This window comes from Marmota flaviventris, chromosome 17 (genome assembly GCF_047511675.1).
Source record: "Marmota flaviventris isolate mMarFla1 chromosome 17, mMarFla1.hap1, whole genome shotgun sequence".
Taxonomy (NCBI): Eukaryota; Metazoa; Chordata; class Mammalia; order Rodentia; family Sciuridae; genus Marmota; species Marmota flaviventris.
Window position 1 is genome coordinate 73,729,842 of NC_092514.1, and position 67,897 is coordinate 73,797,738.

The 67,897-nt window shown below is 61.8% G+C and overlaps 1 protein-coding gene and 1 long non-coding RNA gene across 4 annotated transcripts; one reads left to right on the top strand and one right to left on the bottom strand.

Annotated features, from left to right (window-relative positions):
• Positions 1-3,888: 3,888 nt before the first annotated feature.
• Positions 3,889-59,755, top strand: LOC114082867 (alpha-1,6-mannosylglycoprotein 6-beta-N-acetylglucosaminyltransferase B). Of its 3 annotated transcripts, none has more exons than XM_071603306.1 (17): positions 3,889-4,276; positions 7,969-8,081; positions 16,097-16,244; positions 23,131-23,246; positions 23,793-23,866; positions 24,754-24,924; positions 25,580-25,744; positions 26,368-26,537; positions 42,509-42,640; positions 44,064-44,197; positions 48,239-48,369; positions 52,441-52,596; positions 53,400-53,468; positions 53,557-53,673; positions 57,210-57,284; positions 57,599-57,855; positions 58,199-59,755. In XM_071603306.1, the coding sequence occupies exons 1-17, from the start codon at positions 4,209-4,211 to the stop codon at positions 58,395-58,397; spliced, it is 2,295 nt and encodes a 764-aa protein (XP_071459407.1). In that variant the 5' UTR covers positions 3,889-4,208; the 3' UTR covers positions 58,398-59,755. The 3 variants fall into 3 exon arrangements, with proteins under 3 accessions (XP_071459407.1, XP_071459406.1, XP_071459408.1); XM_071603305.1 differs by having other exon boundaries at positions 3,890-4,276; positions 53,322-53,468; XM_071603307.1 differs by lacking the exons at positions 3,889-4,276; positions 7,969-8,081 and adding an exon at positions 14,412-14,559 and having other exon boundaries at positions 53,322-53,468.
• On the bottom strand, positions 17,889-19,084 carry LOC117794576 (uncharacterized). The gene is made up of 3 exons (XR_004618469.2): positions 18,866-19,084; positions 18,393-18,472; positions 17,889-17,928 (listed from the first exon to the last, which is right to left on the bottom strand). It is a non-coding gene; the product is annotated as an uncharacterized lncRNA (long non-coding RNA).
• Positions 59,756-67,897: the final 8,142 nt, after the last annotated feature.

A 67,897-nucleotide genomic window follows, 5' to 3' on the forward strand; every position in this document is an offset into this window, starting at 1 on the left:
TGGATTGTATTGGTCTTGCACAATGTTCTAAAAATATTGAGCCTACATTTTAAAATTATACAACTTCATACAAGAAGCCCAGATTTCTGGCTTCTCTTGAAGTCTGGGCCCGAAGTGGGGGCATGTGCAGACCCTGGGGGCTGCCAGTCCTTCACAGGCTCTAACCACTCCAGCTCCTTCCACTGGGTCCCTGTGGTGGGTTGAACCACAGGAAGGAGTCAAATGTCATCCCAGAACTTCAAAATGCAACCTTATTTGGAAACAGGGTCTCTGCAGAGGAAATGAGTTAAGATGAAGCCATCCTGGATCAGTGTGGGCCCACACCCCGCCGCAGTGTCCTTGTACGGAGTGGGAAACATGGCCACAGTGAGACACGCACAGAAGCCATGTGTGGGCAGAGCAGAGAGGAGCGAAGCAGCAGCGTGCCAAGGAAATCAAGGGCTGCTGGCTGTGGGCCTGGGGACGCAGCTCGGTGGCAGGGCACTGGCCTAGTGTGAGCAAGGCCTGAATTTGATCCTTAGCAACCCCTGCCTCAAAAAAAAGAAGAATTGTTGGCCACCGCCTGGGGCAGGGAGGTGTCTGCAGCTCCAAGTGTCCCTTGGAGCCTCCAGGAAAAGCCAACTCTGCCAACACTTGAATTTCAGATTTCTGGCCTCTAGAATCAGGAGAGAAGAAACTTCTGTAACTCGTTAGGACAACCTAGGAAAGGACCCTTAGGAGTTTTCCCACTGCCTGGCCCACCTCCTCTAGGCATCTTGGGTCCCTTGAGAGGGGGGCACCCCCTGCTGCCTGCATCCCTCGGGAGTTCTGCTCTACCTTCTTGGGCACAGGGCCATCCCCGCTGGCTCTGGGTTTCTCCTGACCCCTCCAGCTGCACTGGGGCCTGGAAGTATTGTATGGGGAGTAGGGGGACGGATGCTGGGCTTGCACCCCCTGGGCACAGGCCCACTTACACCTCAAAAGAGCCCTGTCCTTGGAAGCACCCTCCAGCCCGGGTGCCTCAGCTCCTGTGCACGATTCTCCTTCTTCATCAGAAAACAACAGGTGTTTGTCTAGAACCATGGTCTTCCACCCCGGCTGGTTGTGGCATGAAAGAGCAAACGCGCCCAGGCCCCACCTCAGGGATTGGGTCAGAGTAAAGCTTCTGCTAAGCTCTGCAGGTGACTCTGAGACCCCCCTGTCTGTAAGGCAGGGTCTCTTGGTTTGGGTTCCCTGGAAGCAGATTCAAGTGCGGGTGGTCTGTGTGGGAGGTGACCCCTGGAACTTGGCAGGGGAGCGAGGGACGAGGCAGGGGCAAGAGGCAGCCAGTGTGGGGCATCACAGAGCAGGCGACCATGGGGGGCAGATGGGACTCAGTCTTGCTGGGAACTCTGGGCTTCCCATCTGAGGGGGAGGCCGGGTGGGGGGGAATCTGTTGCTCCAGGGCTGCTTCTGGTGCACTGAGTCTCTGGAACTTCTGACCTGTCCCAGTCAGTTCTAGCATTTTCCATAGGCATGCCAGGCAGAGAGCTGAAGGTGTGCTCAGTTACCTGTCTTTGAGCACGTAAAGGTAAATGCAGAAGAAAATGGGTGGGGCACCAACAGGATCCGGTATAGACAGAGGCCAAGGACTTTCACGCACCCCGTCCCTTCTCATGCTCTGCGCAGGAGCCAGGCAATGGGCTACGCATGGAAATCAACAGGCCTCATTCTCATAACAATCCTCTGGGGAAGGTGCTAGAAGTAGCTGAATTTACAGTTGGGGAAACTGAGGCACGGAGAGGTCATATCCAAGATCACATGATGTGGAGATCCATGATTTTCCTCCTGACATGCACAGCACAGCTGAGAGCAAGGAGGACCATTTATCCTGGAATTCACTGCAGAGAAGAGGCTGAGAAAAGGCAAAGAGACTTGGAAGAGAACAGAGACTGGACAAGCTGGCTCACAAAGTGGCGTTCACTATTCTGCCTCTGCCTCTCCTCCTGGCCCTGAGCCGGTTGGGAAATGGCAGAGGGGGCTTTCCCCCTCCTACCTCGGAGCCCAGATCCAGAGAGCAAGGCCCAGCAGATGTATGCAGTGCCCTCTCCCATCTTCTAAACTCTGCCTCCCTGGATGGTCCACCCAGAGTGTGACCATGCCCCCTGGAGAGACCCTCCTCTTTGTTCTGAAAATGTCAACCAGGTGTAAATACAACCCGCAAGGCTTTCCTGACAGAGGTGCACAATCAGAAGGGCCATTTCATTCCTTAGCAAGAAGTGGCTTTGGCCTTGACAGCCAGTGATTAAATTATTACCCCGGTTTGCGGCAGATGGAGGCACCCAGGCGCGAGTTGTGATTTAGAGGCCCAGCAGAGACCCCTGCCCTCACACATCTCCTTAGCCAGTCTGCCGTGATGGCCAAGTTTCCACCACCATCCGTCACTCTTCCGCACCAAGGCACGGTCAGCATGTCCTTGTTCGATGCAAATTTGTTACCTAGCTGGAGTAACACATTAATCCGCCAGCACCGATTTATCACCCATGTTCACATTGGCAGGGAGAGAGGCGCTGAGATAATGGAACATGGGACAGGTGAATTCTGATGAAGGAGCAGGAACGGCGGGAGGCATGAGTCACTGCTAGAGAGAAATGGGGGCGGGGGTGGTGGCTGGGAGAAGGGCAGGGCTGGGGGCCCGACTGGTTGGATGGAACCTGGGTGGGATAAGGATCACAAGGGCTTTCTCCTCCATAAGCCAGGCTGCAGAATCCCTGAGCTGGGAGACCATCGGAGACTCCCATGTCACCTTTGTACACAGCACAGGAATCGGTGTGTGTGTGTGTGTGGGGGGGTGTCATCTGTGCCCCTAGCAGAGGTCTGGTCTTGGCCAGAAATTTCAGATCTGTGCTGGCTCCGTGGGCCCCCAGGAACCTCCCACCTGCAGCAGGAAACACATCTCCAAAGTCCAGGAGGAGACGGGGAGGGCAGGATGAGGCTGAGAGATTCAGGCCTAGTGGATCTGGAGTTGCCAAGAGCCTTAGCTTCTGCTCATTCTCGTTGTTTTAGTGGTGACTCCTCAGACTTGCAGGCTTCATCACCTATTGGTTAGTGAAGGCTAGGAGGACAGAGCTCAGGCCCACTCGTGGTGACCCACTAGGGCTGCAGGCCTGAGGGCTCTCAGCTGAGCTTCTTACCAGGCCAGGAAGCAAAGGGGAGCCGCGGGAGTATTGACAGGGAACAGATGGGTGAGTGTTGTCACAGCAAATCAGTGGGTGTAGCGCAGGTGCAGAAGCTCCTGGGGGCGGCAAAGACAGTGACCCAGGGGGGCCCTGCTGCCTGGAGGAAGGGAAGGGGTCATCTCTCCTCCCCCACCTCCTCCGCGCTTTGCAGGAGTTGAAGTAGCCCTCGGCTCCTGGGACTGGTGGCGCCCTGAGAAGTGGCCTGGCCAGGAGAGAGGCGCAGGGCCCCTCCCGTGGGTACCGCGGAGTGCTCGCCTCCCGCCCCGCCGCGTCCCCTCCCCTACAGCCCAGGGAGAGCGCGCAGCTGGGCCGCGACCGCGAGGTGGCGCCTGCGCGCCGAGGAAGCGTGGAGGCCGCTCCTGGGCCGCCGCGGCCGCCTCCTCCAAGGGAACAATGCGGCGCCTCCCGGCGTAGCGCTGCGCCGGGCCGGACGCCGGACACCCGAGCGCGGGCAGTCGACCGAACGAGCCGGCAAGCGGGCGGGCGCGGGGCGCCCTCCCCGAGAGCCATGGGCGCGGCGCCGCGAGGGGCCGGAGCTCGGCGCGACCCAGAGGCGCGGGGGAGCGGGACGCGGGCCCGGGGCCGCTGCTAGCCGGCACCGAGGGCGCGGAGCCGGGGATGAGGGCGCTCGCCGCGGGGATCCCGTCTGCGCGCCGCGGCGCCGTCCCGCCCAGCGAGCGAGCCTGAGCAGGCAGACGCGCGGCCGGCGGTCTGGGGGCGCGCCGCCTCCCGGTCCCCAAAATGTGAAGCGGGGAGGAGGAGACGCAGAGACCGCCGGGCCGGGCGCCCTTGCCGCCCTCCGGCTGCCGCGCTGCTCCTTCTCTGCGCGCAGAGGCCGCGCCACCCCACGGGCGGTGGCCGGAGCAGTGAGGCCACCGTGCCCCGCGCCCCCTCCACGCTCGGAAAGGGCTTCGGCCCTCAGCGAGTTGGTGGCCCCGACGCGGGAAGAGCCGCGCCTAGGACTGTGCGTCTGGCCTCTCCCGCGGCTTCTCGCCCTGACAAGTTTGAACAATGATCACAGTCAACCCAGATGGGAAGATAATGGTCAGAAGATGCCTGGTCACTCTGAGACCCTTCCGGTAAAGTTCTCCCCTGGTTGGCGTGGCGGGGGGTCTTTTCCCCGAGGGGGCGCATGGTGGCGGTAGGCGAGGTCGGTCCCTGCGAGGATGCAAGTTCCAGTGGCAAAGGAGGTTCGCGTTTGGACCCTCGGTGATGGCCACTGGGGCTGCGGGAACAGATGGAGTTGGGGCTCGGGGTGCGAGTAGGGAGGGTAATGTAATTCTGCACCTGTCCCAAGTTGGACTAGGTTGGGAGGGATTTGAGGTGTGGAGGTGAGAATGGGGTCAGAAAGCATCGAGGTTGTGGCCCAGGGCCCGGGCAGTGGCCCCAGCCAGCACGCCCCTTCCCTGCCCCTTGGGGCCTTTCCCCACCTGCGGCGAGTCCCATCTGGTAGCGAAGTTAGTGCGCGGTGGCAGGGCGACTCCCTCTCCGGTCCAGCCGTGGTCCCTAGGTCGGCCCGCCCACCCCTTCTGCCTAATCCATCCCCTCCTCCCGCCTTCACGGCCCACCCCCTCTGACAGGGCTCGGGCCAGTCTCTGACCCGAGGGTTCCAGAGATTGGACCACGGACACTCCTCCGCTGGGCATTCACCCTCAACTACGGGTCAACAGGCGGCGCAGGTGCAGCCCGATTGTGGAGGGCGGACAGAGGCGAAGACGACACTCTGGCCACACACACCTTGGGTGGCCTGGTCCAGGGGGCTGAGGCTGTGCGGGACTCACCCGGCTCTGCTACTCCCACACCTGGGCCCCCCGGAGCCCGCCAGGGCCAGGGTAGCTCTCTCCCTCCCAGGGCCGTCGGAGTGGAGCCGCTGCGCGGGCTGGGGAAGAGGCGCTGGGCGCTAGGCGCCCAGCAGGGCTGGAGTGTCCTTCTGTTCCATAGCTGGGCTGCAGAAGACGCGGAGGGAGTTCGGGTGCCAGCGCGGGGCGGGACAGGCCACAGGTGGGGTGCGGGCGCAGGACAGAGACCTTGAGAGCAGGCGCTGGCGGTCAGAGGCGCCCAGGGTTTGGGCTGCAGGGAGGGAAGAGGCTTGATCCCCTCCACTCCAGGCCTCCGATGGAGCCCTGGCTCCTCCCCCACCCCAGTCGTTGCCCATCTCCCTCCCTGGCCCGGAAGGGGCTGGGGGTGGGGAGAAGATGGCCCTCCTGGGTTCCCGCCTCCCGGGTGTCAGGCCGGTTTTGAGGGCTGAGAAGGAAGCCTGGGGGCAGCAACCATCAGGCTGGTCAGGGAGGATGCCGGGGACTTTGGAGTCTGGTCTGAGAGTGGGGTTTTAAGCGGTTATTTGGGGGGAGTCAGGGATCCCTAGCCTAAGGTGCTCATGGTAAGCAGGGCAGGAAGCCGTTCTCTCTAGAAAGGCCTTGGTCCTCCAGAAAACCCTCAAGTCCTTGGCTTGCCCGGGACTCTGAGAGGATTCTCAGGTTCCCTCCTGCTCTCTCACCCCCTGTGGTCCCCTCCCTGCAGGCCATGGGAAGTCCAGTTTCTGCTGGACATTTCCTGGGGCGCTTGGAGGCTGCCCGGGTTCCAGCACCACGGACAGTGCTTGCCCCTGGCCCACTTCAGGGTGCATCCTGCACCACAGCCTTTGGGGCTCTTATCTGAAAGCAGGGGTGGGGTGCGGTTGCATGGGTCTCTCTAGGCTGCCAGAGACCCACAGCCACCAACAGAGTCTTCAAGTCCCCTCGGGATCAGGGCAGGGCTCTGATTGCATCACTCCAATTTATTCTTCCCCGAGGACGGCCTGGGAATGCTGTTCCCATGGGTTCTGCCGGGGCTCTCTTCCCCAGGTGCTCTGCAGTGTTGTCTGAGTGCATATGTGGATGGATGAAGCCACTTTAACTTGAATTTACTATAAATAGACCCCAGTGCTTTGGGGGACCTGAACCCAAGGCTTGGGGACTGGCAGAGTGTGGTGCAGGTGAAGTCTGTGGGGCTTCAGGGTCTGGTCAAAGGTGTAGACATGTTCCTCATGGATGTTTTTGGACCCTGGCAGGCACCCCCAGGTCTCCAGCCCTAAATACAACTCCGTGGCTAGGGAGAGGGTGGAGGATGGGGGGGGACCAGGGCTGAGGGAAGCTCTTCCTTGTCCTCAGGCTGGGAGGGCAAAGGGCTGATTTCCCCAGGGATCTCCCTGGGTCTATGACAACCTCTTCCTGTGCTCTTGCCCTGAGACCCATCTGATTTCATCTGGGGCACAGCAGAGTCTGAGCCCCACCCTCAGGCCTAGGGGAACTCACTGAGGTTTCCCTCTGAGATGAAGGGAAGTGTCCCTTGTGCTGTCTTGCCCACTGAACTGCTTCCTCCCTCCTCCCATCAGAGATGCTCTGCCAGAGAGTTCTCCTGGGGAAAGATCCCGGGTCCTCTCTGTGCGGTTCCTGCCCCCTCTCTCTGACTTAATCTCTAACAGCTTTCTTTAAATGTGGGCTGGGAATGTTGTTATGCATTTTATTTTCTTCTGCAATTATGTGTTTTCTTTAATGGACCAAATTTTAATTAAATACTGCTCTGCCAGTTTCAAATAATGAAGATTAAAATGCATAAAGCAAGTCTTGCATAAAGATACAAACAAGCACCAGGTCTGGGGATAGGAAGTGGAGGCTGGGCAGCTGGAGGTCTCTGCTTGACGCGTAGGGCTCTCCTTGGTCAGCCTGGCTCCACACTGGATGGGTTTCCTCCCTCTGGCCAGGTAAAGGGACGTCCCCTCTCAGATCTGACAGATCCTCAAGCCCTCGGATAGACTCAAGGTCCCTGGACATTGTCCACACCTGCCTGCCCCCAAGGCTGTGCTGGGGTGGGTTCTGTGCCTGGTTCCCCACTATCTTCCTGGATCACCCCAGTGCCTGACACCCGGTGGATAATCAATAACTATGGGTTGAAGGGATGAGTGGTGTCTCGTTGAGCCAGCCCTCCCACCGGGGTGACAGTACACACATCTGTGTGACGTCCATGTCTAGGTGTGAGCATGCCCTGGCCAGTCAATGGTGCAGGCTGAGAGTCAGTGTGTGGGAGAGGCCTGGGCACAGCAGAGGGCCATGTGGCCCTGCCTTGGGATCTCACCAGAAGCAGTGATGGGTGCAGGCACCACTTCTGAGGACACAGGTGGGGAAGGGTTACAGTGAGCTCGTGACTGATGGTGGTGGCCAGGCCTGTGTACACCAGGGCTGAGGGTGGCCCAGGTGATTGATGGGATCCAGGTGGGTCTGAGCTGGACCAATTACTTGCCCTCGGGCTGATGTCATGCCTTGCTGCTCCATCTGTTCCAGTAGATCTCAAACTTTAGCATGCATCAGGATCACTGGGAGAGCGTGTGAGATGAGATCACCTGTCTCCCGCCAGGGTGGGGGGCTTGGGGCCCCACGGCGTGCGTTTCTGAAAGTTCTCAGGTGACGTTGCTGCGGCAGCCGGTCTGGGAGTCACACTTTGGCAGTCTAATGCTGTTAATGAACAGGGTCTGTCTTAGGCCAGGCCCTGCCCAGGTTTCTATCTCCATGTGCCTCCTTCCCCCTCTGATTTGCCAGGGGGCTGTGGCCAGCTTCTTGTAGCCCACTCTCTTTGTCTTCTGGGCTCGGGCTCAGCCCCACTGCCCCCCCCCCACTTCCCTCTGTCCCTGGCTTCCCTCCTTGTGCATTACCTTGGCGTTTCTGTGCCTTCCTCGGTGGAGGCTGGGGGCACTTTCGCTGGCCTGCCCTGCTGACCTGCTCTGTCCTCCCCACAGGCTTTTTGTCCTGGGCATCGGCTTCTTCACTGTCTGCTTCCTGATGACGTCTCTGGGAGGCCAGTTCTCAGCGCGACGCCTGGGGGACTCGCCCTTCACCATCCGCACCGAAGGTATCTTGGGGTCAGGGGAGTCAAGGATACGTGCAGGTGTTTGTGAGTAGAAGGGCAGGTCCCTTTGGCCCAGCACCACAGGGGGCTTTCTGGAGCCCTGACTCAGGCTTGCTGGCTGCTTGCAGGGGTGTAGGGGAGAGGGCCTGCTTGGGCCGTGCCATCTGGCACAAGACTTTGACTTTGGTCCTGCCTGTGCCCATGGATTCGAAGGGCAGGGTGTCCTGTGTGGCTTCTTTGGTTGGAGTGTTGGGGGTCTGGCTATGACACTTGCCTCTGAGACACGTGTCCTCTGTGCCTTGGGCCCAGGCTGTGGACACAGGCGGGGGATAGGCCCGATCATGAGCTCACGTGTCTCCTCTGAACTCTGGGGACATAGACCTTTCCCAGTCCCTCACTGCTCCTTGCCCACACGATGCTTGCAAGGCACAAGTAGAGGTTCAGAGCACGGACTTTAGGGACCAGCCAGGCCCAGGTTTGCATCTCTATTCATTGCCTCCTAGCTGTGTGCCACCCGCAAGTCACTTAAGTTGCCGACACAGAAGAAAAGTCACAATGAACTTTTTGGAAGGTTGGGCCGAATGGGGTCACACATGGAAATTACCTGGTGTGGTTGGTTGTCACGTGGCCTGAGTGTGACAGATTGGGAGTCCTCATCCTGAAGTCCTCATCCTAAAGCTGGGTCCTTCCCCTTCCCCCTACTCACTGGGAGGTGGTGGTGGACAGCAGCAGAGTCCTACCCCGTCTGACACAGGGGTTCTTTAGATCAGGGCAGAGAGGAGGGACATGGGCGGGGGCAGCCCGAGGTCAGCAGGTTGCAGGGACCAGCTGGCTGTGTGAGATTCCCCTGCCCCGCTGGGGAGGGCTCTCTGTGGAGTCCCCTTCTCAGACCCACGGTGCTCAGCTGGCTGGCTTCCCTGTCCCAGTGACGGGTGTCGTTCGGCGCGCTGGCTGTCATGTGGAGTGGGCGCTCTGAGTGGCACTTGTGGTGCCATCTGTGACTCGTCACTGGATTCATCCCTTCGGTTTAACTCGTGCTTCTTTAAACTTGCAAAAGCTCCCAGAAGGAATGTCACACCCATTAGTCATTCAGGCTCCAGTGTGAGCTCATTGATCCTGCTCTGACTCTGGGGAGCCTCCATGTTCTCCCGAGGTAAGTACCTCGTGAGGGTCCCGAGCAGCACCTGGCGGGCGGGGTGGCTCCACACATGGGGGGATGTGTTAAGTCTGAGACGCGGGAGCTGCAGAAAAGGACGTTTTGGGGAGGGGGATGGGGTGCTGGGTCTGCACACGGAGACGCCTGGTTGGGGTTGGAGAGTGGGTGGGCCACAGGGAAGGTGTCTGGAAGGTGGGCTTGGGGGGGTGTGGGTGTGGGGAGAGCAGCGCAGGCTCCCTGGATGCTGCCCCTGGGCGGGTGCTCCTGTCTGGGTGGCCTGCTACACAGGGCATCAGGGACCTGAGCTTCCAGAAAGGTCTGGAGTCTGACAGGAGGAGACAAGGGGCTGGGGGGAGGGGTTTGGGGCTGGTTCTTCTGCCCTCTCCCTCAGGGGCTTGGGAGCCAAAGCGATTCCACCCCCATGGTCCTTGCCCCATGGCAGGGTGGACCCAGGGGCCCAGAGCACAGGGGCTGGTGGGGAGCAGGGGGGGGTCTGGCTCAAGCCCCAGGTTTTATTCTGTAGAGGGGAGAAAGCCTCGTGCCACCTCTGTCACCACTTTGCCAAGGCTGGCCATGACCTTGACTTCTAGAGGTACAGAGGGGGTTCACCTGGGTGGCATGTCACGGGCAGGGCAGTGCCGTGGCCGCCTCTCTGTCAGCACTGCCCGGGACCCTCGCCCTCCCTGTGTGGTCACCCTCCCTGGTTCTCAGAACTCTGCAGCCTCCATGTGTGATGGCCCCAGTGACCAAAAGACCTGGCCAGAAAAACGCTGGAGGAAAAGTTTATTGGGGGCTTGTGGTTTTCAGGGTCTCAGTCCATAGACAGCAGGCTCCGTTCCCCGGGGCTGGAGGTGAGGCCGGACATCGTGGCAGAGGAGTGTGGTGAGGGAGGCGTCTCCCATGATGACCAGGCAGCAGAGAGAGACTCCACTCCCCAGACAGGAGTCTACACCCCAAACCACGCCCCTCATGCCCACCTCCCCAGCCACACCTCGCCCGCCTTCCTGACCCCTCAGGAAGTCCTGTCAGGGGATTAGTCTACTGACTGGGTCACCAGTCACCACCCAGTCGTGTCACCTCTGCCTTCTTGCATTGTCTCACGTGAGCTCTGGGGGACCCCTCACGTCCACACCATAACATCCTTCTGACCATGGCCGGGCCTGGGCGCTGGTCCCTGTTGGGCCTTGGGAATGGTGCTGCTCAGAGCCTGTCCACAATTCCCACTTTCCTCGGGCCGGGGCTTGAGTGCCTGGAATTCGGAACTGGGAGGGGGAGGAATGGGGGGGGCCTCCCAGAGCCAAGGAGAAAGGACCCTGATTCAGTTTGTGTCCCCATTCCCACTGCCTGCCCCCCAGTTTCTCTGATGTCCTTGCATCCAGCCAATCTGATTGGAGGGACACACGGACACAGGCCTGGAAAGCCGTGTCCCCTGTGAGTTGAAAATATGAGTCCTGAAGAGAAGCCCCAGTGACACCCCACCCTGTGCCCAGCAGCCCCGTGGAAACCCCAGCAGATGCCAGCCTGCCCACACCGAGCCGTTGTGGGGGAGCAAGGGAGGGGGCTGGGAAGGAGCCCAGCGCTGGGCCAAGGTCGGGGTGTTGGGCAATGCCCATCCTGTGGGGTTCAAGGAGCCCCAGAATCAGAAGGAAGCCCACCAGGGCCCTGCTGTTTAGGGAAATAAATGAGTTCCTCACCGATCAGCACAACAGTCTGAGCACAGTGGGGAGAACAGCCTGGCCAGCGAGGGAGGCGGGGTCCCCGCAGCGGCAGCACAGGGCAGGGGCAGGAGGAGGGCTTTCTCCGTGGCAGGGGAGAGCCCAACACTTGGCTGTGGCCAGCAAGGTGGTCCCTGCAGAGGCTGGGCCTTCCCCTCTAGGCCAGTTCACTTCATGGTGAGGTGGCTCATTTGGGAATAAAAACCTGACGGATATCTCACTCTGCATTCTGCACACTCAAAATCTTAAGAGATTCAGGCAAGAAGGGCTGAAGGGGATCGTCACTGGAGAGGTCTAACTTCATTCCTTCTTGTTGCGGGGTGGGGGGGTCTGGCTTGGGCCTTAGTATGGCGGGGGGCTGATTTCGGCAACTCTGCCTCCCTGCGCCCCCTCCCTCCTCCCTGTGCCCCTCTCCCTCCTCCCTGTGCCCCTCTCCCTCCTCCCGGGGCCCCTCTCCCTCCTCCCTGCGCCCCTCTTCCTCCTCCCTGCGCCCCTCTCCCTCCTCCCTGCGCCCCTCTCCCTCCTCCCTGCGCTCCTCTCCCTCCTCCCGGGGCCCCTCTCCCTCCTCCCTGCACCCCTCTCCCTCCTCCCTGCGTCCTTCTAGGGAAGCCTTAGTTGCATCTGAGGGGAGCTGTGGGCTCCCTCCTGCCCTGTTTGGTCTTGAAGAAGTAGCGCTCAGCTGTGTCTGCCCGAGGCAGTCCGTGGCTTGCCCTGCCACACCACCCAGGCCCCGGGCAGGAGCTGAACCTCACAGGCTTCCAGCTCTGGGCAGCTCTGGGGCCCTTCTCTCAGAAGCTGCATGGGTGGGAACCAGGGCCCAGTGGGCTGAGGAAGAGCCTCATCCGGCCTCCCAGGGCCTGGCCTTGTCTCGGCTGTTGCCCGGCCAGGAGCTCCGTGCCCCCAGCTGGTTCTGGCATGGCCCTGTGCGCCAGCCAATGTGCTCCTTTCTCCAGCTGCGCAAACAGTCACAGCCCCCCCCCTCCCCAGGGCCAGGAAGGCCGGGCTCTCTGGTGAGCTGGGGGCTTGTTCAGGTCCAGGGAACCCTCAGTGAAGGGTAGGGGTGGGGACAAGACGGGAGGAGGGGGAGATTGAGCGTCGGGGGAGGAGGCCAGGCCTTGGCGGGTAATAAAATACCGCTGTCTGTAAATGTGAGGATCCAGTTGTCTCTCCCAGCGTCCAGCTTTCCTTATTTATATGGAAATACGGAGGGGCCAGTGAGCGCTGAGATGGATCTCTGGGGCCTAGCAGTAAATACATTTCAATTCAGCCCATGCCAGGAGTGGGGAAGTGACCCTGGGGGACGTCAGCCTGCTCTGCTGACAGTCGGGGTCCAGAGGTGGCATGCCAGGGAGGTGTCACTCAGGCAGGGCCCGCCTGCTTCCCTCCTGGGTACCCATCTCCTGGGTGTGACTTTGAGAGTGTCCTGGGCAGAAAGCAGGCTTGCGAACGTGTCTCAGAGCGCCTCAGGAGCCTCGGGGGCTGTCCCCGGGTCTCAGGGACTTCGCGAGCCCCTCAGCATGTGAGAACATGGGAGGCTGCCCCCGAGCCCTCTGCTGGGGAGGGATTTGCTGTCTTGGTCCAGAAAGAAGAGGGCCCTTAAAGAACTGTCCAAGACGGCTGATCTCCTTAATCAGGGCCCTGGTGAAGCCTGGCAGGGGTTGTCTGCAAGCCTTTGGGGCTCACGCCTTCGTTGGCATTTTTAAAGAACTGGCTGCATCCTCATAGAAGGGCAGTCCACAACCCCAGATATCGCCAAGGATTCTTGGGGGGAGGGGTGGCCTACATTTCCCTGGTCATCTCGCTCTCTCAGTTCTTGCTTCTGCTAAATTATCCATCTCAACATCTTTCCTCCTGCCTCTTCTGTCTCCCCTGCACCAACCCAGTAGGAGGAACACCCCACTTCCCTTGAGACCCTTGCCCGAGGGTCTGAGTCTAGCCACCTGCATGGGGGGTGCAGGAGTCACCAGTGGGGGCTTCAGACCTCTGTGCAGCACAGCAAGTAGATTCCAACTCCCTCTGCATCTCCGCCAGGAAGAGCCCCCACCCCTGCTGTGGCCCCCATAGGGGATCCCCATCCTTCTTGGCTCTGCCGGCCCCTGTGCAGCCTCTTTCTCCCCGTCCCCAGCCGTGCCAGGAAGCCTCAGTCTGCTTGAATATGCAGAGTCATTTAGCTCTCTGTCTGCTCTGGGCACATGACTTGCTTTGGCCCACCCCAGGGTTTAGCAAAACAAAACAGAACTCTCCTTGGGAGGACTCTGCTGCCAGCTTCCATGGGACAATTCTTTCCTTTCCCGTTACCCTGGTGTCTAGAGTCAGTTAGGGGAAGTTGGGGTGCTAGAACCTCAGAGCTCAGTGGCTCCATCCCCCTCATTTTACATGAGGGGAAACTGAGGCCAGGAGGAGGACAGTGACCTGTCCCCACCTAGTCGGTGCGGAGCAGGTCTGGGGGCAGGCTTTCTGACTCCCACTCAGGCCTGTCCCAGGCCACCACGCTGCCACCCCCACCTCTGCTCTGCTGCCAGTTCTTGGGTCCCCACAGCTCTAAGACGGATCATGCAGTTACTGGCCCCTCAGCCCTGAGAAATGGGGCTGGGAGCTTGGTGGGGCGTGGGGTGGTGAGGTCCCAGCAGGGGTGCAGGCAGTGAGGAGAATGGAGGGGGCTTGGGCCTGGCAGGGAGAGGGGCCAGCATAGAGGCAGGCCTGGGCCAGGCCGGAGGCACCGCTGGGAACACAGCAGCACCCTAGAAACCAGGACTGGGCTCCACACCTCTGGGGTGCCCCGAGCGCTCTGGCCTGGGCAGGCGGGGCAGGCCCTGTGTGGCATGGGGCAGCTGTGATCTTGCTTGCCTCTCTTCATCCTGCTCATATGGGGGAGAGCAACCTCAGCCCAGGCTGTGAACCGTGGCCCCTCAGGGGACAGGGGAGGCCAGGCAGGCCCCCGCACAGCTCCTCGATGCCCCTCAGCTGGCCTCAGTGCAGCTGGCCCTGAGCTCTGCTGGCAGTGTCCAGGTCTTCGTGTGTGTTGAGCTCAAATGACGGTCACCTGCCCGTTCCTTCCCTCTGTGCTGAAGGTACTGGGTGCTGATGTTGGCGGAGGCCCGGGCAGGGGGTCCCCGAGAGCGAACTCTGTGAGGCTGAGCAGGGGAAGCTGTGACTGTCTCCTGTGATCCATTAACTGATCGATCCGCTGAGTGAGTGGATGGCTCGGGAGGGGCAGAGTGGTGGGGAGACCCCAAGTTTGCTTTATTCAAGGCTGTTGTGAAAATTTCCAATCGATTCTTTAAAAACCTGCTCAGTTTTCCGAGAGGGGAGTGTGAGAGGCCTTGGGCTGCTTCCTCTCTGGGGCTGGGCGGGGCCGTGTTTTCCCTTCCTTCCTCCATGTGCCCATTTCCTGCAACGTCCGGCTCCACCCTGGGTCCTGGGGGACTTTGGGGGACTTCATTTCTCCTCCTCTTCCTCTGGCCCCTCGCTCCCTCCCTCGGAGCCAGGGGCCCTGTCTCTTTAAGGAGCGGCTGCTGCTCCTCCTGCTCTGGGGCTGGGGCCCGGCTGGTGTTTCCCGGCCAGCTCCTGAGCCATCTGCCCTGGCTCTGCGGCCTCCCTTCAGACCCAGGTGGCTCAGCTGCCAGGGGAGGTGTCTTCTGTCCCTGTGGGAGGCTGGCAGTGGCTGGATGTGGCAGCCAGGGGAAGGGGGCAGTGTGCTGAGCACTGTCCTCTGCCCCGAGGGGTGGGCTGCAGGCAGGGCCTGGTGTTCTTGCTTTGAGTGGGGGACATGGAGGCCAAGGGTGGTACGGTGACTTCGCCTTGCAGCTTTGGTGGCAGAGGCAGGCCAGAGCCAGCTGAGAGCCTCTGGGGTGTCCGGCTCTGTCTTTCCTGAGAAGGGGACACTGCCGCGCTGCCTCCCTCCCTGGCCCTGGTGACTCAGTGTGCGTGGGCAGCGCTGCCAGCGGCCAGCACCTGTGTTACTGCCTGGGCACTTCCCTTGGCCACTCGGCGGCAGGCGGAGAGGGCAGAACGTGACTGTCCCTGGAGCAGCCCTCACCCAGTGACTGGGGTAGAATGCCCCTCGTCCCCCAGCGGGTGACGGGCGTGGCTCTGCACCCAGGAAGGAAGGCCAGGACCCCTCCCCGGCCGCGGCCTCCATTTGCCTGCAGGGCTGGGCTGTGGTCTCTCCTCATTGCTCCCCACCCCTCGCCCCGTCTCAGGACCTGCTTTAGGGAACCCAAGTCAGGACGTGCCCTACCCCTGGCCGGGCAGCCTGGTGGGGAGGGCTCCTGTCCCCTGGGACCTGGCTCAGGACCCCGGGGTGGGGCGGGAGCCGGCACCGTGTGGGCTGTGGGCAGGGGCTGCCACTTCATTCTCTGCAAGGTCCCCCCTGAGGGCGGGCGGGGCGGGCAGCTGCCCTTGCCGATCCGTCTCTGGGAATCCAAAGACAGCGTGACATCCAGGACAAGTTCATGTGATTTTCTGCAGAGAGTCCTGGGGAGGCGGATGGGGACGGCATGGGTCAGGGCTCAGAGGCTGGGCAGAAGTGGGGGCAGGTGAACAGGAGTCCCGGGACCCCAGAACACAGGCTCCCTCTCCATCAGAATCCCCTGGGGGACGCACGGGGACGGAGGTGCAGACTCCAGGGCCCTAGAACGTCAAGTCAGCAAGCCTAGGCTTGGGCCCGGGGACCTGGATTCCAACAGCCTGGCTGGTCAGGTGCCAGTGGACCGTGGCCCACTCTTCTAGAAACCGGGAGGTCCTGTCTGGACCAGGTGTTAGGAGACATAGGCTCCTGTCCCACCTGAAACCTTCCCTGGCCTCTCACAGCCCTGGGGATTGCAGGGCACCTTGGAGATTACAGCCAAAGCTCCATTTTATAGTCGACAAAACCGAGGCCCAGAGAGGGCGTAGACAGTTCCCAGGGTCACACAGCTGGTGGGAGCAGGTTCCTGGGGTTTCCTCCCCAGGCAATGCAGTGAGGGGCCTTACGGGAGGCCGAGGAGGGGGGCAGATGGGGCGGGCTTGCTCTCTGACCCTCCCCTGCGGTGGCCAAGGAAGGTGGGAGGGGGCCCGGGTCTGAGCTGCCCCATCTCAGACACCAGGTGACACCGGTGGCCTCCATGCTGCCCGGCTGCCCTGACAGTGCCCTCCTCTGCCCACAGTGCTGGGTGGCCCTGAGTCCCGTGGCGTCCTCCGCAAGATGAGCGACCTGCTGGAGCTGATGGTGAAGCGCATGGACACGCTGGCCAGGCTGGAGAACAGCAGCGGGCTGCACCCGGAGGCCGGCGACCCCCACGCGGCTGCCCACAGGTGAGGGCCGCGGGGGCACTGTGCCCGGCTGTGCTGGGTGGAGGCCCAGCCTCAGGCCACTCTCAGAGCTGGCCGGGCCTGCTGGTCACCCGCTTTTTGTTAATCTGGGGAAAACAAAGAATGAAAAAAAAACCAAGCCCCTCCACGACCTGAGGAGGTCACGGCTCCCGGGACCCGAGGGGAGCACCATCGGAGTCATGTCTGCCGCCCCTTAAATAAGTGAGACAGGAGGGGCCTAACTCCTCCTGGAGACAGGCGCTGAGCTCTTCCTGTCCACTCGGCCGGCCACACGCACACCCGGCCACACGCACACCCGGCCACACACCCACCCGGCGTGTGAACGCACAGAACTCTTTGGGCCAGTTGTACCCACACGGCGTGTCACAGGGAGTGTGGGGCTGGACCTGAGGGCCTCAGTCCTGCCGGGTCCCCTCAGGTTCCCAGGGTCCCCTCAGGCTCCCCGGGTCCCCTCAGGCTCACTGGGTCCCCTCAGGCTTCCTGGGTCCCCGCAGGCTCCCCGGGTCCCCTCAGGCCGCCGGGTCCTCGCGGGATCTCCCCGTTTCTCCTGTTGTCCGAGGGGTGGTTTCGACTCTGTCCGAGCAGGTCCTGTGTGAGGGCCGGTGGCTTCGGGCCATTGCTGAATAGGACTCCGGGCCTCACTCACCCACGTCTTCCCTTGGCCAGGAGCCAGAGCCCAGGGACGTGTGCTGCTCCTCCACCTGGGAGCCCCGGGGCGTGGAGTGCACGGGGCGCGTCTGGGTGGACGCCAGGCCATCACGGCCAGGGCCCAGCGTCCTCAGGTGTGGCTTCGGGCAGAGAGAAGGGCTGTGTGGCCCTGGCCGGCCTGCGGGGAGGGTGTGCTGGAGGGACCGGCTGGCAGGCTGGACACAGGGCACCTCGGTGAGACTGTGGCCACTTGGTCTGCCTGTGCTGGGCTGCTGGCCCAGGGCCGACCCTAGGCTAGCCTGGCCGACTGAGCAGTACCCTGGACACCCTGCCCAACACCAGGCCTTGTCACAGGTGACAGTTACTGCGACAGTGCCTACCTCCCTCGTGCCTGTCACCCCTACCACCACGTCAATCGCGCACCCACCTGATGGAAGGCACAGAGAGGGCCAGGAACCCAGCCTCAGTGCACAGCCTGGAGGGGCCGCCTGGCTCTGCACCACCCTCTGCCCAGGGTGCCTGGTGGCCTCTCGCGTGCTGTGTGGTCAGCGTGGTTGGATTTCTCCCTTCTAGGCTTTTCCACGCTGGATAGTTCACAGACAGAAGCCAGCCCCCGTTGGGGTTTTGGGGTTCAGGGATGCAGCGCTGACCCTGCCTTCCTGGGAGCGGGGGAGAGTGTAGGGCCCGCGCAGTGTCCACTCTGACTTCACCCGCAGCAGGCTGGGCCTCTTGGGCCGCACAGCTGGGTGCCGGGTCCCGGGGAGGCTGTTTCAGCTCCCAGAACTGCTGTCTACAGAGCAGAGGAGCGAGGAGTGGGGCGACAGCCGGGCGAGGCCCCTCACGCGTGACGGGCCCTGCAGAGCCCTGTCCCCACTCCTCGGGGGCAGGTGGGCACTCACCAAGGAGAGAAATAAATGAGATCGTTTCAACTGCTGATCTGTGCTCGAAAGCGCGGGAGGACGGTTGGGTGGGAAAACAGCTGCTCAAACAGGTTAGTTGGTGACAGTCGAGCTGATCTCTAGTGGGAGGGAGGAGAGAGCATGAAGTGCAAAGGCCCTGGGGTGGGAGCACGCGTGGCCTGTTGGGGGAAGAAGCACGGGGAAGGCCAAGGTGGCAGAGCTTGGAGAGGACGGGCGGGACACAGAGCCAGGATGTGCTGTGAGGCACGGCCCCAAGAGCTGTGGGGAGCTGCTGGGTTTATTTTAAAATGATATCACATTACTGCTGCGTGAAACATGGATTGGCCAGGTGCCAGAGGGGAGCAGAGGGGCCAGTGGGAGCGATGGGAGATGGGCAGAGTGTCAGGGTCGTCCTGGCTGCCCACCCTGCCCGGCGGCTCTGCCCTTCTCCCTGCCCAGCCCTGGGCCCCTCATCTCTCCCCTCTCCCGCCCCCTGTGCCACGGCCCCTGGCCACAGGTGTCTGCCCCGGTTGGCCCCTGCTGGGCATCCTGCCCGCACCCGGACCCTCTGCCTGGGAATCACCGTGGCTCATGAAGAACTTCGCTGTCCTCCTCTGCCCTCCGGGAGCCTCTGGGCTGCCCCTGCCCCGTGGCTGGCCTGTCCTGGGGAGGGAAGACGTGATCAGGTTAGGGTTTGCTGCAACAGCATCATATTGTGTTTCTAAAGCCCCAAGTAACGGTCTCTGAATTTTTCCAAAGGGCTTCCGCGCAGCGCAAAGCCCGCTGAGCTCGGAGGCTGGCTGCGCCCAAGGTCATCTGTGATTGTTGAATGTCCACCGTGTGCAGCGTCCAGGCAGGGACTCGGGAGGGTGAGGGGACCCAGGGAGCTCAGACCCCCAGCCTTGCACTCATCCCTGACCCCCTCCTGAACACCTGCATCCAGTCCGTCAGACTAGCCCAGAGTGCCCCCTCCCTCCCCTCCCAGCTGCTCCCACCTCAGCAGCCAGCGAGATCGTTTTAGAAGGTCACGTCCACCAGAAGGACCCCAGCTCTTACCTGAGTGACAGGAGAAGCTGCAGGGGCAGTGGCCAGAGGAGGGAGTGGCTCACGCCTGGCCTCATGTCTCTCTGGCTCTGCCTGGGGCATGATGGTCTCCTGCTGGCCACAGGACCTTTGTGCTGGCCCCTCGGTGTGGAATGCTCTTTCCCGGGTCTCCTTCTTCCCGTTCTTAAGCGTCCCGTAAGGCCTTCCCGACCAGGTCCTATTTAAAATGTGCCCTTCATCTCCCCGTCACCGTCTCGCTCGCTGTCTTCGTGTTCACTTGTGTGTTGTCTGTCCCCCCTGGAACGTGTGCTGTGTGAGGACAGGCCTGTCCATTCTGTTTTCCCAGCTGCAGGAGGGAGGGCCGGCCAAGGGGAGATGGAAGGGAGGGGTGCTCCTGGCCAGCTGGGCCTCGGTTTCCCGTCCTGTGCCCAGGGAGGGAGGGCGGGCTGCAATGCGTTGTTGCCAAGCCCAGTTGAGCAGCTCCGCCCCAGGGGGGCCCAGGGGCCGCTGGGCAACAGAGGGGTGCAGAGGCCCGGCTTCACCCTGGGGAGGATCTGAGCTCTGGAGATGGCGTCGTGGACATCGTGGTCACTGTGCCTGGGCCGGATGTCAAAGAGCCTGAGTGGCAGTGGACATGCCTGTGGTCGGGGGAAAGCTGGGACTTAACTGTGACGACAGAGACGAGTGGGTTGGCACCGCGCGTGGAGTCCAGTACAAATGACCTGCAGGAGAGGCGGCGGGCGGGGGCCGTCCAGTTCTCTTTCCAAATTGGAAGAAAAAAAAACCCACAGTTAATTAAAAACGCCAATTCCTGACCCTCTGTGTGTGGCAGCCATGTGGGTAGACGGAGTGGACAGGGCTGCCTGGCCGGAGCAACCAGCCTCCCTGGAGGTCTGTGTGTCCCCCGTGGGGACAGGGACCTTCCCCTGTCTGGACAGCATGGGACGGACTCAGTTTCAAGAGGTCTCGTTTCTCTCAGCCCCGGTGCTGGTCCGGCTCCTGGATGTGCCCCTGGCTGTCGAGGGGCATCGGGAGCCCATGGTGCTGCAGGCCTGGGGTGCGGCCAGCCCACGGGGAGGCCGTGGGGAGAGGGGTTCACAGGGCAGCCGTGGCCCTCGGCAGGGAGGACCGGGGGAAGGTTCCGCAGGCCCCGGGCGAGGGAGACAGGTCCCAGTGAGCTTTGTCCAGTGGTCAGGAGAGGAGCCTGGGGAGCTGCCAAGCCTCGACCAAGGCCATGGCCAAGGTGGACACTGAGGGCAGGGTGGCCAGGCCCTGGGCCCAGGCCCCCGCTCTTGGCCTCCTGGGCCACCTCGAGCTGTGCAGGAGCGGCAGGAGGAGGGCGACTGGACGGTGGCCCAGAGTCCTGAGCAATGACGGCGCTGTTGCCCGTGGTGACCACAGAGCTCCTGGTGCTAAGTGGCGTCCAGGTGGAGGGGCACCCAGGTGTCCTGCAGAAGGTCGGGGCCTGGGGTGGGTCAGGATGGAGGTGGACCATGGGATCAGGGGGCCCGACACCCTGGCTTTGCTGCGCCAGCAGCTCACCCATCCTGTTCCCAAGTAATGACACCACACACAGCCAGGCTCCCCCTCTGTCCCTGTTTTCTTTTTGGTTGGTTGGTTGAGGATTGAACCCAGGGGTGCTTAACCACTGAGTCACATCCCCGCCCCCCTTTTTTAATTAATTATTATTTTTTTAATTTGGTGACAAGGTTTCGCTAAGTTAGAGCCTTGCTAAGTTGCCGAGGCTGGCCTCTAACTTGGGATCCTCCCACCTCAGCCTCCCAAGTTGCTGGGATTACAGGTGTTCACCACCACATCCAGCTATCCCTGTTCATTGTGTGTGTGAGTGTGTGTGTGTGTGTGTGAGAGTGTGTGTGTGTGTGAGTGTGTGAGAGTGTGAGAGTGTGTGAGTGTGAGTGTGAGTGTGAGTGATGCACGCTGATGTATTTATTTTGGAGCAGAAGCAAGGAGCCTGCTCTCACTGGGGAGGGCTGCAGGCCCCGCCTTCTGCTCAGAGCCCTGGTCACTCCCTGTGCATCCACAGGCTCTGGGTGGGGCTGGGGGCTGAGGCAGGGACGAGCAGGGACGGTGCCCGGGAGGCTGACTCGGGCTGAGGTGTCCGGCATCCCATGTAGGGCGGGAGAGAGGCAGAGAACACGTCTCCCGCCGTGTGCTGTTCCCGCGGTGCGTGTCTGTGTCTCTCGCGGTGTGTCTGTGGGCATCTCGTGTCTGTGGGTCTTGGTGTCCTAGGAGGAAAGTGATCCATTTGGTAATAAAATAACTCCCAGCAGCTCGCCAGCCAGCCGCGGGGAAATCAATACCCCCGTTAATTGAAAGCAACCCCCATAAATCACGGGAGGGACGCGAAATTAACACTCCCTTGGAAGCGCGTGGAGTGCTCCTGGATCCAAGGGTCTGGCCTGGAATTGGCGACCGTGTTGTGGGGCTGGGCAGAGAGACCAGTGAAGGGGACTCGTGGGGCTGGGCAGAGAGACCGGTGAAGGGGACTCCTGGGGCTGGGCAGAGGGAGTTGGGGACCAGAGCTGGTGGCCTGAGGAGGCGGAGGAGTGGAGCCTCTGGGGCCCACAGGAGGCTGCCCTGTCTGGTGCCTGGGCAGTTCCTAGCAGCCAGCTGCACCAGGGTCACCTCAGGATTAGGGGGCAGTGACCCGAGGCCTGGCTTGGCCCCCTTTTATTGCAAATAGGGTCTGTGCCGATGTCATAAATGAAGATAAGGTCCTACTGGATCAGGGCGGGTCCTAGTTCAATTGCTGGATTGGAAGAAGAGGAAATGTGGACAGAGACGGGGTGACGTAGCCCAAACCAGGGGCCACAGGGAGCTGAGAGAGGCAGAAGCGGCTCCCGCGGCCCCGGAAGCAGCCAGCACTTTGCCGTCCGGCGTCCGGCCTCAGAGCTGTCTTGTGCCGGGTTGTTCCAAGCTCCACTTGGCCACAGCAGCCACAGGAAACCGACCAAAGCAGTGCCAATTTCACTTCACTTTAATTACTCATTTTTGTTCGGTGCTGAGGATGGAACCCGGGGCCCCACCCGTGCTAAGCAGCGCTCTGAGCTACACCCCCAGCCCCAAAGCGGCCACTTGCCATTTAAGATTTTTGTTTGTTGCTGAAGCTGGCATTGGGGTGCCAAACTGAACTGTGAGGGGCGGGCTGGAGTGTGCGTGCGTGTGTGTGTCCGCGCATGCGCACGTGTGTGTCTGGGGGGCTCCTTCCCTTCCTGTCATCCACCCATTGTCCCTTCCTCTGCCTCTGTCCCCGCCAGCCCCCTCACTAGTTGTCCTTGGTAGATGGGCCACAGATGGTAGAAGTGAGGGGGAAGATGACGCAGGAGGGCAGTTGGCCACCGAGGGTCACTGCTGTGCCTTCTCTGACAGGTCCCCCTGCTCAGAAGAGAGGGGGAGACAGGCTGTGTAGACCCAATCAGAGACCAGGTCGGAAAAACCCTCCCTGCGGTTCCCACTAGACATGGCCAGGAAGGCCCCGGACCTTGGCTAGGGACAAACAGAACCTAAACAGGAGGGGGTGACATCGCAGAGCCAGAGGGTGACAGAGACCTGGTGTGTGGAAAGGGAACAGCCCCAGGGCTGTCCTCGCAGGAGAAGACAAGGCCCGTGGGCTCCTCTCAGGAAGGGTCCACAACAGACAAAACAGCACAGGATGTCCCAGAGCTGCAGCCGAGCGGCCAGCAAGACAAGGAGGTGAACTCGGCATTGGGGTGCGGCGGAGGGCGTGGCAGGGGGCACTCAACCCTTTAGGATGCCAGGGTCCGCTCTGGGATGGTCACTGGAGTCGAGCAGCCGGGAGGCCCTGGGCTGCCGCGGGTGGAATTGATCTTGGTGCCGTGCCAAGGGAGGGGACAGAGCCGGGCAGCTGGCTGGGCCTGTGTCACCTGGGGCGCGTTGGGTGCCCCTGCTCGGGCTCTTGGCAGGGGCTCCTCTGTGCTCAGGCCCAGGCAGACCTCTGGGACACCTGCAGCGCCCTCGGCCACCTGTGGACGTGGCTTTCCTGTGATGGCGCTGTTCCCATTGCCTGGGTGGCCGCTGGGTGGCCGCGGCCCCATCCACCTGGCCTCCCCATCCACGTGGCCTCCCCATCCACCTGGCCTCCCCATCCACGTGGCCTCGGCTCTCACCGCCCTGGGTCCCGGCTGAGGCAGGGCTTGGGCGCCCCGAGGGCCGACGCTCCTGCCTTTGCTGAGTGGTCCAGGCCCTGGGAGGCCGGCCAGGCCGGTCCTGCGGCTCACCCCGCCTCTCCTGCCCAGGCTGCCCTCTGGAGCCGGCCTCATGGAGCGGATCCAGGCCATCGCCCAGAACGTGTCGGACATCGCGGTGAAGGTGGACCAGATCCTACGCCACAGCCTGCTCCTGCACAGCAAGGGTGGGTGTCGGGTGTTCACCACGCACCGGGGCTGCGCGTGGGGTGCTCGGGAGGCCTGACCCCTCCCCTGAGCTCACCTGGCTCCTGGGTCCTGCCGGGCTCTCAGCAAGGTGACCCAGGCCCACCCACCCCCCGCCACAGGGCGCCGGGACAGAGGAGGTCCCTGGAGTCCGGCCCCTGGGCTCGACAGCTCCCAGAGAGGGGGCATCTGGGGAGGGTCCCAGGCCCCTCCACTCCCCCCTACAGGGGCTGCAGGCCTATCCCTGCCCTCCTCCAAAAGGGCAGGCCGCGCTGTGGGCGCTTGAAGCCTTGCTGCTCCGGGCTCCTCGTGGGCTCCGGCCACCTCTTCCAGCAGGCTGGGGGTGGAGGAGGGCAGCTCCTGGGGACCCCGTCAGGCCGCTGAGCTCCTGGCCTTTCAGGCGAGAAAACTCAGGCGGGTGGTGGAGGTGGGCCACCGCTGCCCTGTCCCATCGAAGACCATCCTGTCCCCCCCACCCTGGCTCCTCCCCGGACCCCTGTCCTCAGCATGCTGACCTCTCCTTACAGTGTCTGAAGGTCGGCGGGACCAGTGCGAGGCGCCCAGTGACCCCAAGTTCCCTGACTGCTCTGGAAAGGTGGAGGTGAGCCCTGGCGCTGAGGGGGTGGGAGCGCGGCTGGAGGGTGGCCCCGGGGCTGTCCCAGCCTAGCCCTGGCAGTCTGACCTGGCGGGGCTGTTCACCAGCTAGGGCCTCTCTGCCCAGCCTGCGGCTCCGGCCCAGGCACAGCTGGCTGAAGCTGACCCCAGGGAAACGGTGTCTCTGCTGGACTCGGCATGGCCACCAACCCAGGCTCCCCAGGATGTCCCCCGAGGGGCTCCAGCATTTTCTCCTGGTAAAAGAGCTACTAAATGTGGGCCATCGGCAGCCTAATGCCTAACAGCTGGGAGAAGGAGTGGGACTGGCCGCTCTGTCCCCACCCTCCTGGCCAGCCCACGACTGGCCTAGCGTCCCTCCCGCCCCCTCAGGGCCACCTCTGGCTGTGTCCCTGTCCCTTCGGGGAGCCGGTCACGGTCACAGCTGTAAAGCCTCCTCGCTGCTTTGGAGGGGTCGGCGTGGTGTTGCAAACCCCTTCCTGGAGGACCACTGGGGGCGTCCTTCCCTGGACCTTGCCCAGGCCACTTGCCCTGTGACAAGGGCCTGAGGCATGAAGGACAGCTCTGGCCTGCGCTGCTGCCCCTCCTGGCTTTCCCCCAGGACTTGGCCCCTGCGTATCCTGACCCACCTGCTCCCCCAGGGTCTTCCTCTGCTGTGGCCTGGGGATGGGGGTCCTGGCCCTGCCTCCTCTGGGGACTTTGGTGGCCAGGACAGATGGCCAGGTCTCTGCCCTTCCTTGCTGTGTCTCTAGGGAAGGACACACTTCATGGGCCCCGTCCTGGGAGACTTGGGGTCCCTGGGGGTGTGCACGCAAGGAGAGCCTGCAGGGGCGGGGGCTGGTAATGCCACCTGCTCAGACTTGGCCCCCTCCACAGTGGATGCGTTCCCGCTGGACCTCTGACCCCTGCTACGCCTTCTTCGGGGTGGACGGCACCGAGTGCTCCTTCCTCATCTACCTCAGTGAGGTCGAGTGGTTCTGTCCCCCGCTGCCCTGGAGGAACCAGACGGCGGCTCAGACGGCCCCCAAGCCCCTTCCCAGAGTCCAGGTAGGCCTGGAGGTGGGGGATGTCCCCCAGGCTGGACAGTCTCGGGGCAGTGGGAGAGACCTCAGCCCTGCCCGGGTGGAATCGGGCTGTGTCAGGAGGTGGACTGATGGGAGGTCAGTCAGACAGTGTCCCTCCTAGCCCTGGGGTGCTGCTCAGTGAAGCTGTTTTCAGGGACAGGCAGGGTCCCTGCAGGTGCCCCCTTAAGGGGCGGGGATAAGAGTGATAATAGCTGTCATTTGCTGAGGGCCTTCTGGGTGCAGACACTTTCCTTGTACCTAAATCTCCTGGCTGTCCTTCTGCGCTCGCATCTAACAATGACGAGTCTTAGGCTTAAAGTTAAGGGCTTTAATGCACCTGGTGAAGGGCAGCCCTGCCCCGACTCTGGCCACTGCCCTCACGGCCTCCTCGCAGCGGCCCCCTAGGCAGGGTCCCAGCTGGGAGCTGGGCTGGGACACGCCAGCCTGGCTGGGGGTCCGTGTGGGGGGTGAGAGCCAGCTCCTCGGCTTTGGGGGCTGGTGGGCCCCTTGGAAAGGACAAGAGAAGCCGGAGCAGACCCTAGCCTCACGAGAGGTGACAGTCCCTGTCCCCAGTGTGGCGGGGGCGGGGCTGGCTGCAGGTCGGGGCTGGGAGAGCTGAGGTCGGGACCCACCTCTAGGCAGTGTTCCGGAGCAACCTGTCGCACCTCCTGGAGCTGATGGGCAGTGGGAAGGAGTCCCTGATCTTCATGAAGAAGAGGACCAAGCGGCTCACGGCCCAGTGGGCGACGGCTGCCCAGCGCCTGGCACAGAAGCTGGGGGACGTCTGGAGGGACCAGAAGCAGGTCTGCCATCCTCCCAGGGCTCAGGTGGCGCTCAGGGCCCGCAGCCTCGGGGCAGGCACAGGGCAGGCCCTCCGAGAAGTGCAGCGGGCTTCCTTGCACAGGATCCGTAGCGAGGGAGGCAGGGATGGCCGGGCCAGGATGGGTGCAGGAGAGGCCCTTCGCCGTCTGTGGAGCTGGGCAGCACAGGGCCCGAGGAGCGCCCTGAGTTCTGCAGACAACTTGTTCCGATCAGGCAGAAAAGTCATGGCTTCTGCCTGGAAGTTTTGGAATAAAAGTCTGGGGGAGATTGTGGTCCCGTCCGTTCATCCGTCCATCCACCCGTCTGTCCATCCACCCGTCTGTCCATCCATGCATATACTGGAGAATTCCATGACTCCGTCTCCCCTGTTTATTTGTCTGAGTCCCTCTCATTGCCTGAACTGTCTCTTGTCTGTCTTTACATATGTCTGTCTGGAACATAACTCCTGACATCCCCAATACCTGGCGTGGTGACCTTGGCCTCCCAAAGTGCCCAACCTGGGGACAGTGTCTGCTGCACTGGTCCCCCAGCTGGTGAAGTGGGGGCGGGGGGAGGGCAGAGGTCTGCTGCCCTTCCACTAAACTCTTGCTTCCCGCTGACCCAGATTCTCGTCCACATTGGCTTCCTGACCGAGGAGTCCGGGGACGTCTTCAGCCCGCGGGTGCTGAAGGGCGGGCCTCTGGGGGAGATGGTGCAGTGGGCGGACATCCTGGCTGCTCTCTACATCCTGGGCCACAGCCTGCGGGTCACGGTCTCCCTGAAGGAGCTGCAGAGGTGAGTGCTGGCGACAGCCACTGCCCTGGGCTGGGGCCAGGAAGGGACCCAGGAGGACCATCCCAGGAGCCACGGCTCCACCGCAGGCCCCACGGCCCCCGGGTCCTGGGTGCTTCCTGCTCGGTCAGGTACTGGCGTCCCCAGTTCCCCACTGGCCCGCTATCTGCCCCCTGCTTCCCCTCCCTGCTGACGTCCAGCCACGCGTGGGATGCACCCAGGAAGTGTGTCTGCACAGCACGGTTCTAACGGTGTCCAGTCTCCATCTCTGACCTGTGGTGGGGGGCAGTGTTTGCATTCAGGGCCTGACAAAATCGGCTCTCGGGGCTGAGCCTCGTCATGCAGATGGGTCCCTGGTGCCTGCCATTGGTGGGCCGGGCACACCCTGGGGGCTTTCTCTTCTGGAACCAGATTCCTTCCTGGGCCTACTGTGGGGGCTGGGCCACCTGGAGGGTGGGTGCTAGGGTGGCTGGGTGGTGCCCACTCTCTCTCCGCTGCTGAGTCTCCGGGGTCCCTCTCCTACCATCTGTCAGAGATGGAGTTCCTGGTGCTTGGGGAGAGGGTGGAGCTAAAGATTGTGAGTGTGAGTGTGTGTGTGTGTGTGTGTGTGTGCGCGCGCGCGCGTGCAGCAGAGAGGGAAGACGGAGGTTACCTATGAAAGTACATGGGATACGTGAGGACACCAGGGATAAGCTGACCTCCTTGGTGTCGCTGTCCTCCTCAAGATGGAGAGGCTCGCGAGGCCCTGGATCCCACCTCCCATTCCTCCGCCTCCCCCAGAGGAAACCCATGGCTTGAATTTTGTGATTATACTTTGCCTTTCTTTGTTTTCAAAAAGAGTTTTCCCATAGGTGTGTGTCTATAAACGACGTGTGGTTCAGGTTTGGTCTGGTTCTGAGCTGTGTGACAGTGGCACCTACTGTCCTGGCCTCCGAGGCCTGTCTTTTCACCCGTGGTTACGTCGGACTTGTCCGTGCTGTTGCACGTGACTTTTTTCCAGTCATTTCCACTGCTGTGTAATATTCCACGGTGTGACTGTGCCATAATTATTCGTCAGTATTTGCTGTCTGTGAACATTTTTTCTTGCTTTAAAAATCGGTCTGAGCCAGGTGCTAGGGTGCACACATGTAATTCTGGCAACTCTAGAGATGGAGGCAGGAGGATTGCAAGTTTGAGGCCAACCTTGGCAACTTAGCAAAGCCCTGTTTCAAAAATAAAAAATAAAAAGGGCAGGGAATGTGACTCGGTGGTTAAGAGCCGTGGGTTCAATCCCTGGTACCAAAACAACAAAACAAAAAGCCCAAATTGGCTTGAACGGTGTATGCTGCGATGCTCACTCATGTCCATGTCACTTGGGGCACCTGTGTAAGGGTTTCTCAGGTCATTGAAGAGCCCACTCCAGGCTGGGAGCCGCCTGAAAGCCGGTGCTGAACCCACAGTGTGTTCTAGTTCAGCCGTCCAAGGACAGACCCGAGAGACAGACCCTTCTATTGAGGCAGTTTCTCTGGGGTCTAGACTTAGATGCACAGTTTCCCCCCTCCAGCGGGGGTTTAGGGTGCATGAAAATTCAACTTTATGAGAATATACCAAACTGGTTTCCACGGTGACTCTGTCACCTGGCAGTCCCACCTGTTGGCCACAGGCCCCGTTCTTAGGGTGATCAGACTTGCTAGGTGAGGGTAGCATGCACGCGATGTCCCGTCCTGGCATTTCCTGACAGCCACGAGCGTCCCATCCTGGCTCGGCTGTTGCTTCTTGTTGGTAGGAAACGTGGCCTCCTGGTCTGACTCTTCCTGCCGGGTCCGTCTTCTCATGGAGCTGGAGGGGTTCTCCATCCCAGGTATAAATCCATGTGAGTTGTATGTGTGTTAGAAAATCTAATCTGTGCACATCTCTTAAATTTCCTTCTGCGTCTTTCCCTCCAAGGGGCCGAAGTGCTTAGCTGTGACATGGTCCACGTCACCACGGTTTCTCTTCACGTTAGCGATTTGGTGCTGGGTGGGCTCCATTCTTCCTTCTCGTTGACTTTTGGATGGGATCTCTAGTTTTGCCCCAGGGCCTAAGGAAGGCAGTCCCCGGAGTCCTTCGAGTGCGAATCCAGTTTTCTCTGTGAACCCATTAACTTATTCTCAGGTGGTTTCCTAGCAGGAATGAGATTCCTCTCCGAGCCTGCCTTCCATCTTGGTGATGTGTGTTTCTAGATGTCACTTTCTTCTGAAAAGTCTCTAGTGCTAATGCTCCGTGGCACAGAGGAGACTTTGAATGGGGACAAAGCCATCAGCGATCTCAGGTCACTAGGGCCCTGGGAGCTCCTGTTGGGGGCAGCTGTTCAGCCTCGGCAGTTCGTACCCACCCTGGGCTCTGCCAGGAGGAACCCAGGTGGACTTCCCATGGAGCAGTCGCGTTGAATTCGGAGAGGAGGCTGGGCCCGGGTGTGTTTTGAGGAGGCCACTCAATGAACTAGTGGTTGGGAGGTTCTTATCCCTGAGGCCTGAGGCCACACGCCAGAGTTATTTTTACGTTATATGCTTGTCTCCAAGAGGCTCAGGAGAGAGGAACAAGTGAGTGGGGGTGGGGCAGGCCCGCGGGAATCAGAGTGCAGCCGGCGGCAGGCTGTGGAGGAGGAGGCGCCCACTGCAGCCTCTGCTGCTGAAGGCCACCAAGCCCCTAGGCAAGGAGCCAGCTGGGGAGCTGTCCCCGAGTGCTGGTGCTGAAACAGGCAAGCTTCTGCTCTGGGCAAGGTGAACAGCGCGCCCCTCACTGGGGTCTCGCCCCGGTGGCATCTTATTGATGGGTCCTGCAGTTCATGTGGCACAGGCCACTTCAGAGCAGAGGTGTGCCTGACTGCCTCCCGTCAGCACCCACTGCCACAGGCGGCACTCTGCCCACCCCTGCTCCCTCCAGGCAGAGAGCTCAGGGGGTGCACAGGCTGTCCGTGGAGCAGAGGCCGCCAAGGTAGTCCACGTTTGCAAAGAATGAAAAGGAGACCTTTCCCCAGCCTGGAGGCTCCTGCAGGAAAGTCAGAGGGTGGGGAGGAGGAGGGAGAGGAAAGGGGCCGGTCAGGGAGCCGTGGCCTTGGCTAAGGGAGCCAGACCTGCCTCAGGCAGAGCAGTGGGCAAAGTTCTCATGGGTCCTCAGAGACCTGAGATGCAGCGGGACTCCCGAGGGCGTCTGGAGCGCCTTGTCCCAGGCTCAGCCACACCAAAGCCCTGGTGAGTGGGGAGCATCGGTCTGTCAGGCCCCCCGCCCCGCGCTGTCCGCAGGTTGGAGGAAGTGCTGCCCAGCAAAGTCTGACTGGGCAGGGCCTGGGCCAGAGGCTGGAGTGTGCTCTGGTTACTGACCCCTGGAGGACCCGGGGAGCTTCTCCTGCCTGCTCCTGGCAGCCCGCACAACGTCCAGGGGACCGTCGTCCTCAGGAGTCCGCGAGGGCAGACGTTTACCCCAGTGGTTCCTCGCAGCCTGCGGGGGCTTCTCCCTCAACCTCCACCCCAAGCCCTCACCTGCCCAGAGCTCTGCCAGCCCTCTGGCTGCTCCCTGGGGCCTGGAGTGGCCACATTGCCCATCCCAGTGCCTGAGCAGTGACCATGGGGTGGCTTCACTTGGAGGCACTGGTGAATAGGCCAGGATTGGGAGATGCCCCCTGCTGCCATCCCTGTCACGACTCATGTTGCACATGCGTGTACACATGTATGCACACACACACGCCCACGCACACGTCCCTCCACACAGGGCACATGCTCAGGCCGCCTCGGCAGCACACACACGTGCATGCCTGTGCAAATGCCTGCTCTTCATATGCACACAGTGGGCCTCTCCACACCCCCTGCACACACATGCACATGCTCCCCCTTCCCCGCAGCCCACAGAGAGCCGGATCCTTTCTCTAAGCCTTCACTTCTTGACAGGCTCCTGCTGACCTCAAGTCCCAGAGGCAGGCTCTCCAGGGAGCGGGCCCCTCTCTGACTCACCCAAGGCTGTGCGATGCCCTGACCTGAGGTCCTTCGCGGGTGGGAGGGAGCATCTTGCTCAGACAGGACCGAGTGGTGTAAACGGCTCAGCCCCCACGGGGGATATCCTTAGGAAGGTGCTTCCTGAATCTATTACCAGATACGGTTGACAAACAACTAAAAGCTGTTAAAAATAAAAACAAATCCGCCTTCCCCAGGAGAATTCCCCAGGTAGGTCTAGGAGATCATCAGATGGGCTCTGAGCCTGGCTGCAGCAGGATGCCCGAGAGCCTCGGGCACAGCCAGGTCGGGCCCCTCCATTAAGAGATTTGGATGGGGGGTCAGTTTCTTAATGCCCCCCAGGGGATTACAGTGAGCACCAAGAGTTGGGGAAGGCCAAAGCTCAGCGGTCTCCCCCAGTACACCACCTGGTGGCTGTGGGCTTGGCACCTTGTGGAATACCAATGGGTCTGCACTGACTGGCGCAAAAGGACTGTCCTGAGTGTCCCTGGTGTGGGGCCTGCGGGGTGGCACTAGAGCCCGGGTGGGGCTCAGGTCTAAAAGATTTGGAGGGTATGAGGATTCCTCCTTCAGCCTCTGCACCCCTGAGGCTCCCAGGACACCCTTGGTGGCAGGAGCCGGGAGCACTAGGGTGAGGTGAGTGCAGGGGGTGGGCCAGGGAGGCCCCTTGGAGGTGGCCAGATAGGTGGGGCCTCTTGTGACCTTCCTGGGGGTGGGGAGGGAACCCGGTGGCCTGCAGTGTGCTTGGTGCCACGCCCTCTTGAATGTAGGGTGCTCTTCTCCCTTCTTTATTTGTAAAGGGGGGCGTATTGGACCCTGCAGCTGAGGGAGGGAGGCAGAGGTGAGGCCAGCGTAGAGGCTAAGCTGTGAAGGCCTCAGTTCTCTGCCAGGGCCAGCCTGACCTCCCTGATGTGGGCCCCTCCTGGAATAGGAGATGTGAATTCAGCAGGAGCGGTGTGGACCTCCTGGGGCTGCTGTAACAAAGACAGCAAAGTGGGGGTCCTCTCACCCTCTGGAGGCCTCCCTGTGTGGGTGCAGGCCGGTATCCAGACTTCCCCTGCTGGGCAGACACTGGCCCCAGGCTCTGATTTCAGCAGGAATAGGGCTGTGAAGACTGACCCCCAAAGAGGGCCGCACTCGGAACTAGGGTGGGGACTTCAGCTGTGCCTGGGAGGTGGGGATCCCTGGACAAGCTGGTAACACTGAGCCTGGACGCGGTCACCCCTGGGGCCTGCAGGGAGGGGGAGCAGGGCCGGCTCGCAGCCTGGGAGCATCTGGAGCGGCGCAGGCTGCTTGATAGTAGGTCAGCGGAGGCAAAGGTCCTCTGAATTCCCCATCTCAGCTTCTGTGACCGCGGCGTCGCCCTTGGCTGGCCATGACCCGTGTGGGAGGGCGGCGGGACAAAGACCGGCTTGTACCCTTGTCATAGTTTCACAGACGCACACGCCAGGCACACGCCAGATGTCGCGGCCACTGACTCAGCACCAAGGCTGGACCGGGGTGGTCCTCTGTCGCCGTGTCCTGGTGTTTTAATTAAGCGGCTCACTGCAGTGAGTCCGCGGCTTCGCTGCGGGGGGCCGCGGGGGACCCGGTGGCTTGCAGGCAGATGCCCTCTGCAGGGGACAGGGACGCCAGACACGCCCCCGAGGGAGGTGCCGGCCAGGGCCCCGCCCACCCGCTGCCTGCCTGTGGTGGTGGCGAATGTCCCAGTCCCTGGGCAGCCTTCCCTTCCCGCTGGCAGAGAATCAGCTGTGCTCATCAATTTTATCTGCATAATTTCAAGCGTCATTAATCGTACATGGCACGAGGAAAAACGACGGTTCTTCCTCCATCCATGAGTGAAATTGGGTTTAGTGGAAAATTAGTTGGCTAAACTGGCCCATGATGGGAGCCTCAGAGGAGAATGTTGAAACACGGAGGACCAGGAGGGGACCCTGGCCTGCCGAGTGTGGGGCCAGGCTGGGAGCAGGTCCCCAGCCAGGGACATTGTTCAAGGGAAGTACCCGGCAGGGTCCCCAGGGGTGACCGCAGTGGGGACCACATCTTGTTCCCCGGGGCAGTACAGCTGGACTAGCCGGAGGCAGCAGACTTGGGGTTTGCACCTGGTCAGACCTGGCTGTGACCGACTCCAGCCCGTCGGAGCCCTCCGAGCCGGGGCAGAGTGGCCCAGCTGGACCTGAGCAGGACCAGACCCCAGTGGGCAGCTCCAGCCAGCCGCGGGGGAGGAGCCTGTCTCTGGGGTGCTGTGGTGTCCAGGTGTCCCTGGACCTCATGTGCTGGGGACCTGGTCTCCAGAGTGCTGTGCTGATGGCGTTTGGAGCTGGACCTCCGGGCAGTGTCTTGGTGGGCTCTCGTCTCCGTGGCCAGATACCCCACGTGCACTCCTGGAAGGAGCAGAGGTTTACTCTGGCTCCCGGTTTCACCATGGCTAGCCGGTGCCATCACTCTGCGCCTGAGGCGAGGTGGGACCTCAAACTGGAAGGGCGTGGTGGAGGGGAGTGTCCCCGAAAGAGGGTCAGGGTGGGGAAGGGACCTGGACTGTCCCCAGTGCCGGCTTCCTCCAGCGAGGTCCCACCTCCCAGCACTGCACTCAGCTGTCAGTGGGGTGATCCACCACACCGAGGACTCCGCGCGGAGGTCAGGGCTCCTGTCGAATGGTGGCATCAGAGCCCCGCCTCCCCCCTCTGGACTTGATGCTCTGGGAGCCTTGCCTTAGACACGGGAGCTTTTCAGGGACATTCCAGATAGGAACTGTAACAGGAGGTGACTAGGAGAGGTGAGAACCTGAGGGTAGGGCCCGGGGGGATGGTGTATCCGAGGAAGAGAGGCCCATTAGCACATTTGCCTTCTCCTGTCACATGAAGCCCTCCTCTGTGATGTCAGGCCCCTGATGGGTGCCAAGGAGATGCCATCCGCCCGCTCTTAAACTTCCAGTTTCCAGAACTGTGAGCTAGATAAACCTCTCTTCTTTCTATGATCATCCAGTCTGTGGTATTTAGTTATAGCAACAGAAAATGGACCAACAGGGATGGGGGCGGAAGAGAAGCACTGAGTTTGGGGGCCCGTAGGAAAGACCTTGAGTAGCTTCAGGCATACGATTGGCAGCGCCTGTGGCAGCAGCTGGGAGGTGTGGAGTGCAGAGGGAACCTTGGAAGCTGAACCCAAGTATGGATGAATGGCCGAGTGGCAGGGAGGCTGGAGAGCAGAGACTGGAGAACCCCGCACTCCCAGGCCGAGAGGCAGAGGCCAAGGGGCAAAGCAGGGGGGTGGGACACCGCGGCCAGAGAGGGTGCTTCAGAAAGGACAGGGTGGCCAGAGATGCCCCACACTCCTTCAAAGTCAAGCCAGGGCCTGGGGCTGGGGCCCAGTGATACAGCACTTGCCTGGCATGGGCTCGATTCGCAGCACTATGTATGAATAAATAAATTAAGTAAAGGGTCATCGACAACTAAATATATTTAAAAAATAAAGTCCAGCAAGGTGCTGGGCACGGTGGCCACACCTGTAATCCAGTGGCTTGGGAGGCTGAAGCAGGAAGATCTCGGGTTCAAGGCCAGCCTCAGCAAGTTAGTGAAGTACTGAGCAACCCAGTGAGACCCTGTCTCTAGATAACACAGGTTTTAGAAGGGGCTGGGGATGTGGCTCAGTGGGTAGGTGAGCACCCCTGGGTTAAACCTCTGGTACCAAATGAAAAATAAAATAAAGTCAAGCAAGGAGACAGAAGTGTCCAAGAAATCTGGCCACAAGGAAATCATTGTGGACCCTAGAAAGAGCCATTGATGGAGTCGTGGGGGCAAAGGTCACAGACTCAGCGGCTGTGGAGGGCCTGCTGGGAAACAGCTACTGAGAGCAGGTGCTTGGGGGGGTGGGGGGGGGAGTCCCAGGAGGGGCAAGAGTCTCCCCCGGGCTGTGGCTCACAGTGCCCCAGGTGGGGGCTTAAACAGCAGAAGCCGACCAGCTCACAGCTCTGGAGGCCAGAGTGCGAGTCCAGGCGTGGGCAGGCTGGGCTCCTGCTGAGGCTGGGAGGCAGAGTCCCCTGCAGGCCCCACTCTCCGTCTGTGGCCCTCTCAGGCTTGGAGATGGCCGTCTTTCTGCGTCTCCACTTCTCTTGCCCCTGCGCGTCCTGGGTCCGAGTTTCCTCTTTGTATGCGGACATGGTCACACTAGATGAGGGGTCCCCGGGTGACCTCACCTGGACCTCACCTGTTACTGTGTGAGGCCAGGTTCGTGGGTACTGGGATAGGGCGTCAGCAGCGTTAGGGAGACACGTGGGCGTCACCGAGGCTGGCCTATTTTTCAAGGTGGGAGGGTTGTCAGCAGGTTTAAATGAGGGCGTGAAGGAGACAGAAGTGGGGAGAAGTTGGGTGCTGAGGAGGCAGCCTCCTCCCGGGGTGGCCAGGAGAGAGGGAGGAGACCAGGGGTGTGGGTGCTGGTGGGCACGGAGTGGGGGGCCGGGGACAGGGCGCTCCCTCTGATGGTTTCCATTTTATTTTGATGGGGAGGGGAGCATTTTCTGGAAATGGGGGGACGAGGAGGGGAGGAGACATGCTCTGAAACACACCCGCCTGCGCCCGGCCTTGTCCTGGGTCACGCCAAAACAACAAAACAAACAACACGATCCAACCGAGTGGGATGGGATGCCAAGCGGGCGGGCGGAGGCTGGGGAGTGCGGTGCTTCAGCTCCTTATAGACGTTGTTTCATCTTCTGGATGCTTGGAATATTTTCGGATGTTTAAGTCCATGCGATAGGAAAAGGGAGAGAAGCGCCGGCTCCTTCCTGGGCCGAGCACCTGTGACTAGCGTCCCCATGGGAGGAGCCGGGCAGGCAGGGGAGCGACTGATTGACAGGGAATCCCAGCCCCCTCCTCTCTCCACTTTTGTCCTGCTGTGGGGGGCGGGGGAGGTGGGCATTTGGCCTGGTCCACTGTTTGGAGGCACCTGGGGCCAGGGAGCTTGGGCACTTGACGGCTCCACCCGCCTCCCTGCCTGGGCACCTGGCGCAGGAGGGGGTGTTTGCCAGGGGCTGGATGACTTCAGTGTTTCCCCAGGAATCCGGGGTGGGGCTGCCCTGGTCCCAGCCGCTCATTCTCCCTTGGGGTCCAGGAGGGACACAGGATCCCCGGCCTCCCTGCCCTGCTGCCCTGGAGAGGGTCGGTTGTGTGTACGTCAGGACCCTGGAGAAGCTGCACCATCTGCCCTCAAACCTGTGTCCTGAGGTGGCCGTCACCTCCCTCCCCAGCCCTGCCCTGGTCCCCTGGGTGAGCAGGTGGCTGCAAAGGAAAACACAGTTAATGAAACCCCGGCTGTGGGCAGGGTCTGCGCACTCAGGCGGGTGGGGTGGCCTGGGGGCCAGATGGGGTGCCACGGGGCACTGCTTCCAAGAGGCTGAGGTTGGGGTTCTTCCCTGGAGCAGGCTTTGGGGTTCTGAGGCAGGAGAACCCTGTGCACCTGGAGAGGGTCTTGTCAAATGGGGACAGAGGAGGCTGGTGAGGGGGACGAAGGGCAGAGTGGGCCTGGAGGGCCCCACCCTTCTGCTTGGGCCTCAGAACTGACCCTCAAACCACAAAGGGGCTTTGATAAAAGGGAGGCAGCCTCCTGGAGGCTCCAGACTGCTCTCTGCTCGGCCTTTTTGGGAAGGACTCAGAGCCCTCGCCGTCCCCTCAGGGACACGAGGCTTCGCATCTCTCCTTTCAGCCCACATTTCATGCGAGGTTTGTTTTGCTGGGGCTGGGAGTGGAGTCCCGCCCGTCCTCTGCCCTCCAGGGCCTCTGCACAGAGGTGTGTGGGACTAGATGGACGCATCAGAGCCCCAGGAAATGAGCTCCACCAGGATCTGAAGGAAACTTGATATCAGGCCCCCCCTGGGAGCACGGGGATGGCCTGGGGCCAGCCTGGCACCGGGAGCTGTCCAGCCTTGGGTGACTGGGCTAGCCGCTGGGCTGTGGTGCGTGGCAGGCCTGGTGTGGACGGGGAGCCTGGGCCGTGCTGAGCCTCCACAGGCGTTCGTTATATAAACCGGCCAGTCTGCAAGACGTGCGGGAACAGCGGGGGCCACGCTCTCCCCCCCCCCAGCAGCAGCAGCTCCAGAGTCCAGGCGTGAGTCTGCGGATTCGCTGGCTCTCCTGGGAGCTGGGCCTAGTCTTAGCCCTGAGCTTGCTCACTAGGAGAAAACACCGGGGAGAACGCGCTGGCCTTGGGCAAGGTCCCCGTCGTGGCCGCGGGGGTGGGGAGACACCTGCCCTGGTTTCCCCCTCTGTCCTGTGGTCACTGTGGCCCAGGGGTGGTTGGATGTGCTCCCATCTGCTCTGAGCCCCTTGCTCCAGGGGTCTGGCTCTCCTTGGCAGGACCCTCTGAGGCACTGGGGCTTGTGGGGGTGTCCAAGGACACTGCCTTTGCAGGAGCAGAGGGAGCCAAGGGTGGGCCCATCTTGATGGCAGCAGGAAGCTCCTGTTGGGCAGGGGAGGATCAGCCCATCCTGAGCAGGAGAAGAAAACCCGTGGGAGAATGTCATTCCTTCCTCATTAGCGGTCCTAACCTCTGCGTCCCGAGGCAGCTCATTAGGTGTCCAGTTAAATCTCTGGCTCCTTCTGCCCCTGGTGCTCGCGGGGAGGGGAGTGGGGCCACGCGAGGGAGGCAGTGCCCACGATGCTCAGAAGGGAGGTGGGCACTGGATGGGCTCAGAGGGCCAGCAGGTGCCTGGGGAGACGGAAACGTCCCGGGCCGTCCCTGCCGTGCCTTCCCAGAAAGCAGATGCGTCCAGAGAAGCTGAGGATCCCTGTGTGCGCTTTAGCACTGGAGCCAAAGATCTCGGAGCGCTTTGTAGGAATTTGTTTTAATTAGGTCCTTCCCACACAGAGAGAGGAAGAGAGAGAGAGAGAGAGAGAGAGGGAGAGAGAGAGAGGGAGAGAGAGGGAATGTTTTGTTCCCGACTTTGAGCGCTACCTGGAGAGATTATTTCTAGCCTAGACCAAAGGCACAGAGAGAGAGAAAGCCAGAGAATTTTTAGCTTAGAAGAGACCGGCGAGGTTTGTCTGAGCAACATGTCATAGAAGTGGAGGCGGACACCCGAGGACTCGGTGTCCAGGCAAGGCCACCAGCAGGTCCACGGGGGAGCTCCAGCGGGGGCTTTCCCGCTGCATCAGAACTCAGCCTGTGGATTCCTGCCCCCCCCCCCCACACGTAGGCTCTCTGCTTCCCCCTCCTCCCATTTCCAACCAACTGTTTGATCCTTTAGCAGAAAGCTCCTGAGTCAATCCTGCTCTGGGTATTTGCTGAAGCCCTGTGTCATGCCTGGCCAGCTGGGCACCCCGGGCAGGTGGGGGGACCTCAGTACCTCTGGACATGGAGTGCTGGGCACAGGAGCCAGGGACGTGGGCGGGACAGCCTTTCTCTCTTCATTATAGTGAAGCACTCGTCCTGTAAAATCCACCCTCTTAGCCATTTTTTGGTGCATGGCTCAGTGGCTATAAGCACATTCACAGTGTCCCGTGGCCATCACACCATCCAGATCTCTCCTGGCAAGACGGAGACTCGGTACGCATTAAATGTCATGGCCCTGTCCCCCACCAAGACCCTGGGCTTTTGTAGGTAGGCTAGTCTGGGTTGGGCACAGGGGCCAGACAAGAGCCAGGTGGCTGTAAAAGGCTCCATTTCCTGGGGCTGCCCCTCCCCCAGGCCCCGCCTGGGGACTGGGGACGTAGAGAGACGCCTTGTGCTGACCCCTGTACCCCCCCTCGCCCCCCCGTTGGCCCCTGTGAATGCGCCTCCTGGTGGCAGTGGGTGTGTTAAAGCCTCTTCCTAGGGATACCCTGCCCTGCTCCGCTGCCCAGGCCCTTGGGGACTCAGAGGCCCTCCCCTGGACATGGCCCTGGAAGTGCAGAGGCGCCCGGCAGGGTCCTGCAGGCAGCACTGGCCGGCTGGGCCTCCCCAGGCCCCGGGCTGGAGGTTGTCGGGGACGGTGCTTTTCAATTCCTGCCGTTGCTCCAGCCAAGCACTTCGTGTAAAATTGCCATGAAAGTGAGCGTGAATTACAGCGATAAGCCCGCAGCCTGCTCTGACCCTCTCGGCTCTCCATGGGCGAAGCGCAGATTCCTTGTGACAAGAGCAATGAGGTTCTGCAGGCACTTCTTCAGCGAAGTCACCTGAGATTGAAAGCCCTCGTCCTCCAGGGCCAGGAGACCCGGGCTTCCATGGACACCTGGGAAGGGGACTCCGTTGTCTCTTCTTCCTGCTGCCACGGGCTCTGGGGTCACGGAGGCCCCAAGTCCAGTGTGGAGCATGCAGAGTGACAGGACGCCCGGGTCACGCCGGGTCACGCCCAGGTCGACGGCCTCACCTGGGCTCCTCCCCCGGCCTCTGGGACAGTTCCTTCCCCGTGAACACAGAAGGTATTTACTGGGCCAGATCCCGTCCCCAGCCCTGGATTTGAGGATGACCTGGTCCTGCCCTCAGCAGGAAGGCGGCGGCTCAGGACAGTCCCCAGGGGTGACCGGGCCTAGGGTGCAGAAGTGGGGTGCCTACGGCTCAGGAAGGCTTCCTGGAAGAGGAGGCCATGTGTGAGTCAGGAACGGGAGGGACAAGAAGCTTCTAGGCTGAGGGAAGTCTCTGTCAGGGAGGCGCTGGCCCACGGGAACTGCAGGAGCAGAGGGCCGCGGGGTGAGAGTGACCGAGGTCCTGCCGCGCCTGTCTCCTGCGCGACAGGAGCAGGGAGTGAGAGCTCCCTGAGGGTGTCTTGCCCGGCGTCTCTCCCTGTCTCTGGCTTTGTCAGGACGCTCTCCACGCTGGGCAGCTGCACCCGGGAGGCCCTGGGCTCTGGCTCCAGTGCCCCTTGGGGGCGGGGCCTCGCTGCTCCAGCGCCCTGCAGAGGAGGGCTCCCTGCCCACCCCACTGCACCCACAGGGCGTCCTGTGCCACCAGCAGAGGCCACCACAGCCCTTGGGGACAGGGCTGGAGCTCTGGCAGGGTGGGGAGAAAGCTGGGGTGTGGCCCAGGGGCAGTGGGAGCCCGGGAAGGCCAGAGCCCTGGGGAGACGTGCCGGTTCCCACTGCAGAGAGCTCTAGAAAGGCCGCGATGGACGGGGACAGGCAGGGGACACCGTCACAGGTGCCTGGGGAGAGAGGGCCAGGCCTGAATGAGGCATGGGGGCTGCTCTCAGAGAAGACTCACGGGACTCGGTGTTCTCGAAGGAGATGTCGCCTCCAAGTGCTCTGGGCGGCAAGTGCTCTCGGCAGTGGAGCTGTCACTCACTGTCTCACGACCCAGGGGCCCATCTCGGCTCATTTTGTCGGTCTTTTGCCAGTGAGAAAATGAGGCTCCTCGAGGCCTGTGACTCACCCAGGGCAGCGGCAAAACTGGGACTGGAGCCGCGTCTCTGCTGGTGGCCCAGGACTCGCTGGGGTCCGCTGATCCTCCATTGTGCAGTCTGCCATCTAGGGGCCTGGGGTTGGCGGAGCCCGGCGGGTGGCAGTGTGGACCCTGGAATCTGACTGCCTGGCTCCCACCCCCCTCCACTCCTTCCAGCCTGTGCAATCTGGGGAAATTGCTAAACCTCTCTGTTTCCTGCTCTGCAAAGGGGAATAGAACGTGGAAGGGTCTGATCTCTAGGGTAGCTGCTGAGATGAAATGAGTCGACGGATGGCATTGAAAGCATGGGGAATGCAGCCAGGAAGGTGACAGGGACGACGGCAGGAGGCGTAGACAGCAGCACAGAGTCTCCCGGGGATTTGCTCCCACCTTTGTGGCCTTTCTCCCTGGACTCGGGTCCCGAGGCTCAGGAGCAGCCGTGCCCTTCCTCGCTTCTGCAAGGGACGGCGGGGAATCACCGTGGCCCTTCCTCTGCGGCTCTCAGTTGGGTGGGGGAGTGAGGAAGAAGGGACAGGGACACACCGGTGACCAGCTGGAGTTCGGGGGGACTTTTGGCGTAAGGAGCCAGAGCCCCGCTGGGGGAGAACTGAAGGGCCACCAGACATTTCAGGAGGTCTCTGGGTGGCCTCTGGGTGGCGGGAGCCCCTTCCCGGGTGTTTGGGGCCTGGAAGCCCTGGCCAGGCTCCTGGTGGGTTAGAGAGGGCCCCGGGGGAGGGGGGAGGAGGGACCAGGCCTTTGAGGTTCACAGATAGGGACGGGGAGAGGCTGGAGGATGTCTCGTCCTCTGTCCACGTTAGCAGCAAAGCTTCTGTCCGGGTGGGGGTGCCTCGGCCAGGTGGAGTGCTCTGGCTGGTGGGGGCACAGGGGGGCCTCCCACTGTCTTTCCCTGACCCCGTCTCTGCAGGGCGCAGGCCCCTATGCCTGGATCTCCATGGTGGCCAGCTCCCCCAGGTCTTTCTGTCACGGCCTCGTTGAGAGGTGACCATAACATCATCAAAATGGCACCACTTTGGACGGTGTGCTCAGGGGACCTGCCCGCCAGCCCCCGCCCCACCCAGCCTTTACCCTCCATGTGCTGAGCGCCTGTGGACAGCGCAGAGCCTTCTAGGCGGGGACTTTCCCACTGGCCAGCGTCAGGGAGCCAGAGATGTAGCCCCTGGACCTGATCCATGGTGCCCTGTCCAGGCGCGTCTCCTCCCTGGCCTGAGGTCACTGCAGGGTGGACCCCTGAAGCAGGGCCTCCAGGACCTCTCCCAGCAGCAGCGTCTGAACCAGATCCGAGGGAGGTGGGCAGCCCTGGGAGGCACAGTGGCCTGGTCAGAGGCAGAGGCTGGGCACGTCCAGCCCTGGGAGGCCTCTCTGCCCTCCGGGAGCTGCTGGGAGGAAGAGGAGGCTCTGCCCGCAGAGGAGGGCCTTCCTCATTTCCCTGCCCTTCCCTGAGCCTCCAGCACCTGGCTGGCTGGCTCCTGCCCGCCCCAGGCCACACCCACAGGTCACACCCCAGGCCATACCCCAGGCCACACCCCAGGCCACACCCCCAAGCCACACTCCTCCTGTGGCTCTGTGCTCCAGGACTTGTGCTGTGCGTCTCCGTGGGGCGCAGGGCCCGGCACCCACTTGCATTCAGGAAATGTTTGCTCAATGTGATGGACGGGAGGACCACAGGGAGGGACATCTCGGGAGCTGGCCCTGGTTCCAAGACCCTGGGCTGCTTCCTCTGGCCTGGTGGTAGGAGAAGGTGGAGGGGCCCTGCAGCAGGTGACCTGCTCCCTGGCTCAGGGGCCAGTACACACCCACGGAATGTGTGTCGCAGACAGTGACCTCATGCCCGCAGGGGAGAGACGGGGAGGAGTCGGCTTGGGGCTCCCGAGGGAGGGCAGAGGGGCTTACGTGGGCTTGGAGCCCTGCTTCTGTGAGGTGGCTGAGAAGACAGTGACTCTAGAGGAAGCCACAGGGCTACAGCCATGTCCTCCAGGCCGGGTGAGATGGGGTGACCCCAAGGCTCTAGCAGAGGGACCCCCCCCCCCAGTCTGGCCAAGCGGCAGCTGCTCAGCCACCAGAGGCAGCGCTGTCCCAGATGAAGACTGCGTCTGAGTGGCCTGGCAGGCCACAGGCAGCTCCCAGCCTCAGAGGACTCTGGGCCCGTGGGCAGCGGGTCCCTAGAGGCCAGAAGAGCCAGGAACTGCCCTGGAGAGCCAGCAGCCCGGTCAGCAGAGCAGGACTGTACTGAAGCAGGAGGTCTGGGACCCTTGGCTCCGAACACACACTACAAACATGCTAGGGACCGTAGCCAGTGCTTCTGGCACTATGTGAATTAGTGTCCCTCTCTGGGCAGTCACAGCCCTGCAGGAGGAGCAGGTAGCCCTGGCCAGGTATATAGTTTGGCAAGGTAGCCTGGGCTAGATCTCAATGCCCCTTGCCCCTGGCTGGACTCCCTTGTGCAGTGATATACCTGCACAACTGTTCACAGCCATCCATCAATTCCTGTCCAAGAGTCTGCACTAACCTCACTGCCTTTTTACACCTCTCTCCTTTTTCACCCTGGGCTCTAGGAACTGGGTGGGCTGGAGGCCCCTCCAGGCACAGATCTGATAGAAAAGGTGAGTTTCTTGAAGCTCAGACTCTCAAGGGCTCTTCTCTCAGTAACTTAGGGGTACCGCCAGGCCGGGGGAACTGCCCGCTCACCATGCCCCTGCCTTTCGACCTCATCTACACCGACTACCACGGCCTTCAGCAGATGAAACAGCACATGGGACTCTCCTTCAGGAAGTACCGGTAAGAGGGCCTGGTGATGGCGGTGGGGACGCAGGTGTCTGTAGACGAAGGAGAAAGCTGCTCCCCACACCCTGCCGGACAGCCAGCTGCCCAGGCACTGTTCTCCCTGCCTCTGCCCTTCCCATTCCTGCTGCTCCCATCTCACAGGAGCTCTGCCCCTTGAGGAGGAGGATGACCAAACCAAGGACAGTGGAGAGTCCTCCGTGGTCCCTGGGCTGCATGGGGCTGGGGCTGGGGTCTCCTGGATAGAGGGGGCAGGGAGTGGTGGAAAGGAACTGGATGCCCCAGTGGAGGCGTGGCCTCTGCTGTGCAGGACTGGGGGCGTGGCCTCTGCTGTGCAGGATGGGGGCGTGGCCTCTGCTGTGCAGGACTGGGGGCGTGGCCTCTGCTGTGCAGGACTGGGAGAGTGGCCCCTGCTGTGGAGGACTGGGGGCGTGGCCCCTGCTGTGGAGGACTGGGGGCGTGGCCTCTGCTGTGCAGGACTGGGGGAGTGGCCTCTGTTGTGCCCCAGGTGGGCCACGTTCCCGCACTGCTCCCCTCTCTCTGCACCCCCTGGGTCGGGAGCAAGGCCCGTGCCATCGCTCCCTGTCTTCCAGCAGCCAGAGGGATGCGGGTTTAATTTAGCACAGAGAGCCCTGCTATTTATTACGTTTGCTCCAGTCCCACTGCCTATCCCACATGATTTTATTAAGGAAAAAAAATGACAGGCAGTGTTATTGCTTTTATTATTAATGCGCGTTCTCTAGGCACGCAGCGCCCCCCTCCCGCCCTCCTCCGCCCCTGATCTGCCAGCCTCAGCACTGGGCGCCTGACTCCGGGTTACTGGAAGGTCGCTGGGGCGGGGCAGCGTCCTGGGAGGCGGAGGCCCTGCCTTACCTCAGGGCCCACTTGCAGGCGGGGGACAGGGATGTTCTGCGGCCTCAGAGCCCGGGGCTGGCTGATCCCACAGAGGCAAAGCCCCCTGGGCTCGGAGCCTTCCCCCCAAGGGCAGCAAGGGAGGAGGGCAGGCAGTCCTACCACCCAGCCCCTGCCCAGGTAGTCAGGCTCTGGGGCACTGACCCCCAACACGGTCCCCACAGGACCCCCAGCCAGAAAAGTGCAAATGTTATAGGTGGGCCCCTGGGGAGAGCAGGGAGGGACCCCCCTCTAAGTAGCTGCTCCTGCGCAGCAGTCGTAACAGTTTCTGGACACTAACTAGGGACCAGGGGGCCAGGACGATTGGGCTGTTGTGATCCCACTTGACTGGAAGGTGACACGGAGAGGTTAAGGCACTTGCTGTGGTCACACAGGGAGGCCAAGCTCTCCCACTCCTGGCACTTCCCTGACCCAGCCACTGGCCAGTTACAGGGCTCGTGGCTGGGGCAGCCCCAGCCCAGGGACACACAGAGAAGCATGACCCTTGTTCCTGATCCCTGGGGGCCAGGTGCCGAATCCGGGTCATCGACACCTTTGGAACAGAGCCCGCGTACAACCACGAGGAGTACGCCACGCTGCACGGCTACCGCACCAACTGGGGCTACTGGAACCTCAACCCCAAGCAGTTCATGACCATGTTCCGTGAGTGCCGGGGGCGGGGCCGGGGGCGGGGCGGAGCTCGAGGTGGGGGGGCGCGGAGGAGGCTGGCTCTCTTTCGTCCTTGCCCAGGCACAGGCGCAGGGGTGGGGTGACACGTGCTCCCAGCTCCCGGTGGTCAGTGTGTGAGGCAGAGGAGCCTCCCTGGGGGCAGGGATCAGGGAGGGAGCAGCCTGCGGGTGACCCACCCAAGGCCAGGAGGGCACTGCGCACACAGTGCAGGGCCAGGGGTTTGGTGGCCTTCCAGGGACACTTGGAGAGTGGACTGGACAATGATGATGGGTGGCGAGGGAGCAGGCCAGCTTTCCCAAGCACAGGGCCGTACCCGAGTCCTGGACCAAGTTAACCAAGACTCTGGGGTCCCAGCCAAGCCCCAAAGGTCCTGTTGCAAAGCAGGAGGAGCTTTAATCAGGGTGGCCATACTGGGCGGGCAGCCTAGGCCCCACATCTCAGCCCTGTCTTGGGGACAAGGGCTCTGGGTTTCAGTGGAGGCAGGGAGGGGGCAGGGAGGGGGAAGTCTTGGTTCCCCTGTGGCCTTGTTGATCTCTTTGCGGTCCTTCGAGGTGGCTCTGGAGGGTCCTCCGTGCTCCAGGGGGCAGCTGCATTATGGGTGATCTGCTGCAAGTCCCCACTCCCTGTTCCTGAGAGGTGCAGGGCAGTGGCTGGGGACTGCGGCAGCTGGCAGGCAGGGTCCCTGCAAATCTCAACAACACCTTAGCTTCTCTTACCCAGGTGGGGCGGTCCTGAGAGGGGACGAGATGGGTGAGGCAGATCCCCTAGAGCTAGCTGTTAGAGGGGTCGCCTGCAGAGCCGGCCAGGCGAGGGGCAGGCGAGGGCTGAGCACCCTGTGTTTTTAATGAGACTCTGGAATACACACACCCACTGCCCTGTTGGATGCTGCACCCTGAAACTGAACCTTTCCTCGGCAACTCTGGTGGGTTCTGTCCCCTGGTGCGCGGCCTGCCCTTGGGGGACGCCGAGGTGTGTGGAGCCCCTGGTTGAGGGTCTGTCTACTGTCACCGTTAACTGTGACTGTCCTCGGTCTGTCCTCCAGCAGCATCTTGCACGTCTAATTTGTGGCTCTTTGAAAGCTCTGGGCCAGAAAGCCAGATAAGCACCCTGTGAGGACTGAGCCTAGATTAACGGCAGAGTCCCGGGGGGGGGGGGGGGGCTTGCTGGGAGTGAAGTGTACGGTCTCTCTTTAGCGGTCAAGTTCCTGGTGTCTCCTTGGTGCTTGGAAGCTTTTCTGCCATTTTCTAGGCCGGATCCCAGAAGATGTGACTTCTGAATAAACAAGGAATGGCTTGCCTGGTTCCCAGGAGGGGGGAGGGTGGGAAGTGCCTGAAACCCGTTGAGTCCCCCGTGAGGGAACTGAGGCCCAGAGAGGTCGAACGGCCTGCATGAGGTCACACAGCTCTCGGGGAGCCAGACTCTCCTCCCTGCCAGTATCCCTCCTCCCTGCCAGTCTCCGGGTTGCAGGAGGCTTCTCGCTGTGATTTATGTAGGATGGGTCCCAGGGAACAGACTTCTGGAAGGAGGGAGAATGTGGGGGAAGGAAGGGGTGACCCAGGCTGGGGATGTCGAGGAGCTACAGAGTCAGAGCCCACATGGAAGGAAGAAGCAGATAGAAGGCTGGAGAGATGACCCGGGGGATCAGGGAACAGAGGAGCAGTTTCTTTTAGCGAAAGGCCTTCAGCTTGCACTTGGGAACCACCCTAGGCTCCTGAGCTAGAGCCATGTCAGGGGAAAAGATTTTATATAAACATGTTATCCTGGCATTTGGCCAAAGGGGCGATGGGAGAGGACGGGGAAGCAGAAGAGTTAAGAGTCCCCTGCGGTGACTTACCCTGAGAAACTAAGACTTGTCCCAGGTAGATCCTGCAGGGTGTGCGTTTCAGACCTGACAAACTCCTACTCATCTTGCAAAACCCCAAGTCCCAGTCTCTTCTCCAGACCGCCACCCTCCCTACGCCCTGCTCTCCTGTTCCAGGCAGAAAGCGCTGCCTCTCCCTCTTCACTGTGGGCGAGTCTGTGTGGAGCGCCTCAGTGAGGTGGTGGGCACTGATTTCCCCGTAGGTCAGGAACCACTGAACAAGGGCCACTACCTGATTTATGTGAATCTCTGGAGCCCACGCAGGTCCTCGGAGAATGTTAGCTGATTAAATTGAAGAAAGAAGGGGCAGGAAAGGGAGAGAAGCTTGCCAGTTAGGATTCACAAGGCAGGAAGCACACCTTGTGGGAGGGGGCTGCCTCCCCCCACCCTCCCTGCCCCGCTCCTTTGGCTAATTGCGTTTGGAACCTGTCCCTTCTGGTGGAGTTGGTGGAAGGGAGGGCTACACGGGTTTTTCAGACATGGAGAACAGGGGGAACTGCAGAGGGAGAGTGGCCTGGGGGCAGCCCCAGCTGGAGGCGGCGGGGAAGGCTGCCTGCCCCCTGGGGCCCTTCCCTGGGTTGGGCAGCAGAGCTGTCCTTGCCCTGGCCACTCACAGGGAGAACTCCAGGCCCTGGGGCCTGAGCTGTGCTCCTGCAGGTCTGGACGAGAGATGGGCTGGGAGGCCCACCCGTATAGTGTGGGGTTTGCAGGACTCTGGGGGCTTTGGGAGCACCTCCACAGGAGACGATCGTCTCTCCCTGAGACGCACAGTTATTGATCACGGCTTTTTGTGGCCTCGAGGGGGCAGATGGAAATGCCACACTCAGCCTACACATTTGATCAGCACTGACGTCCCAATTTGAGAACTGCTCAAATGTGGAAAATGTGCATCTTAAATGGAGAAATAGGGTGTTTGGGATCCAGGCCATTCTGGGAGATGGAGGATATGCAGTTGCCCCCGACCTCCCTTGCCAGAGCAGCCTCCACCTGAGAGGACAGAGTGCACTTAATTGGATTCAGCAGTCATTCATTCAAGGCCTTGTGCCTTGCAGGTGTGTGACCCTCATCCTCCAGGACAGACAGAGCTGATGGCATGGCACTCCCGGTGTGGCTGTGGAAGGGGAGCAAATGGCTCTCCTGACCCTGGGACGTGGGGTCCTGGGACTGATGAGGAAGTCCCAGTGTAGACTGTGCCTTAACAGAGACCCAGCCACATAGGGCCCATGGGTGGGCCCTATGGGAGGGCTGTGGACCCCAAAGGGGCTTCTGGGAGGAGGTAACAGGTGAATGGGGTCCTGATGCAGGATAGGATTTTATTTCTCAAGAAATGAGAGACGGGCAGTCCAGGCAGAGGGCACAGCAGAGGAGATGCTGGGGGTGTGAATGTGCAGATGTGTCCTCCACTCTGTCCTTCACCCAGCCGGGCCCTGTGCCAGGTGCTAGGGACACAGAGGTGAGGGAATAGCTGCAGCCCTCATGGGGCTTATATTCCGACAGTAATCAAGATGCAATACTTTGGTGGAGGAGTGTTGTGACAGGGCATAAAGCCATGGGGGATGGGCTGTGAGGCCACTGGAGAACCCACTGTCTGGAGAGGGAGTGCCCAGGTGTGGGGGCAGGGACCAAGAGGTGTCCCCAGCCTGGAGATTGCTGGGAGGACTTTGGCCTGTGGGTCTTATGCAGAGGAGGACCCTGATAGAACCCCTGGAGGAAAGTCCATGCTAAGAGAGCCGCAGACCCCGCAGGAGGCTGTCAGTTCCAGGCAAGAGACAAGGGTGGCCTGGACCAGGTGGCAGGGATGGGGGAGATGGAGACAATCCTAACTGGGATGATGCAGGCGGTATCACACACGAGGTGTGCAAAGAGAGATGGACCCTTAGTTCTGGGCCGAGGGGCTGAGAGGACAGCAGACAGTCTGGGCACCTGGGCCCTGCGCCTCAGTTTCCTCACTTGAAAACAGTGCAGGGCTGGAGGACCCTTTGGATTTCCTGCTCTGAGCTGTGACAGGCGGGAGCATTGCGGGACACTCTTCCCACCTGACCCTCACCTCCCACCCGTCCCCACCCTGCCAAACGGGGACCTGCGGGACAGGTAGACAGGGTGCTCCCTCGGCTGTTTGGTAACCCCTTCCCTTCCGCGTGGTCGGGCTGCAGCTCACACCCCGGACAACTCTTTCATGGGCTTCGTGTCCGAGGAACTCAACGAGACGGAGAAGCAGCTCATCAAAGGCAGCAAGGCCAACAACATGGCCGTGGTATACGGCAAGGAGGCGAGTATCTGGAAGGTGAGCGCAGTACCGGCCACGCCCCCACGGACGGGCCACGCCCCCAGCAGTGCCGGCCAATCTGTTACTCAGGCCCCGCCCGCTGCGGTGCCAATCACGCTCACCCGGGCACCAGCCACGCCCTCAGCACTGCTGGCCACGCCCCCACAGGCGGGCCACGCCCCCAGCAGTGCCGGCCAATCTGTTACTCAGGCCCCGCCTGCTGCGGTGCCAATCACGCTCACCCGGGCACAGCCACGCCCCCAACATTGCTGGCCACGCCCACGCAGACGGGCCACATCGGGCCGACTCAGGCCCCGCCCTCTGCGGTGCCAATCACGCTCACCCGGGCACCAGCCACGCCCCCAGCAGTGCCGGCCACGCCCTGCCGACTCAGGCCAGGTCCCTCCAGTGCAGGCCGCACCTGACCAGTTCCCTCCTTCCCGGCTGCCGGCTCCTGTATACCGCCGGCGCGGGTTGGTGGAAAATGTCTCCCAGTAATGGTTCCGGAATAAAAGTCCCTGACACTTAAAGATGCCCGAGGCTGACGACGACTGTCTGCCCCCGCCTCGAGCGTTTGCAGTAACTCAGAGGAGGACTGCATAGAGGACTGCCACCAAATCCTCCGCCCCCTCCTCCGAAGGCCGTGGACCGTGTGTGCCCCGAGGGGGCTTGAGGCTGGGACTCTGTGGGATGAGCGGCAGCAGGAGGGCTTGAACTTTAGAGCCACCTCTTCAGGACTGGGGTGGGGAGAAGAGCTGTGGCCTGGGGTGACACTGCTGGTGGGTCGCTAACTGCTCTCTCTCTGTTCCCTGTGCTTCCCTTGGCGACGAGGCAGCTCCAGGTATGGAACGTCTGCAGCATGCCCTTGGCTCCCAGCAGGCTCGGTGGGCTCCCCCGGGGATGTCCCCTGACTCAGCACTCAGGGTCTGTGGCTCCTGTAGGGAGGACGGTGATGGGGACAGCAGGTCCCTACTGGTCAGAGCCCGGCTTGGCATGGCCACAGGACGGTCGCTAGGGTTGGGAGGGACAGGGTGGTTGGGATAAACCTGAGGTCTGGGTTCATAGTAAACTTGCCGACGGTGGAGACACGGATCGCAGCTGCACCATCTTTCTTAGTGATTCCCACGGTTGCACTCGTGAGGGTAGGTCCCACTGTCACAGGAAAACCTCAACCACAGTGATTCAGACAAGTCTGAAATCTGGCTTTCCTTCCTGGTCACAAAATCAGGAGGTGGTCACGCTGGTCTGGCGGGAGTCCTGGGCCCCCCTTCCTGTGTGGGCCCCCAGGTTTCATCTTCACCCCATTCTTCCACGTGGGTCCACACGGCTGCACACACTCCAGCCACGACAGCTGTGTTCCAGCCAGCGAGAAGGAGCAAGGAGAGGGTGCAACATTCGGGGTCATCTTCTTCCCACCTGTCTGACATCAGATCCCTGTCCCACGGCCATGCCTGGGCGGGACACTGAGAAGTGGCTTCTCCCCAGCAGCCCCATCCCACCTCATTCTGGGCTCTGACTGAGGACTGGGGCACTGTGCAGGGTGTACGGCAACAAGGTGACAGGCCTTGGACCCCTGGGTGCTCCCTGGGTGCCAGCTCTTGGGTCCTCTCATTTGTCTCCGTTCTGCGTGATAGGGACGATTCTTACCAGTGCCATCCGGGGACTCCAGACCTAGATTGCCCAGTGGCCCTTGGTCTGTAGCCACAGTCTGGTCCCTTCATGTGCTTCATTCCCTGGGCGCCGCTGGGGCTTAACCTAGGGCTCTCGCACCGCAAGGTGGGTGTCGTGCCCCTGAGCTGGACACCAGCCCTGGATGGCGTTTTTAAATCACAGTATTGAATTTTTTTAGTTAAAAATATTTTTAGCCATCTTCTTGCAGGATAATCGACATACAGTAAACTAAATATGTTTAAGGTTCACGATTTTATGAGTTTGAACATAGACATTTACCTGTGAAACCACCACTGCAGTCAGCATAGGGACTCTCTCCAAAGTCTCCTCCTCCCATCTGTCCTCCCCCATCTTCAGGCAACCAGGGGCTTTCTTTTTGTCACTATGGGTTAGTTTGCATGTTCTAAAGTTCTGTGTAAGTGGAGTAATGCAGTGTGTACTCAGGTTTGTGTGGACCTTCTCAGTAGTGATCTCGCGATTCATCCATGTTTTGGTGTGAACCAACCGTTCATCCTTTTTACTGCCCAGTAGTATTCCATTGTATGGATATACCACAGTCTGTCTGTTCCTTCAGTTGTTAATGGACATTCGGGTCATTTCTGATATGTGGTATTATAAAGAAAGCTGCTATGAACGTTCATTTAAAAATTTTTGTACAAATACATACTTTCATTTCTTTTGGGTAAATACGTAGGATCAGAACGATTGGGCCATATTGTAGAAATCTGTTAAACTTCTAAAGAAAAGGAATCACACCATGTCACAGTCTTCCCGACAATGTGTGAGCATTCAGTTCCCTTTACAAATTTATGTTAGCCATCTGCCCTTCTAACAGGTGTGGAATGGCACTTTTTTTTTTAATTTTAATTTGCATTTCCCTAATGACTGGTGGTGTTGAAGATATTGTGTATTTATCTTCCTTGTATCTTTTATAGTCATGCATCTTTAAAATTTTTGCTTGGGCATGCTGTAATACCAGGAGGCTGAGGCCGGAGGATCATAGGTTCAAAACCAGCCTCAGCCACTTGGTGAGATCATGCCTCAAAATAAAAAATAAAAAGGGCTGGAGACGTGGCTCAGGGGCTAAGTGCCCCTGGGTTTAATCCCCGATGCAAAAACAATTGCGTATTTTAAATTTTATCTAGAGACAGGGTCTCACGGAGTTGTTTAGCGCGTTGTTTTTGCTGAGGCTGGCTTTGAACTCGCGATCCTCCTGCCTCAGCCTCCCAAGTCGCGAGGTGGCGCACGTCTGGCTTATTTTCTTGCTGCTGAGCTGTTGTGGTTCTTCACGTCTCTGGATCCAAGGTCTCTGTCAAGCTCATGCTTTACAAATGTTCTCTCCTGGTCTGTGCGTGGCTCGTGTTTCTCTCAACAGCATCCTTCAAGGAGCAAGGTTTCTTATCATACTGAGGCCGAGGTGTGGCCTGTGGGTTGGGCCTTTGTACTGTAGCCAGGAATCTTCCCCTGCCCCCACAGCCCCAGGGTTTCCTCCCGCCTTCTCTTCCCTCCTTCGAGAGAGTGCCGAGTGCCCTGGTTCAGGTCCCCAGGGGCAGTCCCTTCTGAACCTGCCCTTTCACACCGTGTGAGAGCAGAGGCCATTGCTTTCTCTCTGGCCTTTCCTTCCTGCGAGGCCCCTCGGTGGCTCTCAGGCTCCCCCTCCCTCCGGGCTTCCATCACCCCCTGCTCCTCAGTGGGTGTCTGCTGCTGTGGGGAGGGACGTGGGCGAGAAGCCCAGAGCCGTGGTTCTGGGTTCAGGTGACAGGGCTGCTCACCTTGGTCCTCGAGGTCCTTGGCGTCTCCGACGAGTTTTGGAGTCGGGCTTGTTCCTTCCCTCTCGGGTTCCGAAGGGGACATGACTTGAGGTCACGGGTGACGCTCTTTCCTCCCGGAGGGGCTTTGCTTTACTCTTGGTTGGTGGCTGGTGGCCCTAGAAGTCCCAGATCACCTCAGTCGATGACAGTGACGGCAGCGACTAGAACAGGGTGGCCTGCAGGGGCGACTCCAGCTCTGGTCCACCTTTCCTTCCAGATCATTCCTGAGGAGAGGAGGGTGGATGGATGGGCAGACGGACAGATGGGTGGTGGGTGGAGGGATGAGGGGTGGGTGTGGGGGTGACCTGAGCTCCTGAGAGCACCCAGTTCCTCCCAGGCACTCGGGGTCCTCTGACGTACCGAGGAGGCCAAGGGACCCACCTGGATCCCTCTCAGTGGGTCCCCGTCGGCCTCCTTTGGAAGAAACACTCCGTGGCTAAAAAGAACCCGGAACCCTCTGGCCTGGTCCAAGCTGCGGAGTCACTGATGAAAACCAAGGACCAGAGAGGAGCGGGGCCTGGCCCAGGGCTGCACAGCTGCGGCCAGGCGCCTCGCCCGGGCCTGCTTTGGAGCCCGGGGTGAGGCCGCCTCGCCTCCTCTTCCTCAGGGGAAGGAGAAGTTCCTCGGCATCCTGCACAAGTACATGGAGGTCCACGGCACCGTGTACTACGAGAGCCAGCGGCCCCCCGAGGTCCCCGCCTTCGTCAAGAACCACGGCCTCCTGCCGCAGCCTGAGTTCCAGCAGCTGCTGCGCAAGGCCAAAGTGAGTCCCCCGCACGCACGTCCTCGCCCCGCCCGCCACAGAGCCGCCGCGGTCACCTGCGCCACACCTGCCAGGGCTGCGGCCTCCACGCGGGGCCCCTTCTGCGTGTGGACACGCCCCAGTGTGCTCTGCTGCCCTGAGCCCTGCGTCCAGTCCTGGGGAAGGGGGGAGCGGCCAGAGCCCGGGGCACACATGGGTGCCCAGCAGGCAGGGCCAGCCGACAGGGAAAGGGGCCTGGGCAGGGCCACAGCCTGGCTGTGGGTGACAGGAGCCAGGCAGGTGTTTTGGAGCCTCTGAGTGGGTGGGGGGGCAGGCTGGGAGAGGCCCTGGCTGCAGTTCCTTGGGGTCGTTCATGCTGGAGGGCTGCTTCTGCGGGTCCACGGGGAAGGATCTCTCTGTGCAGTGAACGACCTGAACCACCTCACACAGCAGCCCCGATCCAGTACGACTGATCAGGCCCCTTGCGGGAGCCAGCCCTGTGCATGTTGGGTGCAGGACCAGGGTTTAGGAGGAGTGAGGGGGGGGGGGGGGTCCTTGGAAGTCGGCTGCAGCCTCTTGGGCTGGGGATCCTTGCTGTCCTTCCCCTCCGGGGTCACAGACCACAGCACCCCCCAGCCTCACCCTGGGGAGACCAGGCCTGCCCAGAGGGAGGGCGCCTGCTGCCCGGCCCCCACCCTGCCTGGCTCCGGGCTCCCGCCCTCCCTGACCTGTGCCGGGCCGCTCAGCTCTTCATAGGCTTCGGCTTCCCCTACGAGGGCCCGGCCCCCCTGGAGGCCATCGCCAACGGCTGCGTCTTCCTGCAGTCCCGCTTCCGCCCGCCGCACAGCTCCCTCAACCACGAGTTCTTCCGCGGCAAGCCCACCTCCAGGGAGGTGAGTGGGCGCGGGGGCTCCCGGGGTGGGGTGGGGGGGCGACGGGGCAAAGGGGCGGGACGCAGAGGGCCGCCTGTCTGCCGGCCAGGTGTTCTCCCAGCACCCCTACGCAGAGAACTTCATCGGCAAGCCCTACGTGTGGACCGTGGACTACAACAACTCCGAGGAGTTCGAAGCAGCCATCCAGGCCATCATGAAAACCCAGGTGAGCCTCGCACCCAGCCGGACTGCCGCTGCTCACACTGCGGGCCCTCATTATGTAACCAGAGAGACGTGCCCCTCTGGCTAAGCTCAGACTCGGCCAAGGAGCCCACCTCCCTCCCAAACCTACCTCTGAGTCCAGCCACATGGACCGGAGAGTGAGCAGAGGCCCTCACTCACCAACCCAGGGCGTAGGTTTTAGAGAGCATACCTTTGTGCAGTGAACGACCTGCACAACCTTACGGGGTAGCCACTGTTTCAGAGTCACTTATTGAGCACAATGAAGGGCCAGGCCCTGTGACCACTCCTAACACAAATTGGGTGCTAAGTAAATGTCTTCAGGATGAAAGCGTGGAGCTCCTTCAAACCCTGCTTTAGGTGTGGGTCTGTATCCTTTAAGCAGCCCATCTCGAGTGACAATGTGCACATAGCTCTTCTGGGGACCTGGTGGACAAGATCAGTTTTCACTCCTGATGGGAGCACCCAGGTCCGTCCGTCCTTGTCTGGAGATGAGTGTTTCTAGAGTGAGTGCCGAGCAGGGCTTGCCAGGTCCTGGCGCACACGTCTTTAGCTGAAACAGACGAGGCCAGGGTCCCGCCAAGGAGCTCACTCTGACCCTCGGTCGCAGCCGGCGAGACCCTCTCCCCTCCCGGGAATCAGCTTAGACCGCCTCCCTCTCCCCTGGAAGTCCCTCAAGTCACAGACTGAGCTTTGGCTCCTCTGGGGTGCCCTGAGGCAGGGGTCCACAGGGGGACTCTCTGGGAGGGGTCAGGAGGGAGGGGTCCCAGGAAGGGGGGGGGGTCCTGAGCAGGGTGCCTGGAGCTCCTCACCCTGGGGCCCCTGGGCAGGGGGTTCAGTCACATTCCAGAGGAGCAGGAAGTGGACGGTCCTCCTCCGGCTCCCTGGAGCCAGCCCTGGGGTGGACCGTCTAGGACAGAGGGGCTGTGGGGAGCCGCTCTCCGGCCGTGTGACGCTGGGCCTAGGGATGCAGACAGGGTGAGCCCAGGGTCACCCCGGAGTCCTGGCCCGGCCTTGCAGAGCTTAAGGCGAGCAGGAGCCCGGCTGCTGGCCAGGCCCCAGTCAAGGCTGGACGGCGGATTATTACAGGTTCAGGGGTTTGAGTGGGGCCCGGAGCGCCAGAGCCCGGGCAGCAGCCTCCGGCAGGGGCCTCGGGGCTGAGGGGGTCACTCCGTCCACTCGCAGCCCACGCCCCCGTCACTCCTTCTCCCCAGTCCTCAGCCCACCTCCCTGGGCCCTGCTGGCCTCCTCTTGCAGAGGGGCAGGGGCAGGGTGGGGAGGGCCACCAGCCAGACTCTTCCCCAGCCCCGTGAGGACTGGCCTGACCTCCAGGGACCACCAAGCAGAAGGAGCCTGTGGGGGGGTGTCCCCTCCCCAGACCTGAAGGCTGGCGCAGGGGAGGGGGCTGTGCATGGGAACGAATGTGCCCTAGAGTCCCAGGCCACTGCTGCTGGGACTCGGGGACTGGGACTCGGGGACTGAGGAAGGAGGCTGCCCGGGGGGAGGGGCTGGGGCTTCCTTTTCATTCTTTTATGTTTTTACATGAACATCTGTTTAATTTTGTTATTCAGTTAATTTAAAAATAGCCAAAGCAGGGCTGAGGACGTAGCTCAGTGGTCAGGCGCTTGCCTGGCCTTCAGGAGGCCCTAGTTTAACCCCCGGCCCCGGGAAGGGAGGGAGGGAGGGAGGGGAGCCAAGACCAGGGACCCAGGAGCTGAGGTGTTGACATCTGGCCAGCCCAAGCCTCACGGGGACCCCAGGCCTCACGGGGACCCAGGCCTCTGATGCCCTGCCCGCCTGTCACTAGACCTAACGGGGGTGATTTGGAGGCAGGCTGCTGCCCGACGGGGGATTCATGGCAGGCAGGACGGGAGCGCGCCCTGCGCGCAGGGCCTTTGAATCACCTCGTGACAAGTGCCTCGAACACGGGGGATAACTCGGGGATCTGCTGTCACCCTAGAGCCGGAGCGGCGCTGGGAGAGGAAAATCCCTTCCCTGGGCCTTTTCTTTACATCCTGGGTTGGAGGACTTGGCCCTGCAAGGGGCCCGGCAGCCTGCAGGGGCAGCGCTCAGAGGCTGGACTCTGCCCTGGGCGTCAGGTCCTCGTGGCCACTTGTGGGGGGTGGGGAGGAGAGCCCAGTGGGACAGGCCCGCACAGCACCTGGGACAGAGGTGGTGGCTGGGATGTGCAGGGTGGCTGGAGGGGGACATTGGGGTTCTCTGGGACTCCGAGCAGCCCTGGGGTTGAGAACAGATACAGTGCCTGGTAAACCAGACCTGGGACAGGGTCAGGCTGGTGACCTCTTGTCCCTGGAGTCAGAAGGTGGCCGGGACCAGCTTCAAGGGGAGCAGTGGGGTCTATTTCCCTGGGGCCCTGAGTGTTGGGAATGTCCCTTTGGTCAGAGGGTCCAGGATGGGCCTGCAGCCCTAAGAGGTGGGCTCTGCAGGAAGCAGGGCCCCACGTAGTTCTGCTGGACATCCTGCTGTCCCCTGGTGAGGAGGGAGGGGCACCCCCGGGGCCAAGGGTCTCATCCCTGGAGTGGCAGCAGGGAGACGGCGTCACTGGGGACTGGGCGGGGCGGGGCCAGGTACCATCGTGCGGGGCTTGGGGAGGCCAAAGGCAGCGGCCACCTCCCTTGAGTCAGGCTGGTCAGCCCCACGTCCTGCCGCCCCTGCCCTCTCCACCCGCGGGCCCTCCCAGGCGGCTCTCTGCTGGGCCTGCGGTGAAGCACAGGAGGGGGTTGGGGAGGTGCCCCCTGCCTCTCGGTTTCCTCCGCCTCCTGTCCTCCAGCCACTCTGCCCGCGAGCCCCGGCGCAGGCTGCCCTGGACCCTGAGACCATTAGGTAGCACATGGCCTCTTGTGTAGCGCCTCCTTCGCAGCCACATGTGGCCTGGGCAGGGCGGTTTACAGATGTCACCTGTTCCCTCCCACTGGGAGTGCCCTGTGTCCCTCTATGTGAAGGTCCCACATCTGAGGTGGGGTTCAGGTGGAGCTTTTTGATCCCACAACCTGAGTCCCACTGTGTGCCAGGCATGGTACCAGGCACCAGGGACTCTGGGGAACAAGCCTAGTCCCCGCCCTCGAGGGGCCATGGGCTCCTGAGAGAGACGGGGCGGGCGTGGGCAGGACGCAGGGACACAGGGGCTCAGGTGCTGGTCTTGGCGGGGGGAGGAGTCTGGGGTGCTGAGAACCTCCGGGAACGCGGCCCTGTACCAGGAGGACATGGGCTCAGGGTGCTCTGAGGGGGTGGCATCTAAGAGGGGCCAGGCTGGGGAGGGGGCACAGAGCCCAGGAGGGGTGGAGGGTGGGGCTGTGGGCAGGTGGGGGAAGGGGCGGGGACAGGAAGGGTCCAGGGCTGAGCCTGAGTCCCCAGAGTCCCCTCGAGGGTGTAGGGAGCAGGGACGGCAGCGGAGGGGCCCAGGTGGACGGGGTGGTTGCTCCCTGGGCCTGAGAGCAGAGCAGATCCCCCAGTGCCAGCCCCGGGCCCAGCCACAGGCCTCTCCCCGGGCGCCCTCCACAGGTGGAGCCCTACCTGCCCTACGAGTACACCTGCGAGGGCATGCTGGAGCGGATCCAGGCCTACATCCAGCACCAGGTAGGTGGCCCTCCGCTCCCTGCCCGTCCCAAGGCCATCAGGGCGGGGCAGGGGGCTGTGTGGGACACACGGACACTGCAGGTGGGAGCTGCGCAGGTCCCTGACCTCGGCCTCCTTGCCTTCCTGCAAAGTCCCTGGGGGCGCCTGGGTGTGGGGTGGGGCTACTGGAGGAGCAGGTGACCTGGGCGTGTGCGGGCGGGCGGGGCACCCAGGGAGTGCCCAGCGTGGCTCCTGATGAAGCTGCAGGCTGGGTCCTGGGTGGCCAGGCCATCGGCGGCCCACTCCGCCTCCCTGACGCGGCTCTCCTCCTGCAGGACTTCTGTGCAGCGCCCAGCCCTGCCCCGCCGGGGACCCGCGCCTCGCACAGCCCCTTTGTCCTGGCCCCCAACGCCACCCACCTGGAGTGGGCCCGGAACGCCAGCGAGGTCCCCGGGGCCTGGCCCCCGCCCCACTCGCTGCGGGCCTGGCTGGCCGCCCCCGGGAGGGCCTGCACGGACGCCTGCCTGGACCACGGGCTGGTCTGCGAGCCGTCCTTCTTCCCCTTCCTCAACAGCCAGGAGGCCTTCCTCCAGTGAGTGCCCGCCCGCCGCCCGCCCGGGGGCCTGCCCTCGGGTCCGTCAGGGGCCTGCCGGGGGGGCATCCGCGTCTGTGGCTGTGCTCTTGGTGGACCCAGCCGCCACCAGGACGCTCCCTCCCAGGCCCCCCTGCGTCCCAGCCCCTGGGGCCCGTCCCAGCTGGGTGGGCACCTTCTCCACAGGGCGGCCGTGGCGTCCCTCCAGCTGGGACCCCGGCCCCTGTCCCCCAGGCTCCCAGAGGCCGTTAAGGAGCTGAACCTGCCTGTCCCCGAGTCTGGGGCAGGGGTGCGGAGAGGTGGGCAGTGCCCCCGTGGTGACCGTGCTGTGGCGCCCGCGCAGGCTGCAGGTGCCCTGTGACAGCACGGAGTGGGAGATGCACCACCTGTACCCCGCCCTCGCGCAGCCCGGCCAGGAGTGCTACCTGCAGAAGGAGCCGCTGCTCTTCAGCTGCGCTGGCTCCAGCACCAAGTACCAGCGGCTCTGCCCCTGCCGCGACTTCCGCAAGGGCCAGGTGGCCCTGTGCCGGGGCTGCCTGTGAGGTGGCCGAGGCCCTGCCCTGCGCCTCCCGACAGAGAAAGCACCAGCAGACCCCAGCTCCAGCCGCTCGCCTGCCTGTGGCTCCCCGGCTGGGGCTTCCCTCCCAGCCTGGAAGTGGCCGGGGAGAGCCAAGCACAGTCCAGGGGGGGACAGGCCCCGGGCACTCACCTGGGGGTCCTCGCTCTCACCCGGGACTCACGGCCAAGTAGATACTGGGCTGGTCGGAGGGTCCCAGAGGCCCCGGAGCAGGTGGTCTGAGGCCCCTTGCTTTGTGCAAGGTAAGGTCTGGACCAGGGGAAGAGCCTGGCCATTCCTGGGCCCTGGGTGGGGCCTCCTGATTTATGACATGGGCAGCAGGGTCCACTGGGGGAGCCCAGGAGTGGACAGCAGCCTGGCCCAGGCCTGTGCTGGGAGAGACCTGCGGGGTGTACCCTCTTCCTGTGAGGGCCGCCGAGCACGCAGGGCCAGCCGGGTCCCTCTGGGGTTGTTTGGGGGTGGACAGAGGGGAGGGTTGTGGGAGGTAGGCTGGGGGGCCCTCCTCGCCCCGCCCTCGCCCCGCCCTGTTCCTTCTCCATTTCCTGAGTCCCCTCCCTCTCCACTTGGGTGCGGGACCACCTACACCCTGGCCGGCTTGTCCCCGTCCTGCTTGTCCCAGATCTCCTCCCCGCGGGCTGAATCCAGTGGCATGACCTGCAGCCCCAGATGGGCGGATCTGCCCCACAGCCTCCGTCCAGCCCGGCCAGGGGCAGGCTTCCACTCGGCCTGCAGGGGCCCCTCCGGGTGTCCCGGGAGTGTCCTCCAGGTCCCCAGACGCTGGCTCCCACACCCTCAGCATCTTTTGCAGGCAGGGCTTGGGGTGGGCTGCCCACCACCCCGGGCACCCCCAGCCCGTCCCCGCTGCCCGGGCCCCCAGCTCCCGGCGGCCCCCACCCGTCCGTGCTGCATCCGTGTCCCCCTTCAGCTTCGTCCAGCCTTAGACCAAGATGGAGCCACGTGCCCATCGGTGTGGCATGCCTGCCCGCCCCAGGGTGCCCGTCCCCCGTCTGATTCCACGGCCAGGCTTTCAGAATCACTGCCACCCCCTTGCCCGGGAGAGGTCTTGTCCACCCGGCCGCCCACCCAGGGAGGCAGCCCCGGGGCCTGAGAGTTGGAGGAGGGCTGGAGGTGACCGGTCCTGGGAGCCCCTCCTGGCCAGGCTGGCCCCGGGGCCGCAGAAACCACGGCGGGAAGAGCTCGATGTCCCCAGGACCTGACCCGTGGGGGGAAAGCAATAGAGACACTCTTTTCTCTCTCTCTCTCTTTTTTTAAAGATTTATTTCTTGAAATAATAAATATTTTATTGGGATGTGAGATGCAAAAGAGGAATTGTGCCACTCCTCGTCCTTTACGGGGACCCCCACGGCTTGCTCATTGGGGGGTGGGGCTCGGGGCCCCGGGCTCTGCCTTATGTCCCTTGGAGCACACGGGACCCTGGGTTACAAAGCTGGCACCGGGGACCGGTGTACCCCTCCCCGCCGTGACCACAGGGACCCTCCTCGTCACTGCACCTGCTTGACAGGCAGAGTAGTGCCCTGTCATGCCCACCTTGAGCCGGCCTCGCGGGCTCCAGCAGGCCGGACACTGATAAAGGCCAGGCGATCCCCGAGGACTATGGTTTATGGAGGCTGACGTCACTCAGGGCACCGGACTGGGAGTTTGACGTAGGAGTGGTCACTTTTGTGCTTGACTGTCCTGTGGGGTCATTTCCCCATTTTACCGTCGAGAAAACAGAGGCACAGAGAGTTTAAGTACCTTGCCCAAGGCCACACAGCTTGTAAGAAGGGAGGAAATGGGGACCATTTCACAGTCGCTATGAGCAGAACATGAGTCATAGGAGCGGTGCCACACAGCACCCAGGGCGCAGCCCGGCTTGAGGCTTCATGAGGTCCTCTGTTGAGACCCCCCATGTCGGGGCCTCTTTCCTGCCAGGGAGTCTCAATGGGGGTCCGCTTTGTGCCTTGGAGGGCAGTACTGCCCAGAGACACTTCTGATTGTCATGACTTGGGGCTGGTGTGCTACTGGCAGATAATAGGTAGCGTCCAGGATGCTGGTCAGCAGCCTACAGTGTCCAGGATGGCCAGCCGCAAAGGCTGACCCAGCTCACAGTGTCAACAGCACCGAGCTTAACAGAGCGGCTCTAGGCCTGCTGGGCCGCCTGGCTTTGGGCTTAGAACCCTGTTGCTGGGCCTCCCGCTCCAGTTCAGCAGGTCTGGGGGCCGGGGAGGGGGCTTGAATCTTTGACAGACTCCTAGGTCTGCTGCTGCTGCTGCTGTTGGGCCAGGGGTGGCACTTGGGAACACTGTCCGCCCAGTGGGTGCCGGGAGCTGTTTTCCAACAGGAGCGTGTGGGTCACTAGTCATTGCCTATTTTAGTTAAGTTCCCAGGCCACAGTGACTGTGGCCATTCTTTTCTATTTAGGATGTGATGCAGGTGGAGATCTGACACGGCCAGGTCTGCCCACAGAGATCAAAGCCAGCTGCCCGGGGCTCCGAAATCCTCCTGTCCCCTCGTTGTGCAGATGGAGGCCTGAGGGGCGGGGGCCTCACCTAGAGCACACAGGCAGAGGACAGCTGGCCTCCGTCCCCCTCTGTCTCTCACTGCTGTGCTCTGCCCAGTGGAGCCTGCGGACAGGAGAGCCGAACCAACTACTGGCCAGGGTCCTGTCCAGCAGGAGTGGGGTGGAGCTCTGAAATCTGGCCCAGGTCTCTTGGGAGCCCAGCCTGGTTTTAAAATGGACTTTGGCGGGGCGCGGTGGTGCACGCCTGTAATCCCAGCAGCTCAGGAGGCTGAGGCAGGAGGATGGTGAGTTCCAAGCCAGCCTCAGCAACATAGTGAGGCGCTAAGCAACTCAGTGAGAACTTGTCTCTAATAAAATACAAAATAGGGCTGGGGATGGGGCTCAGGGGTCGAGTGCCCCTGAGTTCAATCCCTGGTCCCCCCACCCCAAACAAATGGGCTTTGTTCTTTGGAGCAATGTGAAGTTCACAGCAGAAGTGGGTGGATGGGATCGAATTCCCACACACCCTTCCCCACACGTCACAGCCTCCCCTCCGTCAACGTCACCAGAGTGGCACGCTCATCACAGTCCAGGAACCTCCACGGCCACCTCATGACACCCAGAAGCCCGCGGTTTCCATCAGGGTCACTCAGGTGTGGCGCATCCCAGGGGTGTGGACGAGAGTTTAATGACATGTGGCCACCATTAGAGCACCATAGAGCAGCTTCCCTGCCCCAAGACCCTGAGCCCTGCCCATCCACCCCCGCCTCCCCTCCAGGTCTGCCTTTTCCAGAATGTCACAAAGCTGGAGCCACACACAGGCGGCCTCTTCGGTCTGGTGACTTTGCATTTGAAGATCCTCTGTGTCTTTTCATGTTTGATAGCTTAGTTCTTTTTAGTGGTGAGTAATATTCCACCGTCTGTATGGGCCACAGTGTGTTCATCCATCCACCTACCGAGGGGCACCTGGGTTGCCTCCAATCTTTGGCAGAGGCAGTGAATAAAGCTGCTATAAACAGCCTGTGCAGATTTCCCTGTGGACAGAAATTTGGATAAATATGAAGGAGCAGGATTTCTGGATCACACAGTTAATGTGGGTTTAGTTTTGCAAGAAACCTCCGGTGCCAAGCTGTCTTCCGGAGCAGCTGCCTCGTGTGCGACTTCACCAGCCTGGAGGAGAGTCCCTGCCGCTCCACACTTGTCACATGTGGTGATCTGGGCCACTCTGGTGGCTGTGAGGTGGCGTCTCCTCGTGGTTTGTGTTTCCCTGGTAGTGGGGTGAGCAGCGTGGGTTCCTGTCTGTGTATCTCCTTCTATGGGGTGTCCAGGTGTTTGACCTGCTCTTAGTAAAAGGCAAAATAATCACACAACCTCGGGAGAAACCAGAGTATGGCCCACTTTTTTGGGGGGGGCAAGGGGCCCAGGGCCTCACACATGCTGGGCTCTGTCACCAAGCTACAGCCCCAGCCTTTTCTTAAAGACAGGTTGTCACCAAGGGGCTCAGGCTGGCCTCAGGCTCCCAGGTAACGGGGACCAGGGTGTGTGCCGCCGCCCCTGGTAGCAGGCTCCTTTCGTCGTCTTAAGCTGTGACGGGGTGAAGCGGGGTGGTGGAGCCGCAGGGACGGACAGTAGTGGGAGAACAAGAACTTGGACACCAGAAGGACTCGAGCCCAGAGGAAGGACCAGCTGCCAGTTCGGCCGGAGAAGCTGGAGCTTGCCAGTCCTTCCTGCAGAGACGAAGCTGGCCGCGCCTCCAGGCCCAGCTGCCCCTGAAGAGGAGGAGGACCTCAGGCTGGCGCTGGCCTGGCACCTGCCTGCGCCGTCCCCTCCCCCCCTCCAGTGAGGCGGCAGGCCCTGCGCGTGGGATGGTGTCCCCCAATGTGCAGGGAGGCCCTGGCCCCTGTGCCTGCGAGGGCCACCGTATCGGCAGCAGGGTGTTTGCAGGTGTCACCAGTTTCACTGAAGCCGTACTGGAGTGGAAGATGGGTCTCAACCCAACGACCGGGTCCTAAGAAGGACAGAGACACAGAGACAGGCGGGAAGAGCTCGTGTGACACCGAGGCACAGGTGGGCGGGATACAGCAGCAAACCAGGACACCAAGGACCCACCGCGGCCGGGGGGGCAGGGGGAGCTCTCTGGAGCCATCTGGGGGACGTGGCCCACGGGCCCTGGCCGCTGGCTTCTGGCCTCCGTGACTATGAGAGTCCTCTCTGGTCGGAAGCCAGGGCCTGAGGTCATCTGTTGCCACAGCCACGGGCAGCGGATCAGAGGGTCAGGCTTCCCCTGCACTTAAAGCCATCACAGGAGGGAGGAACGGCCAGCCCTGCGGCCAGGCTGGGGCTGAGCATCCTGGACAGGAGTCCAGCGGCCTCCGGCCTGGACGTTGGCCCCAGTAAGCAGCCCGGTTTATCTTTCCTCAAAGAAGCAAGGTGGCTACTCAATAAAAGCCGCGTGGGAAAAAGAAAGCTGGCCCAGAGACGCGGCTGCCTGTGATCCCCCCGTCCCCAGGCCAGACAAAGCCCGCCCCTCCCAGGCAGCCTCAGCTGGCTTCCTCCGCGACGGCTAAAAATAGTCCAGGCCGGGCTTCTGCATGGATTTGGATACTGGGCCCAGGAGACCTGCGGCCCCGGGGACAGTGCGGCTGGCCGCCCCGACATCGGGTGTGGAACACGCACTCTTCTCCCGCTTGGCCGTCAGCGGCAGGGGCCCCTTCCTCCAGGCCCTTGTGGAGGGCAGGTGGGGCGGGGTGGGATGTGGCCTGCTGTGCCCGGAGAGGTTCAGGTTGGGGTCCAGGCCGTAGGAGGCTCCTGGGACCACGCGGATGCCCTGGGTGCTGACCCCTCTGCCCTGGACCCCTCGCTCCCTCAGAACCCCTCCCTGTCCCCGGCCCCGCCCTGGGGTCCTAGAAGGTAGGTGGAGGGAGGCTGGAGGCTGTGGACGCCCCAGCTGCTCGGGTGCCCTCCCCTTCCCGTCTGTCCCCTCGACCCTCATCATTCCTTCAGCAAACCTGCCCCCGCAGTGGGGGCCAGGCGTGGGCCTGGGGGCCTCTGGTGACTGTCCTGGGGCCAGAGTCCAGGCCTGAGACCCACGGCCCTCCTGACTCAGGACGCTCGGCTCTGGGGTCCTGGGAGGCTCTGGCGATGGCTGTTGCAGGACCTGCTTGGCCGGTGACGGGTGGCCAGGCAGCAGCCGGAGCCTTTCCCCTGGGAAGTTTGCCTGGGACCGTGGCGTTTGCGGAGGAGACAGGGCGTGGGTCAGTGGGCAGCGTGGGTCTGTAGGCTGCATGCAGAAGGTCCACCTTGGTGTGGGCGCCACCCAATCTGCAGGGTGGCCTGGTGGCCGGGACGGCTCCTCCGCTCCTGCCCTTGGACCTCAGAACCCCGGGCTCTCGGCTCCGGACTCCAGGCCCCCAGCGGCCCCCAGGTCCTCAGGCCCAGGACCTGGACAGAGTCCCGCCGTGGGCTCGCCTGGTTCCGAGGCCTTCAGCATGGATTGAGCCTCGCGGCCGGCAGCGCAGGGTCTCCAGCCTGCAGACGTCCCGTGGGACTTGTGAGCCCGTGATGACAGGAGTGGGTCCCCTAACAACTGCCTCTGGTCTACTGTCCAGCCGCTCGCTTTCTGTCCCCCCAATGGCTCTGTCTCTGGAAGCCCTGACCACCACACTGCCTGACCAGTGGCGGCCAGTGTCCAGCCTCTGCCTCCGAGGCAGCCCCCACCCCCCGTCTGTGCTGGGCACTGGGTGTTCTGTTCTGTCCTTCCACGGAGGCCACGTCCTGCAGGGGCCTGGCTTCAGGCCAGGGTCTCACTCTGCAGCTCCCCCCGCCCACAGGCTTCCTGTCTCCCTGGAGGGGTCAGAGTCTGAGCCCTGGAGCCCAGGTCTGGCGTGGCCCTGTCGCCTCCCGGGTCACTGTCAGCTGCTCATCCTCAGGCTCCCTCTTCTTGGGGACCCGGGCCTCCCCCCCCTCCTGCCAGCTTGGCTCTGCGGGAGCTGGGGCTGTCGTTGGCCGAGGCTCGTCTTATTTTCGGGAGTTTCGTAGGCGCAGGTTTCCACTCGCCTGGCCTGGAATAGCCGCGTCGTTGGCCCTCCCAGGGACGCTGACACCAGAGAGTGGCTTCTCTCCAGGGACACAGCAAAGACCCCAGGCTGGGGAGTGGGACAGCCCGGGGGTCCCCGTGTCTGACTCTCTTCGCCAGCCGCGACCCTGCACAGTGGGCTTTTCTGAGACCCTGTTTTGACGTCTAGTGTAACGAGGACGACGCACCAGGGTCCCATCAACGCTGGCAGGAGCCACCACAGCTGAGCAGCTTAAACTGCACGACTTTATTGTCTTCCAGCTCTGGGGGCCAGGAGTCCCACCTGGGTCTCACGGGGGCAGCAGCATGGCGGTGTCCTTTCAGGAGAAGCCAGGACACCATGCGCCTCCCGGCCCTCCCGCCTTCTAGAGGCCAGCGTGCTCCTTGGCCCTCTGTCTCTTCCTCCGTCTTCACAGCCGGCTGGCTGGTTGGGGCCTCCCTGTGCTCAGCCACTGCTGTCTCCCTCTTTCTCCTTCAAGGACCCTGTGGTCACCCTGGGCCACGTGGATCATCCAGGATAAGCTCACTATTTTAGGATCAGCTGATTAGTAGACGCAGTTCCCCCTGCAACCTTGACACCCCCCCCCCCGCCTCCATGTGCCTTAATCAGGGTCCCCAGGGTCCCCGGAGTGAGGCCTGCATAGGTATTGATGTAAGTACGTGTGGGTCTGTGTGACACCTAGGTGCAGCACGGCTGTTTATACAGACAGAGCTCGCTTGTGTGGCTCTGGAGACCAGCAAATCCGACTCCACAGTGGCCAGTCAGTCTGAGGGCCATCTGCTGGCAGAATTTCTCTTGCTCAGAAGAGACGGTCCTTTGCGTCTTTGGGCCTGGTTAGAGGAGGCTCCGCATCCTCCAGGGCAATGTGCTTGGCTCAGCCTGCTGGGGTGCTCGTCTCTCCCCAGCACCCTCGCGACACACCCAGAATAGAGATTGACCACCGATGGGGCAGCACGGCCAGCCAAGTGGACACACAGCACAACCGTCACGCCAGTGACCCACACATGCACAGATCTGGGGAATTCGGACATGGATGTCTTTGGTGGGGGGACCAGCTCTGGGCTAGTCGGGGCTCCCCAGGGCAACAACCAACAGGATGGACACATGAACGCGGAGAGACTCCTCTCGAGGCTAAAGTCCCACCATCTGCAGGGGCGGGCCTGGGGTCCAGGAGGGCCCCTGATGCAGCCTCATTCTAACTCCGAAGACCAGGAGAACCAATAGCAAAGTTGCAGCCAAACCAGCGGCTTCCAGACCCAAGAAGAGCCCGTGTTTCAGTTCTAGTCTGCAGGGGGGTAAAGACCCCATGTCCCAGCCCCGGGTGGTCAGGCAGGAGGGCTCCCCTCGACTCACAGGGAAGGTGACCTCTCTGTGCTCGTCAGGCGTTGACTGATTAGGTCAGGCTCACCCACAGGGAAGGCCGTCTGCTTTACTCAATCTGCGGATTCAAATGTTGATTTGAGCCAGAAACATCCAGGATAATGTTTGGCCAAATAGCCACACACCCCATGGTCCAGTGAAACTGACATAAAATGACTCATCGAGTCTCCTTTTAGGGACATATTAAACCCCATCCCACATACTGGGGTGCTGGGGCTGGTTCCCGGGGACTTACAGAGACAGTTGGTAGGTGTTTAGGAATCTCATAACCCAGTGTCTGCAGACGGGTCAGTGGGCAAAGGGACACCTGGGAATCGGCAGGTCTTCTTAGTCCTTGTTCACATTCTGCTCTCTTCAGATGCTGTGAGTAAAGACCCGCACGGTCCCTTCCACAGCCATCCAGGGGCACAATGCACCTGTCAGTCCTTGTCCGGAGGGTAGTTAACCAATGTGAGACAGGCAGGTGAGTCCACCTTTGGAAATGCAGCCGGGGTAAGCAGGGATGTGGGGAGGGGCAACGGGCTGGTCATCACAGTCGACTGAGGGTGTTGGGAATGGTCCAAAGGCACAGAAGTCAGGGATGGAGAAATGGAGGCCCCCGGAGCCCAGTCAATGGAGTACTATAGAAACGTCAAAAATGAAATGGTGGCTGGGCGTAGCTCAGTGGTTGATTCCCAGCACAGTCAAAAAAAAAAGAAGAAAAGGAAAACACAAAATCAAACAAAACGGACAATCATTGGTTTCCAGGAAGCAGGTCTGGCAGTATACCCCTGCAAAGTCTCCGCCGGTGCTCAGTGACTCTCTCCTCTCCCCGCCTTTGCTTGAAGACAAAGTCTCCACCACCAAGTGAAGGGGACTCCCCAGGGGGTGTGCCCTGGGGAGGGGGCTCCACCCAGCACAATGCTGGCCCCCTCCACCGTGGGCAGCCAGGCCAGGCGGGCGTGATGGAAGCCCACTGCACAGCATCTCGGGATCCATGTCCCCAAGGGCTTGGCGGAGGTGTGAGAGCTGCTGGCTGGGGGGCCTGCCTCCCCCCACTGCTCAGGAAAATTAATGATAATTAATGAGTAAACCGTGTTTGTTCGAGAGCCGTTTACTACAGCGGGCCTCAGGGCACAGTGCGCGACAGGATTGGACATGGTGACAGGATTGGACGTGGTGACAGGATTGGACGTGGCGACAGGATTGGACGTGGCGACAGGATTGGACGTGGCATCTTTGAACTTGGGTCTGGGATGGGGAGCTGGCTCTGCTGTCCAGGCGGGCTCCGGGCCTCACTGAGCCCCGCTGGCTGGGGCGTTGGGGGCGGCAGGAGGGGGCCTTGTCCAGCCAGAAATCACGGGAAGGAGCCAGCAGAGTGGGGTTCCGAGTCGAGTCTGAGAGCTGGCACAGCTTCGGCCCCCAGCTGGGAGGGACCCGATGGCCTAGAGGCCGTGACCACTGTGTGCACAGGGCAGGGGATGCCCTGGCAGGGACAGGCTGGTGCCTTCCCTCCCCCATGAAGTGCTT

Excerpts from the sequence above, each read along its gene's own strand:
- LOC114082867 (XM_071603305.1), top strand. The coding sequence starts at position 4,209 with ATGATCACAGTCAACCCAGATGGGAAGATAATGGTCAGAAGATGCCTG. Across the intron at positions 26,538-42,508 it reads TCCCTGAAGGAGCTGCAGAG|TAACTTAGGGGTACCGCCAG; the intron begins GTGAGTGCTGGC and ends CTCTTCTCTCAG. Across the intron at positions 44,198-48,238 it reads GCAGTTCATGACCATGTTCC|CTCACACCCCGGACAACTCT; the intron begins GTGAGTGCCGGG and ends GTCGGGCTGCAG.